The sequence below is a fragment of the Equus asinus genome, chromosome 19 (genome assembly GCF_041296235.1).
Source record: "Equus asinus isolate D_3611 breed Donkey chromosome 19, EquAss-T2T_v2, whole genome shotgun sequence".
Lineage (NCBI taxonomy): Eukaryota > Metazoa > Chordata > Mammalia > Perissodactyla > Equidae > Equus > Equus asinus.
In genome coordinates this window covers 28,660,784-28,732,872 of record NC_091808.1, presented here as the reverse complement: position 1 = coordinate 28,732,872, position 72,089 = coordinate 28,660,784, and the positions used below count along the sequence as shown (strand labels likewise).

The 72,089-nt window shown below is 42.6% G+C and overlaps 2 protein-coding genes across 2 annotated transcripts; both read left to right on the top strand.

The window, feature by feature from the left end:
* Nucleotides 1–29,379: 29,379 nt before the first annotated feature.
* On the top strand, nucleotides 29,380–36,741 carry LOC139041066 (adhesion G protein-coupled receptor E2-like). The gene is made up of 4 exons (XM_070489832.1): nucleotides 29,380–29,540; nucleotides 32,289–32,342; nucleotides 32,657–32,776; nucleotides 35,539–36,741. Exons 1-4 carry the CDS (start codon nucleotides 29,510–29,512, stop codon nucleotides 35,829–35,831), a joined length of 498 nt encoding a protein of 165 aa, XP_070345933.1. The 5' UTR covers nucleotides 29,380–29,509; the 3' UTR covers nucleotides 35,832–36,741.
* A 6,056-nt stretch (nucleotides 36,742–42,797) lies between these two features.
* On the top strand, nucleotides 42,798–61,649 carry LOC139041067 (adhesion G protein-coupled receptor E2-like). Its single transcript, XM_070489833.1, has 14 exons — nucleotides 42,798–43,014; nucleotides 43,969–44,012; nucleotides 44,129–44,206; nucleotides 44,618–44,795; nucleotides 47,863–47,970; nucleotides 48,161–48,381; nucleotides 48,565–48,744; nucleotides 49,826–50,023; nucleotides 50,307–50,542; nucleotides 53,522–53,588; nucleotides 53,997–54,088; nucleotides 55,085–55,253; nucleotides 55,339–55,449; nucleotides 59,502–61,649. Exons 1-14 carry the CDS (start codon nucleotides 42,813–42,815, stop codon nucleotides 59,508–59,510), a joined length of 1,893 nt encoding a protein of 630 aa, XP_070345934.1. The 5' UTR covers nucleotides 42,798–42,812; the 3' UTR covers nucleotides 59,511–61,649.
* The last annotated feature ends 10,440 nt before the right edge of the window (nucleotides 61,650–72,089 follow it).

Here is a 72,089-nt window from a genome sequence, read left to right as displayed (position 1 = left end):
ACCCCAATTGCTGATCCAGAAAATGTAGACTTCAATATATATATTGTGTTTGATAGGTAGTCATTGAATTTTATTCTCCTCATTAGAATCCTGTTCTCTTATTCAGATCTGTGTCCACTGTGCCTCCATCGTGACAGCAAAATGATTACCAAAGACATGTCTCCGAGTGGAGTCCACACAGAAGCACAAATTTGAATAAATAGATTGACTTTATTTGGCCTCTGAAACAGAGTAGAGCTTAAGTGTGATGAAGTAGAATTGTAAGATACTTTGTATTACTGAGTAAAATATTTCTATTTCTAGCTATACATCTACACATTGAAGTTTGAGAGACTGATGTCTGTGTGGAAGTGGGTTTTTCATTGGGATGACTTGGTTGGTGTGTTCAAATTTTTTTATTAAATTATCTTCATTTCATCTTGAAAACTTCCAGTGCTGCCACAAGTCATACCTTTTCCATGACTCTAAATGCAGTAAAAATTTTGTCATAACCACTAAATGGGCAGTGAATAACAATATCCATATCATACATTGAATAACATATATATATGTATCTCCTCCTGATGAGAGGATGACTCAGTAGAGAGCTTGACTTCCTGCCCCGTCATGTGATTGAGAGTCACAGGTTTTAAACAAACTTGCATGTCCTTCCACCTTCTCCTGCTTACCTGGAAAGGAACCTCAGTGGAGTAAATTTTAATACATTTATCCGAAATAATCTTCAATAACAGAGTAATCATGAATGTTATCTTCAAATATCAGGACAAATGCCTAGAATGAAAAGAAGCAGATTATTATAATTGCCTTCACTTCTGTTTGTTTTTATTTTTGTATCAGTTAGCTGTTGCTGCCTAATAATCCATTGTAACAGCAATTGGTAGGAAAGTGCCTTGATTCTCAGATGAGAGTGTGGAGGGGAGTTGCTCTGATCTCTGCCGTGTTCCTCGTTGAGTCTGTATCAGCTGTGATTCCTCACGTTGTCTCTAAAGCTCATCCGTCATGTTGTGTGCAGCTGTATCGCACTTTCTTCTTCAAGAAATGTATGCTAGTTCACTCCCTTTATATATGTAGATTAAATCTTAGAGTTTATGAGAAAAATAGTTTATCAAGTGAAAATGGCCTTAATTTAACTTCACAGTTCCTATCTCTGTGACATTTTCCTTCTTCAAGTTATAAGACGTCTCTCCTAGGTCTTATAACTCAGCAACCTGTGCTCTAGACCCGACCCTGGGTTATGTACCCTAGAATTTTTTAACTCTACTTTATTGGAGTGTAATTACATAAAAAAATGGCAAGTTTATATATGTTTATTTATAATATATTATATAATATTATATATTTATATTATATACAATTCTATATAGTTTTATATCAATATTAATGTTATATGTAATATTAATATGTATTTTTATATATATATGTAAAAATCTTCCTCACTTACACTGGGGTTACATCTCAATAAACCTATCATAAGTTGAAAGTGTCATAATTCAAAAATTCATTTCAATGCATCTAATGCATCTAAACTGCCAAACACCATAGTTTAGCCTAGACCACCTTAAATGAGCTCAGAATACTTACATTACCCTGCAGTTAGGCAAAATGATCTAACACAGATCTATTTTAAAATAAAGTGTTGATGGGCCAGCCCACTGAACTGGTTAAGTTCAGTGTGCTCTGCTTCAGCAGCCCAGATTTGGTTCCCAGGTGTGTATCTACACTGCTCTGTTAGCAGCCATGCTGTGCTGGCAGCCCACATACTAAAAAATAGAGGAAGGTTGGCACGGATGTTAGCTCAGGGCAAATCTTCCTCAGCAAAAAACAACAATAAAAAAAAGTGTTGACTGTCTAATGTAATTGATTGAACACTGTACTCAAAGTGAAAAACAGAATGGTCGTATGGGTACAGAATGGTTGTAAGTGTTTGAGTTCTTTACCCTCGTCATCGCATGGCTGAGTGGGAGTTGTGGCTTGCTGCCATAACACAGCATCATGGGAGAGTATTGTACCACTTATCACTACTCTGGGGAAAAGATCAAAATTCAAAACTTAAAGTTCAGTTTCTACTGAATATGTATTGCTTTTCACCATCGTAAAGTTGAAAAATGAGGAGCTGAACCATTGTAAGTTGAGGACTGTCTTTATGTATACATACACACACAGAAAAACAGACCCATTGATAATCCCATCTTCTTGGTTGAAAGGAAACTTGAGAGAAAGAGGAACAGGATAAAAATAATAAACATTTGAAGAAACATGAAATTGAAAGAATGTAAAAATTTTGGCACACAGATTTAGAGTAGAAAGAGTGACCTTAATTTTAATGATGAATTTCTTTTCCTCTCTTAAAGACTCAAAGGCCTCAGCTAGAAACACATTTATGTTTAGATGATGAGAAATTCTCTGCACTAAGGGAGCCATATGTCTGCAAATTGACTTTAATTTTCTTTTCTTATTTAAGGTGGGATTTCAACAAAAAAAAAATGCCTTGACCCAAGAAAATCCAAATGAATGAATTGAGAGGCTTAACATCAGTTTCCTTGAACAAAACGTTTTTAGCTGAATGTCTGCTTTAGATTACAATTGCTGCTTATCAAATTACCACACTAGTGGCTTAAAACAAACAAATTTATACCTTAAAGTTCTACAGTTCGGAAGCCCAAAATGCATCTTATTGGGCTAAAATCAAGATGACTGCAGGCCCAGGTTTCTTATGGAAGCTACAAGAAAGAATAAATTTCCTTTTCTCTTACACTTCCTAGCGGCCACCTGCATTGCTCGGCTCATGGCCATTCGTCCACCTTCAAAGCCGGCTGCACAACATCTTCAAATATTTCCCTGACTCCAATTCTTCCTCTTCCTCTACATTTAGGGGATGATCATGATTGCACTAGTCCGACCAGATTATTCAGGCCAACCTTCTTATGTCAAGGTAAATGAATAGTAACTTAATCCCACCTACTATCTTAATTCCATTTTGCCATGTAAACCAACATATTCAAAATTTCTTGGGATTAGGATGTGGACAGTATTTTGGAGGCCCTTATTCTACCTGCAAAGTCTATTTCAGATATATATTATTTGATGTCCTTGAAGAGCCCTCATATTTAAAAGAGTCAAGCAGAATTTATCACCATCTGTAGAGTGAGTGAAAAACTGTTCTTTCAAAATTACAAGCAAAGAAGATGTGGGTGGAGAAGACCTAAAACTACGTCTTACTCAGGTCCACAGCCTTGCTGCTCACACTGTGACCCACAGACCAGGACCCGCAGCATCGACACCACCTGAGAGCTTGTTAGCAACGCACAGTCCCTGGGCCCACTGGAGACCTGATGAATTTGCATTTAGACTACAGACTTTGTCGATTTGCATGCACATGAAGTTGGAGAAGTGCTGGTCCAGGACAGGTTTCCTCACCTTCTCACTGTTGACATTAGGAGCTGGATAAATACTTGTAGTGGATACTGTCGCGTGGATTATACAAGTTTGCTGTGTCCCTTCAGACATTGCCAAATATCCCCAGGGCCAAAATCATCTCTGATTGAGCACCTCTGTGCCAGAGTTTGAGAACTGGAAGCATCCTGACAGAACTCCAATCAAGGCTCCATCACGATTCTGTTTATACCAGTGATATTGTGATTTGTAACCAAGAATATATATATTTGGCCTTCATCACATTTCTGGCACAGAGTTCCTAAAACTCTGGGAATTTCTTAAGTGTTGAGAGCCATGAAAGTGTGTTTTGTTGTATTAAAAAGGTGATTTGGGACTTCAGCTAAGGATAGGAACTGGTTGCCAGGAGAACCAGCCATGTGGTTAGAGGGTTGGAATTTAAGTCCCACCCGTAACCTCCTGGCATGGGAAAGGGGCTGGAAATTGGACTCAATCCCCAGTGGCCAATGATTTCATACCTATGTAGTGAAGCATGTATAAAAACCCATAGGGATGGTGTTCGGAGATCTCCCAGATTGGTAGACATAAAGAGGTTTGGTAGAGTGATGCGCTCAGAGAATCTCCACGCCCTTTCCTCATCCCTTGCCTTATGCACCTCTTCCATCTGGTTGTTCCTGAGTTACATTTTTTTATAATAAACTGGTAACCTAGTAAGTAAAATGTTTCTCTGACACCTGTGAGCCACTCTAGCAAATTAATTGAGCCCAGGGAGAGATCAGGGGAACCTCTGAATGACAGCCAGTTGGTCAGAAGCATAGGTAACAACCTGACTTGCAACTGGCCTCTGAAGTGGAGAGCAGTCTGTGGGACTGAGCTCCTAACCTGTGGTGTCTAAGGCTGTCTCCAGGTAGAGAGTGTCAGCATTGAGTTGAACTTTAGGACACCCAGCTGGTGTTGGAGAATTGCTTGGCTGTGTAGGGAAAATACACACACACACTGGAATTGGGTTGAATCTGTTCAGGTATTTTGGAGCTTCATGTACTTGAATGTCCATATCTCTTCCCAGATTTGTAATTTTCAGCTAATATTCCTTCAAGTAAGCTTCCTGCCTATTTCTCTTTCTCTTCTCCTTCTCAGATTTCCCTAATGCAAAAAAAAAAATTCTCACTTAATGGTAACATAATTCATATTGGCTTTCTTCACTGTTTCTCATTCTTTTTTTTTTCTCTTCTAACAGGATGATTTCAAGAGATCTGCCTTCACCTTCACACATTCTTTCTTCTAATCGATCAAGCGTGTTGTTGAAGGCCTCCAATGTATTTTTTATTTCAATCATTGTATTCTTCAGCTCCAGAATTTCTTTTTCATTCTTTATTACAATTTTTAACTCTTTGTTCAATTCCCTGACTCGGGTATGGGGCACACAGCAGCAGCAGCACAGGCCAGTGATGGTGGGTCAAACCCATGACTTTCAGCTGAGGGGCAGAGGGCAGTGCAGCAGCAGCTCTGGTCTTCACATGGCACAGCACTGTGACTCCTGATGCTGGAGAGTGGGAGACAGCAGGAAGAGTGGAAGAGTGAGTGCAGGAGTGACTCGGGCCTTGGGAACAGGTCTCACCAAAGTGACAGTTTCAGCCCTGGGCAGGTGGTACAGCACTGGAATCTATGGGCAGCTCCATGAGCTGGGCTCAGTGTTGGGGAAGACTGTGGGGTTCTTGGTCTCAAAGGCTGCAGATGACCATGGCAGTGACGAGGATTGCTGAGGTCTTCCTCTGCTCCTTTCCCCATGGGGTAAAATCCCTGTGAGGGGATCCCTTTTGGAACCAAATTTCTCTGGACTGAACCCAAAGGTTCTAAACTAAATTAAGACCTTAATTACATTTGCAAAATCCCCTCATTTTTCATAAATTGTGTCCTAGTCTTGAGAGCTGAATCCTTCAATGCACACTCAAAGGAAGATGTATCCAGGGTTCATGTACCAGGAACAAGAATCTTGGGGCCTTCTGAGAATTATGCCTATCACACCATGGTAATGAATTGGAAGATTCAGTATTGTACCATGTCAATTCTCCCTAAAATAATCTATAGATGCTGTGAAATCAAAATCTCTGCAATTGCTTTTGTAGAAATTGACAACCATTTCTAAGGTTCTTATAGAAAGGCGAAGAACCTACAATAGACAAAAAAGTTTTGAAAAAGAACAAAGTTGGAGGTCTTACTATATATATTAATTAATATATATTAATTAATTAATATATTAATATAATTAATATATATAATATATAGTGTATATATACACACACTATATATACACACATTCTGAAAATGCCTTAGGATCACTAATAGGGCCGAGGGAAGGTATTCCTCTCCCTGGCCAGTCAGCAAACACTAGAGGAGGGGACCGTGTCTTCGTACATGCAGATAGCAATGCAAATCTTAAAGAAACATGAAAAATCAAGGAAGCATGACAGCAGAAATGGAACAAAACCTCCCAACAAAGAAAAGCCCAGGAATAGATGGTTTCACTAGTGGATTCTACTAAATATTTAAGCAATGAATGCCAAACTTTTCTAAAAACTTGAAGAGGAGTAAACAATTTAAACTCATTTTTTGAGGCCTGCATTAACATGGAGGTTTTTATGGGAGACATGGGATCTAATAGGCTTTGAAGGCTAAGTAGGAGTTTTCCCACCAACTCTCCACCACTCACCTGGTAGAGATGAGCATAGTGAGAAGCAAATAAGAAATCAGAAAAGCGTGTAAGGACATACTGTAATTGAGAACAACAAAACAATTATCCTAATGAATGCAATTATTATTAGATTGCTGTGTGTTAGTTATGGCAGAAGATGAGATGTGAGTGAATTTAAATATAAAATACCACAGGTTTGAAGGTAAAAGGCCATATATAAACTGCTTTCAAATATGTTTGCACATATATGCATACTCCACCTTCAAGATAAGATGAAACAGCATACTGAAGTTCTTGCAGATGCTAAGCAGTGAAGCCTTAGCTAGTGCCTTGGTGAGTTTCTAATCAAGTAGTCGCTTAATTATTTCAAAGTCGAATTTATCTATTTGTGGGATCACTAACTAGGCTTTTGAAAGCTTTTAAAATCATCAAAGAGGTTGTCTCTTCCCATAGAATGTGGTGGGAGCATACAGACATACAAAGAATTGTTTTTGATTTTCATGTCCATGCTTTATGAAGAACATCTGCTTTCTCCTGATATATTCTCTCATCTCTTTCCTGAAATAACAAAATATATCAATTAAGCTATATATTTCTCTTATGTTAATTTATTCTTTGCTGAGACTATATTTGAAGAACTAAAATTTTAAGACACACTCTTTAATTTAAATGACATATTGCACGTGAAACTTTAACCACAGCTGTCTTTATCCAATAGTTAAGGATTTTCTGTGTTTTTCTTGTTCAGTAACCTCCATGTTCAAGTCCTGGAGCTATCTTACCCTGACTCATAAGCACTGTCTACCTGCTGCCAGTGAATTTTAAAAGTGATCACACTTACAATATCTTTCTACAATATCCTGCTTGGCTTAAATATCAAAATGCCATCTTTCAATAGTTATGTCCTTAGAAAAGCAATTGTTCCTTACAGAAATATGAAATGTGCTACAAACTCCGATGCATTATCTTCCTCATAGATAAAATGGAAGGAGCAAATCCACATAGAAATTTTGCATTTACTCTTTAAGAAGGAGATTTCCTGTGTTTTTTATTTCAGCACGCAAGCCAAGAAAGTTTGAATAATTTGACTAAGGGCATGAATCAAACTCTGCTCTCGTATAAAGATCATTATCATTATGATGAAATGAAGGTTTTAATGCGGCATTAGGAGAAAAGAATCAGAACGCATGGGACAACTATTGTGTAAGACTGTAACTGATGATGGAAAAAAAACTTGTTGGTATGAAGAAGTAGGACAGAAAACTCAGTCCAATTCAGCAAGTATTTTCTGAGGACTTACTGAATCCTGACTACAGAAGAACTACATAACTTTAACATAGACAATGAAGACATTGAAATTGTTAAAGATTTTGTTTACCTTGGTTAAGCCATCAATTTACATGGAGACTGTAGCCAAGAAATCAAGAGAAGACTGAGATTTGGAAGGGCATCAATAAGAGAATTTGGAAAGATCATCAAATGTAGGGAAGCGTCCTTAGAGACTAAGGCCAAGATTATCCACACCCTTGTATTCCCAATTGCTATGTACGAGTGTGAAAGCTGGACAGTGAAGAAGGCAGATGGGACAAAATGGATTCATTTGAAATATGGTGTTGGAGGACAGCTCTACAGATAACCTGGACTTCCAGGAAGATGAACAAGTGGGTCCTAGAGTAAATTAAGCTTCGACTATCCCTGGAGGTAAAAATGATAAAACTGAGGTTTACTGACTTTGGGCACATCCCGAGAAGGGAGGAGTCTTTGCAAAAGACAATAATGCTGGGAAAAGTAGAAGGCAGCAGGAAAAGAGGAAGACCAAATATAAGACGGATTGACTCCATAGAGGAAGCCATATGCATGAGTCTACAGGAACTGAGTATGGTTGTTGAGGACAAGGCATTGTGGACAGCACTTGTTCATAGGGTGGCCAGGAGTAAGAGCTGACTTGATGGCACGTAAGAACAACAAACTGAATGCTTAGTGCTGTGCTGAAGGTTCTGGAGAGAGAGAAGGAAATGACATGACTTTCTCCAAAGACGGTTAAGTTTCCTATGGTTTTGATTCTATGTTAGCTGATGCTTCATAGTCAAACATATATCTCTGTGTGTGTCTGTATATATATGAATATGTAGATACACAAATATGTACATTTGCATACACACAGGTAAACATGTTCATCCGCATGTGTGTACTTGTACACATGTATATATGCACGCTTATACATACATATATCCTCGTAACAGGGATGTAGAATAAAAATGTTTGGTGCAGGTGCGAAGTGTGAGGATAAAAAGTTGACACTTTATATCAGAAAAGAAATGAAATAAACATCTGAGGAGCAAGAGATATTGCTGTTAGGAAGTGGTTGCAGGTAAGCAGAGTACATGTGCATTTCTGAGAGGGGCAGTGAGAGGCGGCCTCGGGCTGGAGGAGGGGAGGGAGTTCAACTGCCCCAAGGAGACACTACTAGATGGTGAACACACTCTACCACACCATGGCCTATATTTCCTAATGAAAGTATTCTTCTAAACAGACAATGTTAGTGCAATCTGGTAATCCTTCCTAATCTGTGCCTTCACATGTCCAGATATGAGCTCATCATTTTAGATATACGTATGTGTTTATGATGTCTATTATACATATCTCTTGCAGTGGATCATGGCCAAAAATGTCCTAAAGCCACTAGTCAAGAAAAGGACGTTAGCCTGAGTAGCCCTATAAACGACTACATAATTGTCTCTTCCTTTTTTTAATTGATTTTTTCTCATCATGGACTTTCATTTCTCCCTATGTAAATTAAAATAGAGGAGAGTGAAGTTTTCCCAGGTCTGTATTTCCCTCCACGCCAGCATTGCTATCCTTAGACATTAAAAATCTGTGTATCAGGGTTCCAAGATGGAATATAAAACTTTTAGAATAAACTTACCACGGAGTTATTGCTCAATAAACATCTTAAATTAAAGCAAACAAAGAAAAAAATCAATAATATGAAGAGTTTTGGGGATGACCTGAGCAAGAGTTGTAGTCTATAAGTGCCATTAATCCTTGAAGAGACAGGAAATAGGAGTTACTTTATCTGTGCAATATTTATACCAAGTCTAATTTCTGGGGTGTACAAAGCAATTTATGGTTTTTTGAAATTGTTTTGAATTTTTTTGTATGGAAAGAGAGAGAAATATGGCATCATGGGGTTTACTAACAAGAATCTTTATTTCTATATATGTTATCCTGTCCTAAACTAAACCTCATATTGATATATTCCAATTATGAACAACAGGGCAAAAGGATGGGTAAAAACATATGAAGATGTTCCATTTAAAATAATACAGTAGAGAAATAAAAATTAACAAAAATCTATCCAAAAAAGTAATCCAAATCTATGTGTTTTTAAATAAACAGTAAAGTGTTAGGAGCTATGCAAATTGGTATAAATCTATTAGAAATCAGATATCACTTTTATTTTAATTAAGTAAAATGTTTTTAAAATGTGGAGGTGTTCCCCTGCGTTCAGTCAGGTAAGATGATGCTTTATACATAAAGACGTCTCTGAAACACAGTGTCAAGAACCAGCTGGAGAAATTTAGACATGCAACAACAGAATAAATTGGGCATACTGAGAACATAACAGTGGGTGGGCTCTCGCATCAGAAAAACACAAGTTGGAGTTCCACCTGTATTACAGACTAGCTGCCTGGGCTTAATTCAGGTGCTTAACGTCTCAGACTTCTCTTCCTTATCTGTAAGATGGGCGTATATGATATGAAGTAAGTAAACACCAATGAAGGATGTAATTGTGCCTTTCATAAAGTTCCCCGCTCTCAGTGTGTGTTATTAACACTGCGCAGCCGCCTATGGTGCCCTCTCTGCGGTCGGCAGTGAGTATAGATCAAGGAGAGCATTTGACATCTGTCGGCATTGCAGCAACATGGAGCTTGTGTCACACAGGCACGGTGATAGGTCTGTCAGAATGACGTCACTGTAGAAGATTCGTCTTCCTTTATGTGACTAATGTTAAGATTTTTTTCAACAAAATCAATAGTTTTGAAAAAATTAATGTTAAATTTTAAATAATATAATGCACAAGATCTTTGAACAGACAGCCAGTGTGGGCTGGATCCTTTCGTACAGCTCTTAACTTCCAAAATACCATCAATTTGGGCGAGAAAGGTAAGCTTTTCCCACTAAATGTCTCCTTTTGCTCTTCCTTCTATCCTCAGATTCTAAATATGCTAATAATTGTAATATTAGAACAGTCATATTAGCAGTAAAATTGCCTTTCAGGATATTAAGACTTAAGTTTAATTTAATTAGCTGGATTTAATTCTTCTTTCTTTATCCAGACATACTGAAGTCACACGGCCCAGCTAAATTGCACCCAGGTGTTGGCATTTATTGTTGTGGGCCTCACAGCTCATCAGGAGTTAAAGATGCCCCTGTCTGTGGTATTCTTATCCATCTGCCTCTTCCCAGTGGGAGGCAACCTGGGTTTGATCCTTGTCATTAGAGCAGAAGCAAGACTCAAGACACCAATGTACTACTTTCTTAGCAAGCTGGCTTCCATTGATTTCTGCTATTACACCCAAAATGCTTGAGAATTTCTTGTACAAACAAAATGTGATCTCCTTCAACGCGTGAACTGCTCACTTAGGCTGTTTCCTGGACTGCATGACAGCCAAGTGCTTGCTCCTGCTTCCATGGCCTACAACCAACATGTGGCCACTTGTAATCCTCTGCTGTATATGATTGTAATGTCCCCAGGAATCTGCATTTGGCCTGTGGCCGTCCCCTTTAGCTGTAACTTTCTGGTTGTACTATTTCATGCCATCCTCTCCTATTGTCACTCCAATATTGTTAGTCATTTCTATCATGATGACACGCCTCTCCTGAGGCTAACTTGCTCAGACACTCCAAACAGCTGCGGATCGTGGCCTGTGCTGGTATCATGTTCATTTCTTCCCTTCTGGTTGTCTTTGTTTCCTACAGGTGCATCATTTCGGGCCATCCTGAGGAGGTGTTCAGCTGAGGGCAGGTGCCAGGCTTTCTCCACATGTGGCTCCCACATGCTGGCAGTCACCATGTCCTCGGGACCCTGATCTGTATGTACCTACAGCCAAGCTCATACCCTTCCCTTGACACAGATAAGATGGGCTCAGTCTTCTACACAGTGATCATTCCCATGCCGAACCCCTTAATTTACAACCTTAGGAACAAGGAGGTGAAAGACACCCCGAAAAAAGCCATCAATAGAAACTAGGCTTTCGTGTTCATGAAGTTGAGAAAGTGACTTGAATAAATAAAAATGAAATTTTCATGGTCTGATTTTTTCCTTTTAAAAAACTACTTCTTTTTAAAAAACTATCAGAGTGCCTATTCTTAACATGTGAGTTTGATACATCTGTTCTCTGTATAGTGAAATTTTTTAAAGATTTTCACTTAGAATGAGATTTCAGATGAAAAAGTAACCATAGGTAGGATCCTAGGGGGCATCACACATTAGAAACAAACATACTCAAAATAATTGAAACTTGAAAGACTGTTTGGCCAGTGGCAAGGACGATATGCAGTTACACTGGAGCCAGCTGGTCATCACTGATGAAGGTGCCGCTCATCACACATTGTGCCCAGCAGGCAGCGTAGCCCGGTGAAAAGAAGACAGGCCTGGAGTCAAACAACGTGCTCAGGTCCCAAACATGGCATTTCCTGTGTGGGCTCTCACCAGCTTATTTATCAGTTAAATGAGGACAATGTTACTCAACTTGGAATCTTTTTTAGGAGTAAATAACATGAAAAATGGCAATAATCAATTGTAGGCACTTGCATATCATCTCCCTTCCTTCTATGAACCTAAAGACCTCAGTTCTATTCTCAACTCTATTAATGAACTTGAGGGGCCAAATGAGGATTACCATACATAACTTATAACCATGATAGAGATAGAGATATGTATGGATATGTTTAAAATAAATGGAGTAACTTTACAATTTTCAATTACGCAGAAAATGGTTTTGAGTTTGCAACTCATACATATCGTTTAATATTTTTTTCCATCCAGTGACCATTTCAATACTTATTAACAAAAGATTAGAGAGATGTTATTAATGTCCAGAGAGAGAAGATGATATTCAAGTAAAATTATTTCTTAACAAGCTTGCCTTAGGCCAGGGTCTACTTTTGACGTTACTGTGCACATTTGGATGACTCACAGAGACACGGGGCTAGTCTGTCCACAGCTCTCAAAACTTTCTGTCTTCGTCTTTTCTTTAAACACATATACCTGCTATTTGAACATTTCAGTGGCTCCCTGTTTTCTGACAAAGCTCCTGTAGCAGGTTTTGAGTCTGTATTCCATATATTGAAAGCTTGTCATCAACATCCTTGAGTTCACAACCTCCTGTCTTGGCAGGCTGTGCCACAGCTGTGCTGTTTAAGAGCACAGATTCCCTGGAGTCTAAAAGCTCGAATGTGAACACTGGGTCTAACACCCGCTGAAGCAAAGATCTGGGTATTGTCATAGGATCAAAACAGACAATGAACAAAAAAAATTTGTTTAACAGTAAAAGACTTCTTAAGATGATAAATTTTACATTTATTCTCCCAATTTTAAAATGATAAACACTTAGAAAGATATCCAATCCAAGTAAAATTTTAAAATTTTGGTTAGAAGTAAAGATTTGCTACAACAATTCGTATAGGAGAAAAAATTCATCATGAATTTCACTTAAAACTTGACGATAATTATATAAATTGTTTTTGTCCTTTTTGAGGACAACTGCTTTCAATTAGAAAAGTATTTTAAACTTAAATTAGTCCACCTGTGGAACATATCACAATGAAATATTACCCTCAAAAATGTGGAATTATGAAGTTATTTTATTGGTAAATAATTAGGAATGCTTCAAATATCCAGATGGGCACCAGACAAGCACAATTTATAGGTATACCAAGATGAAAAATCATCAATATTCGTAGGCATGGAATGCATTCCAAAATGGAAATATACATACGAAATTGAAATCAAGTTTGTTGAAATAGAGACTAGCACAAAATGTAAAGAATGATTTAAATGAATATTACAGAAAGAAGGATCACCCACAGTGTCACCTCATAAACAGAACTACCGTTAGCATTTTGCCATGCACAATTTGAGCATGTTTTCTGCGTGCATATATGATCTACAGGTCATAACATGCGATGAGAACATTACAGAAATCCTTTCTTACTAGAGAACCAGATTAGCCTGCTGCTCTTTTTAACTTGCTATATTGTGGACATTTTTCAATACCAATAAACATAGACCGATTTCAGCCTTTTAATTTTACTAAAGAGCTGTGCAATAACTGAACACGTATTAGAATACATGTAGATAAACTCTATTTTTTGGTAAGTAAAAATGAAACAATTCATATACTTGCATACTTTTATTATTTCCCTAAGTACCTAGCATTAAAATCATTGTATCAAGTGACAGGAATATTTTAAACAATTTTGACACTTACACTGCTTTCCAGAAAGATGAAGAGAAATTATACCTCTGTTGGCTATATCCATTTTTCCACAACTTTCTCAACAGTGTGCAGCATCATTCTTCTCATTTGATCCATCTGATGGACATCTGATTGCCAGCCAGTCCTTTCACATTTAAGAGCTGAAGGTTTTCTCTTTGTAATTTAGGAGATCGGGGAGAGTGAGTCATAAATATAGATCTAAACACACTGTGGGGAGAGACTCACCATGGATTTTAAGTGCTGCTCTAGCATATCGGTTACTCATATAAATACGTGTGTCTTTCATTCTTTTTTTTTTTTCTTTTGAGGAAGACTGGCCCTGAGCTAATATCCGTGCCCATCTTCCTCTACTTTGTATGTGGGATGCCGGCCACAGCATGGCTTGACAAGCGGTGCATAGGTCCACACCCGGGATTCCAACTGGGAACCTCCAGCTGCCGACGTGGAACGTGGGCACTTAACCACTGCACCGCCAGGCCGGCCGAGCGTGCGTCTTTCGCTAGACATTATTTTCCATCATTTTGCTTATAATACCAACCTACCTTTGTATAACCACCGCCAGCGCAGCTCCTTCCAGCTCACAAAAGCTATATCTGCACATCCCTTCCCAACTCCACGTTCAGGACTTCGGCAGCTTCAACCCAGCTGTGGTAAGTACACTTAGCCCATGGAAATCAGGAAGTCAACTGATGCTACAAATCAGCACTGTTCTGGTTCACTGCTTTTGAAAGCCAGTTGACAAACATTCTCTGGCATGCCACTGACGCCACTCTGTTTCACAGTCTGCAGTTTATAATATAGTTCACTATTTGTACGGATAAATCACCCTTCATTACACTTGATTTTGAGGAATGTCCTAGTCTAGGACGCTTCCTCCGTGGCTGCGGAGGAGCCGCTGGCTCCCTCCTCTCCCGCGGCCAGGTGGGGGGCGGGCCAAGCGGGGCGTCTGCCCCCGACCCCCGAGTTCACACTGCAGGTCATCGCCATCCTCGGCTCCATGGCAGGGAAGACGAGCCTGATGAAGCTTCATCGCTGCCACCTTTTGCGGGGCCTGCGCGTCCACCGAAGGGTGCTCGGGGACCCGGGACCGCTGGGCCTCCGCCCGGCGCCGCCCTCCCCGGCCCAGGGCTGTGTCCTGCGCCCTGTGGCCTCGCTTCTCCGCACGGAGGCAAGTCTCCCGCTCCAGCTGTATGGCCGGGGTGGCCCTGCATCTGGGCCTCGGCGAAAGCCAGGGGAGCGGGGCAGCCCCTGTGGAAGCCCCTTGATCCTATTCCCAAGGCAGGACCGAGATGTTCTCGTAGTCTCCACGCAGACGTGTCTTTGGGGCCTCTGGCACCTCCCACTGCTGGGTCAGAGCCAGGTGATTGAACACAGGCGTCTCAGCCTTCCCTCCCAGGCCCTCGAGCGCCAGTCAGGAGGCCAGGGTGATGCATTGGCCCCAGGGTGGTGCATTGGTCCCAGGGTGGTGCGTTGGTCCCAGAGTGATGCGTTGGTCCCAGGGTGATGCGTTGGTCCTAGAGTGGTGCCTTGGTCCCGTTCAGGTCCCGGAGACAGTGTGAGCACGTCTCCTCAGGAACTCCCCGCCCCTGCGCTTACTCATCCAGGAAAAAAGGGAGAGATGTGGGAAGCAAGCAGGAGGCGTAGTGAAGCCGAAGGTGTGCCCCTGGCTGGACGCTCACCGTGGGTCACCGACAGCGAATTTTGATGCCTTGGCTTTGCCTTATGAGGAGGAGGAGTTGCACTGTAAATCCAGGCTTATTTTGTAGTTTTGAACTCAGTTTTAGGATGCACTGAAATAAGGAAGTTTAAAATTCCCTGTGGAAGATCTCTGGAGAATATTGACTAAAACTGCACTAAATTTCTTGTTTTAAGTATAAATGGGGAGCAGAGGGACTTCACCTGTATTTATCCATGACCTCAAATGACCCAGGGACTCCCCGAGGTGGGGAGGAGTCCTCCAGAACCGCCCCGGTGCGCGAAGTCTAGACAGTCCGCTCCAGGTCAGGAAGCAGCGCCCTCAGCGTCTGAAACGGAAACTGCAGGTGGCAGTTTTTAATGAAGGCAGATGAGCAGGACTTGGCGTTGAAGTTTTCCAGGTCGTTGTGGGTTGCAACAGTTATTTCCACGGAAAACTCCTTAAAAGCTGTCAAAGCCAGGGGACCCCGCAGAGGAGGCAGCTCTTCACAATACAGCACAGTCACCTTCAGTGATGGATTTCCCCAGGGCGGGCCCAAGAAACATCGAAAAGGATTTCAATTTGAAATTCAGAGTTAAAAGCATCGTTCCATATACTTGTATGTATATTTAGTGTTGTAACCGGTGGTAGTTCCAAGGTGGTACAATTTGGTGATGAACTGGTTTTAAATTGTCACGTGACAAGACAGCATTACATTTAAAATGTCTTAAACTCCCAATTTTTGTATTGTCAAAAAGAAGAAAAGAAAGAAATGTCCTGACTGTTCTTGCAAGTTTGCTTAATAGATTTGTTGAGGATTACCTGTCCTGCATTACGTGTTTGAATTAACTTGTGAAGAATTTTCTTCTTTCCTAAATGTCATTTCCCTGAGAAGTAATGTGAAACTAGAAATGTATTCAACTTAAACATAAACAACCTGAATGTATAAGACCAGCATTTTGCTAAGTTTAATATTAAACTCTAGGTTTTAATTTTTTTGTTTATTATTTTAAAAGTGATCCTGAAAATTTTATTTTCATATTTCTTTGAAGTTACCTTTTTATTACGGTAACATTTTCTCTTAAAAAATCATTGTATGTTTTTGTAGAAGAAGATTCTGCCACAATAACAAATCTAACAATGTGTTTCCACTGAACTTATTGCTTCAGACACAATCATATACTTTATAAATAATGATGTTTTCAGCCCTTCCTCCATAGCATTGACTAGCACACTAAGAATAACGTTCAGTCAGAGTCGTGGTTTTCTTAATTCTGGGTTGCGTTGGAATGTCTAGTATTTCACCTCAATATATTACTCTGAAATATGCTGCCGTCATTTATCTCTGAACTACTTATTCTGTTATACCTTTAATATTGGGTTTTCATTGTATATATGAGGTTCCACATTTTTTTCCTGAGGAAGATATACCCTGGGCTAATATCTGTGCCAGTCTTCCTCTATTTTGTATGTGGCTTGCTGCCACAAAATGGCCACTGGTGAGTGGTGTAGGTCCATGCCCAGGAGCCGAACCTGGGCTGCTGAAGCAGAGAGCACCAAACTTAACAACTAGGCCACTGGGCCAGCCCCAAGATTCCACATTTTAATTCAAGGCATTCTGTCTTAATCCACCAGACTGCTGAACATGTTGGAATTTCTGTCTGGAGAAAATCCCTTCAGATCAAAAGCAGGCAGAATGGAGAGCTGAGAATGGCTCATAGGACTAGTGGGAATTATCTTTCCAATTTGGTCACAATAAAATGAGTGCGAGTCAAGTCCTTAATCCAAGAAGTGGGAGATTATCCAGATGGATGTTCTGGAGACAACAGTCTGATATGCTTCTACACATAGTGCATGGCCAAAGCCAATTAACTCAGAAGTGACTGAATTCATCCGTTTGGGCTTCAAGTCCTTCTTTTTTGGGATCTTTCTAGTAATCTACTTAATTAGTGTCATAGGTAATCTTGGGTTAATTTGGCTAATTCATATAAGTCATCACTTCAGACACCTCTGTATGTTTTCCTCTGCCACCTAGCTTTTGTTGATTTTTGCTATACCTCCTCTAACATCCCTAACATTCTAAACCTCCACAAGAAAAAGATTATAAATTTGGAGTGGGAAGATAATTTTAATAATTTTTGGTTGAATCAAACCATGAATGAGGTGAAGGCTCATGGAGATCACTGGATAACTCTCATTTTAAAAATAAGAAAACTGACCCTCTAATGAGGCCCAGAGCTTGAGATCACATAAGTAGGACTTGGGGTCCAACATGAACTTTTTGCATGTTGAAAGGAGAATTTCTGAAAAAAAGATTTATGCTATCAAAAATGTTTACAATGTGAGAGTTAAATTAAAGGAGAGTGTCAGTTTCTTTTTTACACTAATGAAAATTGTGTCTTCAAGCAAAAGGCTACACTGCAAAATGTTTTTGAAATTTATTTCAGCATTGAATCTCTTTTTGATGGATCATCACCATGGGTTTATAATACCATGAAACACATTTGAGAAAATCTTTTCTAAGGAGTATGGTACACTGGTGATGCTGGCACAGTAGAATTTGGCTGCTTCTGCAATGCAGGGGACCAGAAATCTGACAGGTGGTTGTGATTTAAGCATCTTCCGAGAGTGCCAGGGCTTGCTTCAGGCACAGTAAAAATTACCAGAACAGATGGAGAGGCTCATTTTTGTCTGTCATTCAATAGCTTGGCTGTAATTTTATGGCCAATCATAAAGTTATTAACAAAAATCCAGTCATTTTAAGAACTGTTATACAAAATTGTGATTTAAAGTTTGCTAAAAAGTTATGGTATATTGTTTTAGTTTATAACAGGTGAAAAGTACAATCTTAAGAAAAAGCCCTTATAAAGCAATAGCCAATTTTGTTAAACTAAGCTTTACTGAAGACTGATGGATGATTTTATTTTCTTAAAGAAAGATATATTACTTATAAGTATCATTTGTAAAAAGTTATAGTTTTTTAAAGTTACAAAGAATTTAGAATTGGGACACCAAAACAAGAAATATGTTAAAAGATATTGATCAATTAAAACATTAAATTAAAATTAAATGAGATGCTGAAGGACTTAAATTTTTTAACTTTTTATTTTGACATAATTTCAGAATTACAGAAAAGATGCTAACATTTTAGAAAGAATTCCTGTACACCCTTCACCCATATTTCCCAAATAATAACTTATTACCCCATTTTTCTCCTGAGCTGTTTGATAATGAGTTAAAGACAAGCTGCCTCTTTACTCCGAGACTGGATGGACTCAAGCTTCCCCAAACAGCCTAACAGAAGAATTATTTCCAGTAATAAATAATATATGCCTCAGTGTCTACTGTCCTACACACATTGTCTAGCATTCAATCAAAAATTACGAAACACAAACAAAAGCAAGAAAAAACAACCCATGAAGAAATCAACAGAACCAGAATTAAAGATAAACGAACAGGGAATTTTAAATAGGACTAATATGCTGAAGCTTCTGTTGCAGCAGATCTCACCTGAGGGGCAATTTTGCCCCAGGGAGCATTTGGCAATTTCTGGAAACATCATTGGTTTCACAACTGAATGGGGGTGTGCTGGAATTTAGTGAGTGAAGGCAAAGGCTTCTGCTCAACATTCTGCAATGCACAGGACAGCCTCTGCCACGATAATGCTGAAGTTGAGAAACTACCCTAAACTCCCTTACATTACACAGATGCTAAAAACAGCTGTCTTCCTTTTCTCCATTAGAAACAGGAAATTTGCTATAGCAACATATAAGGTGTAAAGAGAAAGTAACTTTTAACAAAAAATTTCATGTTCTCTTCTGTTATCCCCAGGGTTGAGAAACCCTGTTCTACTGGAAAAAGTAGACAATCTATATGAACATATGGGAAATCTGAAAAGAAAGGAGAGTCCACAACTTAAAATTTCATTGATGACATCCTTTTAGTCAAAATCCAAAGGCATAGGAAAAAAGTTGACAAGCTTTACTACTTAAAGTTTCTGGATAATAAAAGTCACCATTAACAAAGCCTGAAGACAATAAACTAAATTATTTGCAATGTTAATAAGAGATTAATATCTATAATGTACACAGAACTTCTAAATTTCAATAATAAGGCACTAACAAAATATTAGAAAGACGGGCCAGCCCAGTGGCACAGCGGTTAAGTTCGCACGTTACGCTTCTCAGCAGCCCGGGGTTCGCTGGTTCGGATCCCGGGTGCGGACATGGCACCACTTAGCATGCCATGCTTTGGTAGGCGTCCCACACAGAAAGTAGAGGAAGATGGGCACGGATGTTAGCTCAGGGCCAGGCTTCCTCAGCAAAAAAGAGGAAGACTGGCAGTAGTTAGCTCAGGGCCAATCTTCCTCAAAAAAAAATACATATACAAAATATAGGTTATCGACAGAAAAAGAAAAGAAAATTGTTAATAAAAACATAATAATCAAGGAAATTGGAATTAATACAAGGAGCTAATATAGTCAAACATTAGATTGTAAAAATCTGCAAGGTTGGATAACATTCGATATTGGTTAGATAGGGTGAAATGGACAATCCCCTGTGGTACCAGGGTAAGTTGATACAGACTATTCAGCAATTTGGTACTAGCTATGAAAACTTAAGATGCACGTACTGTAAGGCCCATCAGTTTCACTATTTTAATCTATCTTAGAGAAACACTCTAAGTTCATAGGAAGATATTTACAAGAAGCTTTTTCTGCAGTAAATTTACAAGAGCAAAAGATTGAAAAATATGCAGACAACAGAACGGATGACACCAGAGTGAACCCTGACGGAAACTGTGGCCTTTGGGTGATTCTGACACGTCAGTGTAGGTGCATCAGTTATAACCATTGTACCACTCTGGTGACAGGCTATACACATGTATGGGCAAGGGGTATATGGAAAAATCTCTGTGCTTTCCTCTTAATTTTTCTGTGAACCTAAAACTGCTCGTAAAAAAATTGCCTTTTTTAAAATAGAGCAATTTGGCCAAGGCCAAATGCTTCTCTGTGGCTTCCCACCTGCTTTCCGCTCCCACAAGGTGCCCTTGAAACTTCCACACTAACGTAGTCACTCGCATTTTGGTTCTGAGCCCTCCAGTGGGGTGGAACAATCCTTCCAAAGGACTGTAACCCATTCCAAAAACATAGCCCTCCTATGGGTCCTTCAGAGCGCACATTAATAGGCTTTCATTTTACAAAAAAATTAGTAAATAACAAAATCTGTTACGTGAGTAGAAGTATGTATTTCCAAATTGAGAGTAATGCTTTCTGAGTTATGTGAGGATTCCAAATTCAGTATTCTAGCAAGAAACTTGTCCTCAGTGCTGGCAAAGCGGGGAGGTTCTCACAGCACAGTGTGTTTGCAGGCCATTGGACTTCCTGCGTTTGTGGGAAAGGATGCTCTCTCAGATGTAAAGTATCAGGACCGTTTTGAGTCGGTTATGCTTTACAATTGCTGCTATTCTTACTTTATAATTACAAGTTTCTGTTAATCTTTTTAAAATATGCACTCATCCATCAATAAAAAATTACAAGATAATTGGGGGTATATCTATATGAGTAAAAAAGAGTAAAATACTTCCATCTATAGTGTGGCTTCTGTACTGGCATGAAGTATTCTCCAATATACATGTTGAGTGAAAAAAGCAGCTTGAAATACAATATGCATGGTATTATTGTGTTAATTCTGATAAATGGTAAAATACTGTATATTTTACAATTACAAAGTGAAGAGCCTAAGTTTGGGGGCAGCGATTAAGGGTATGATAACATCTTGTGTAATATCTAAGATGTTTCAATAAGAATATATTATTACTAATGTGATTTAAAAGTTATAGGTTTTGCCTTGAGTTTGCAAGGAAGAATAGACATCCTATTCACAATGAGATTTCCACTGAATTGGGAAAGGGTTCAAAAACAAATTTGACAGAATCTCTAATTTGTGGGAGATTATTTAAAATTGCAACATAAGCATATAGTACTGTGTACTTCACAATAAATAGGTTACAAAGAATCAGAGGTGACTTCTGGATGTTTGGGAGAATAGTTCAACTTTTCTAGTAATTTTTCTTTTGACATGAAGATCAAAGAGAAACACAGAAAAAGACAATGCTAAAGATTTTTCCAGTTTTATTGAGAAATAGTTGAATACATCATTGTGTAAGTTTCGGGCACACAGCATGATGGTTTGATTTACATATATTGTGAAATGATCACCACAATACATTCAGAATTTTTAAGGAAGAGCAGTAGTGTGGGAACACAGGAAGCTCTGTGGTCCCAGCCTCCCCAGGCCTTACACGTGCAACTGTAGGGAGCCACAGATGTCAGCTCAGTGTGGGGGCCGTGCTGCTCTGGTGGAGGGGGAGCAGTAAGTTATGGATGTACACAGACTCACCCTCTCCCTGCCCCTTACGGAGAATTCAGCCTTAGGCCGTTCACTTCTCCTGCTGCCAGACACTGCAGCCCTGAGATCTGTGTTAGACCATGGGCCTCAATTCTTCTTATCAGGGTAACAGGTCAAGGAAGTCACAGACAGGTCTGGGGTCTTTGCCGTCCTCCACCCTCAATATCACGTCCGTATGTCTGTCAAATAATCAACTATGTACCCACTTCAAATTTCCAATTCCTCTTTCAAAACTAAAATATTTACTTACTAATAGGAAGCAGTTTAACAAATTAGAGTTCAACCACAGGAAAATCTATGGAGCTGTGAAAAAAGGTGGAAGGAATATGTACATAAAAAGGATTCTTTTCATGCAGAAAATGCTACTCATAAAATCTTACACATAGTTTGATACAGGTTTTTAAAATATATAGAGATACATAAAAATAACTAGATTAATATTTAGAAAAATGCTTGGGTACATTACGAAGTGTGAGTCATGAGTACCTTTGTAAAGAAGAGAGAACATGCATGTTCACATGTGCCTGTGTGTTGCAGGGGTCAGCTATGTGCTGTAGGGGGTACTTTTCATATTTTGTTGAGCACATACATTGCTTGAGACATTTATGAAGAGAATATTCATATTTTTTTGTGATGTGAAAAAGAAAAAGAATTCTAACTTGCTTAAAAGCAAAAATAAATTTATACAGGTGGCTATCTATCCACTTCTCATTTGAAAGTGTTCACATCTAGAGGGGGCTTCTTATCTCTGGATTATGGGGACAACTTAAAATTTTTTCTTGGTGTGTTTGTATTTTCCAGACCAGTTACTCTGCCTGCAATCTCTCTCCCTGGAAATCATTAATTCCCCACAAGGCGTCCACTATCGGTGGGACTGGGGTGAGAGTGAGGCTCTGAAGCAGACCCCGTTCACCCCAGGAGGATATTTTCACTTCTGCTTGAAAATGAGCTGCTTCCTGAAGCAGACAATACACAGTACTTTACCTAACATGCAAACCCCCTGAAAACAAGGCCCCTAAAACAACCCCTACAAAACAAGGCCCAAGCAGTAATCCAAGATTCACCTTCTACCATGATCTTATGGTTTTGCAGAGCTGGAAAATTCAGTCTATACTGACTGGGGTTTAAATGCTGGCTCAGCTATTGGCCATTTCTTTCACCTGAGACTCATTGTCTCCTGTCTCGATGTCTCAGCTTCCTCAGCTCACAGCCCTCTCGTCATCTCCCCAGCTCCCTGGGCGCGCTCCAGATTTTCCCATCCTGTTCTGCGGAGCCCCACCCACCTCCGCCATCATCTCTCACGCACTCCATCAGGACCGCTCACCCACAGCCTGCCCCTCCTGCTGGTCCCTCCCGGCGTCGCGCTCTTCCTCTCGCTTCAATTCCTTTCCAGGCTCTACATTCGTCCCATTTCTCACGCTGACCACACATGGAATTCCAATTTCCTGGGTTCTCAGAATCCTCAACACCCAAGCGTTGGATTCCTGGATGAACGGTACTGCGATTTCAATTTCCTTTACTGCATATCCGCTTCTTCCATTTCCAGGTTCGGAAAGAATTTCTGGTTCCCAGGCTCCTCTGGTCACAAACTTCCGATTTCCAGGTTTGGAGGATACCCCCCACCAGGAATCAGCCGCAAGAGGCTGAACTCTACTTAAGGTCCCTCTTCTCCGTCAGACCACACGAAGTGGTCAATGAGACCTGGGTGTGCTTGAAAGAAAACACAAAGCAGTCGTTATACGGAGATCGCATAATTGTCTACCAAGAAAACTTCAGAGAGTTCACGGAAAAATTCTGACAATTCAATAAGATACTATGGCAGTATCAACAAACAAAATGCAATGGTTTTTCTATCAAGGTAAAAATTCACTTTAAAATACAATAGGAAAACCTGTTTAAAATAAAAAAATAATAATCTTTGAAAATATCTAGGAACAATTCTACAAGAAATACATGAAGCCCTCAAGGAAGAAAGCGTAAAGTAGAAAACAATGAAATCATAACCTCCCTAAAGAGAGTTATACTGGTGGGATGGGGAAATCTTGACATTACAGGGACACCATTACCTCCAAATTAATCTACGCAATCAAACTTCCAAGATGTTTTCATGGAACTTTGTAAACTAGCTATAATGTTTATACAGGACAAGAAAATATATAAAAGAAGCAGTACAGCTGTAGAGAATAATTAGTGATCAATTGTTCACATTTGCCCACTTCCTACCCTCCGCTTTGCCATCACTAAACTTTAATCAGCTTCTCTCTTTACCACAGGCCCCTAAACTCTGCTTGCTCTCAAGCCTGATTAAAAACAAAGAAAGTGGAACTGCTCCCCCCGCTTAATTTTCTCTCCAAAATTGGCTGACCACAGGGAGACTCCCCATCAGAACCCCCTGGTAATTTCCCTTCGTCAAGCTTCCCCTTCAGAGATTCGGCTTATCTCTGCATGCCTCCTTCTTAACCTTATAAGAGGGGAACATTTTTCTGTATGATTTTGAAAGGCTCACAGATTTCTGAGATCAGCACATTCTCCCTAATGTAATAGTCTTTCTAATTAAAGTCTCTCTTCATCAAAGTTGAGATTTGGTTTTATTGAACATAGAAAACAAATATTTGCCTTATAGGACCAATAAAATCGTCAAAACTATAGCATTTTTAAAAGTGTGGTGTGGTTCCTGGAATAGAAAAATGCATTAATGAAACAAAATAAAGAATACATCATGTATAACAATTTAATAGTCAATAGAAATCGAATTTCAAAGCAATGTGTGAAAGGAGGCATGGAAAACAGTGTAGGAACAATATTCTCTCCAATAAATGGTATCAGGACAACAGGATATTCATTTAGAAAAATATTATTTACTAACCAACTTCTAGGAACATTAAAATCTACCAAAATTATTAAATTATTAGAAAATGAAGAACAATGTCCTAGACAAGCACTAAAGCAAAATTCCATACAGTAAATCATTGAAAACCTGGACCAAAATAAAATGAAAAGTTTATGGTGACACCACCTTCAATTTCATCATTATTCCAATTGTCATGGGGCTGAGATTTACCCCATTTATATCAGTGTGAGAACGGACAAGTGGAATCATTGAGTGCGACTGGTGCTCCAAGACACTCCTGTCCTCGCTGGTCAGACACTGTGCAGTGAACAGGGTGTGCATGTCATCCTGGACCCAGTGCCCAGCGTTCGACTCTCTGACTGGTGGCATCCTTAGCATCTGCCCTCCCTGACAGCACGGCTACTGCTTCCAGGCCCTTAGGGCAGCTGAGCTAGGACAGTCCATGAGCAGTTGGACTCCAGTGTGGAGGGACAGCTGGATTCACATCTGGTTGGTGATGCGCATGCTCTGCAGGTTCCTGGGGCTCCTGTCAGGGGTGGGAGAAGGGTGGAATCAAGAGAAAACCACTAGGGTTTATAAACATATTGTATTTAAAAATCTGCATTTGAAAGAAGTAACTTGGCCCTATTTTCTTTGTTAACTCCCCAATTGGTGTTTTGGGGTTGTCTTTATTTTTTTTAACCCAGCTAAAATGGATGATCTTGCTCCAGGGAAAAATTTAAGTCTTTAATCTCCAAACAAGGAAGTTCCAGCATTCCCTGATGGATCAGAGGAAGCTTAGAGACCTAAAATTGCTGACTCCATTGCTTCCAATTTAGCTGCTGCTCAGGTTCAAGTGAATATTCTCTCTTCTCCCCTTATCCTTCCCCAGAAATAAAGCAGGTGACAGGGTTTTCAGAAAAAAAAATCTTATGATGGCAGAAGCAGAGTTTGAAGATGTGATACAGTAGAAGTTTTACATTATTTTTTAAATGATATATAGGTATAAATACATACACACACATCATACACATAAATATATTCTTAACTCCTTAAAATCAATAAGAAAAACACAATGAATAAAATAGAACATGTTCAAAAATATGAGCAGATAATGCAGAGAGAACCATGAAATTACAAAAATACATGAAAATTTCAACTACACTAGTAATGAGAGAAGTACAATTGATATGATATTAAGATAAATTGTTTGCCAATCGAATTGGGGAAAATGAAAGCCTTTGATAATGTATAATTTCAAGATTCCAAGACGTCTGTGATCCCTAAGCATCTGAATGGTTAACTGCTAAGCTTAAAGAATCTTAGAATTGTAAAGTTGAAAGGTACTGTGCAGTTCACCAGGTCTGACCTTGTCGTCCTATGGATGGAGGCACCTGTGTGCTCAAAGAGGTTGGCTTATATTCTTGAAGTCTTTGACTTTTCTCCATCCACAAATATATAAGGAACACACTTTCCTGCCATTTTTAAGCTACTGTATCTTTCTTCTTCTATTAATTTCCTTCTAAATAAGATAAATGATTGACTAGAACATGGAAATCACTTAAGCCACAAGTCAACAAAATTTTTCATGTTAAAAATGAAACATAAAAAAATGACACTATTGTTGATTGGATATGGAGGATTGATCCTCTCATATAGAACCTGGGTAATTTCACAGGTGCCATTAGATAGAAGTGTGGCATAATTTATGACAATGTAAAATACATATGCTCTATGACTCAGTATTTGAACCACTTGATGCCTAGTCTAAGGAAATTTACAAATGTTCTCCCTATGGCACTTTTGAAACATTCATTGCAGAATTATTGTAGCAATGAGAAACAAGAGCCCATCTAAATGTGCATCAACAAAGGGAATGGCAAAGCATAATTTATTCATATTGTGTCATCTAAATATATGCAACAGCAGCCAAAAAGAAAGATGTGGATCTGTATGTATGACATACAAAAACTCTCCCAAAATATTGTTGACTAAAGGACGAGTTGTGAACAAAGTTCACACTATAGAAAATTTTATGTTAAAACACAACTACAACTAATGTAAATACAAACATTTTATACATAAAACAACCATAAGAAGGCTCTGAAAGGTGTAGAGAAGGCAGATAGCACAGGAACCGTGGGACCCAAGGAAATACGCAGTGTTGATTCTGTGGGTTTTCTTCCTGCCTCATACATCCCAGACTTGGCACAAAGAGGTTGCAACCCAGAAATACCAATGGGTGCAGATAAAAGAAGTGCCTGCAAGAGAAGCCTGCTCCCCCCTTAGCCAAAAGACCAAGAAAAGGGCAGCCAACACAACAGAGAGTAGGTCAACAGTAACTGCCCACTCCAACCAAACACCACAGAAAAGACTGTGTCCCACGCTTCCCCTCAGCAGCAGAGGTCAGGTGGGAAGCCCAGCCCTCCACTCCTGCCATCTGTAAGGAAGCACTCCTCCCACCCGATGGGCTGCAGCAGAGAAGGAGGTGGGATGCTCATCATGCCCATTGGAAAGAGCCCCTGTCTGTGGAGTCAGTGGAGGCATGTGGGGAGGTTTCTCTACAGCCCAGTCAGGTGGTGTCAGCAGAGGCCTGGTTGTGAGCGAGACCCTCCAACCCCACCCAGCGGTAACAAGGTATCCCTCCCCCACGGGAGCATTAGTGGAGCCCAAGCAGGAAAGCTGGATCCCACCCTCATGGGCCAGAAACGAGATGGCAGCCCTTTCCCCACTGCAATGATGTCAGAGGAGTCAGCCAAAACTGAAGAAGTTAATAAAATCTAGTTTTGAAACATAATACCTTAAATATCCAGGATACAGTAAAAAATCGTTGTCATCCCAAGAACCAGGAAAATCTCAGCTTGAGATGACACAAATGTTAGAATCCTCTGACAAGTATTTTAAGACACCTATAACGAAAAATGTTCCAGTGAACAATTACACACAAACTTTTCAGAAATAAGTGAAAAAATAAAAAATCTCAGCAGAGAAATAGAAAACCTTGACAAAAAGCATGATACAAAAAAGACCTAAATGGAAATTTTAGACCTGAAAAATCCAATAACTGAAATGAAAACTTGTCTGGATGAGCTTAATAGCAGAATGGAGGGGAAAAAAGGATAAAAAAAATCACCAAACTTGAAGACAGAACAATAAAAATTGCCCAATTTGAATAACAGAAAGAAAATAGGCTATAAAAAAATGAACAGAGTGTGAGGGACCTGTGAGACTATAACAAAAATCTGATATTTGTGTCATTGAATTCCAGAGGGAGATAAGAGAATGTGGATCTCAAAATTGTTCAGAGGAATAAATGGCTAAAAATTTCTCAAATTTTCCAAAAGACAAAAACATATAGATTCAAGAAGCTGTGGAATCTCCAAATAGGATAAACTCAAAGAAACCCATGCCAGGATACATCAAAATCAAACTTGTGAAAACTAAAGACAGTGGAAAAGCCTTGGAAGCAGTGAGAGAGAATGAAACCTTACCAATAAAGGAAAAACTGTCTGAATCACAGCTAATTTCTGATCAGAAACCATGGGTTCCAGTGCAGTGTAGCACAATATATTTCAAATTTTGAATGAAAAGAGTTGTCAGCCCCAAATTCTGTTTCCAGAAAAATTATCCTTCAGGAATGAAGGAGAAATCAAATCAAGCTTTTCTGACAAAAGTTACTTTTTCTCAAAAATTGAATTTCACATGGTAATGTGGACTGAATTGGATCCCCCCAAATTCGTATGTTGAAGCCCCATATGACTCCCTCATGTGATTGTATTTGGAGATAAGACCATTTAGGAATAGTTAAGGTTAAATGAGGTCCCAAGGGTGGGGCCCTAATCCCTTAGGATTAATGTCCTTCCAAGAAGAAGAGACATCAGTGATCTCTCCCTCTGTCCCCCCTTCTCTCTCTCTCTCTCTCTCCCCCCGCCACACACAGAGCAAAGACCATGAGACCATGTGAAGACACAGCAAGAAGGCACCATCTACAAGCCAAGAGACAGATCTCCCCAGAAACCAGCCCTGACAACATCTTGATCTTGGACATACAGCCTCCAGAACTGTGAGAAAATAAATTTCTGTTCTTTAAGCCGCCAAGTTTATGCCATTTTGTTATAGCAATCCTAGCAGACTAATACATGTAGAAAATAAAGCAAGCATTAAAAATGCAAAGAAAATCACCATAATTCCACCACACAGACTACTGGAAAATTTTGGGGGTATGCTTTTCCTCATCTTTTAAAACAAATCAGGAATATTTTCCTTTGTCAGTAAATAGTAATCTAAGACTGTTTTGATATTGTTGAAGAACAGAAAAATCTTAGTTTTATACCTGCCAGGATTTAGGGATTACGGGATAGCATGAAGGAGGTCTTGTGGTGATGGAATAGTATATGTCATGATTGGAGGGACAGTTACAGGCATGTGCACATGATAAAATGGCATAAAACTATACACACGTTGTGCCTATGTAAATTTCTTGGTTTAGATATTGGGCTATCATTACATAAAAATATAAGTTTTTCAGGAAACTGGGTGAAGGGTACACAGGACCTCCTGGTATTATTTTTGCAACTTCTGTGCATCTATATCTTTTCCAAATAAAAACATAAAAATAAATGTCTATTAATACATAATAAATAGATACATCTGTTCCCTCTGAACTACATCCATCCTGGTGGCAAAAAGACCAGTAGACTGACTTTGTTTGGGGAGGTATTTTGATGCACAATCACATCTTCCTATATCAAAAAGGTTTAAAAACCACCGTCAAGGAGGCTTTCACAACAAACGTTAAGGATGCTGTGCAAACACTTAAAAATAGAACTGTGAGTTTCAGAGAAATTAGTCATCCGGTAGATTAGGGGGAAGAAAGCAACCAGACCTCTGTTTTCCTAAGTCAGCTCATTAGGCACAAGTCGTATTTAAAGTGAGACTTCTTCACACTCACAGACCAAGATCCGACATCCTCCGTGGCTGGGCTTGCTGGACTCTCTGTGCACCATGAGAAACAGACATCTCAGGTTGCTGCCAGGTAGGAAGGATCACAACAATGGTGAGAGAAGACTAAAGCTACCTAGGAACTGTCCGTCCAGTTTGAGAATGTTCTCTGTTCTGTGATCAATTTCTGGCTCATTTTCCCACTATTTCTGTAAGGGAGAGCAGGGAAGAAATTATAAGAAAGTTAGTAGCCCCATTATATTTAGTCTCAAAGGAGAAAGTCAATGAAGCTTATTCGTAGGGCGCAGGTGGAGACTTAAGAGAGATTTCTTATTTCACCACCTGTATTTGTCCAGGTTCTCAAAAGAACAGAACCAATAGGATGTGTGTGTGTGTGTGTGTGTATATATATATATATATATATATATATATATATATATATACAGAGAGAGAGAGAGGGATTTATTTTTAGGAATTGGCACATGCAATTGTAGAGATTAGAATGTCCGAATTCTTCAGGGCAAGTAGACAGGCTGGAAATCGGGGAAGACCTGATGCTGCATCTTGAGTCCAAAGGCAGTCTGGACTCAGTCAGTCTTTATTCTCTTAACATCTTCAGCTGACTTGATGAGGGTCACCCAGATTACGAAGGGTAATCTACTACACTCAAAGCCTTCTGATTTAAATGTGAATATTTCCAAAAATCACATTCACAGCAAATCTAGGCTAACGTTTGACCAAATATCTGGGTGCTCTACCCTGGAATAACTGGTACATAATATTTTTTTTCAGAAGAGTAGATAACCAAACTCTCTGAAAATTCTAATGCACTGAGAAAAAATGTCATCCTTTATGTTATAGGCTTTGTGTAGGTCATGAAATTCTTTGAGGGACAATAACAGTGAATTAGTAATAACCAGTATTAGTGAGGTCAGCTTAATTCTGATTAGTCTCTATTTCCTTCAATGCTTAAGATAATACCCATTACCTAGCAGGTTATGTTCTTCTTATATGTTGTTCTCATTGGTTGGAACTTTTTTCCTGGTTTCTATCAAAATAGTCATATTTATTATCATCTGATTTGTGGAACATGATTTTTTTAAAGCTGAGCACATTTTGGAGGGTCCAATGTGCAACATAGTGTGGGGCTTTGAAAGAAATGAAGAGCAAAGTTAGCTTCTCCCAGATATGCACATTTTTAGGTGTGCGTGTATAACATCTCAGGAGACTAATGACCTTATTCACATGCATGGGACATTAGGATCATTTGCACCTGCTCTGGGGGCCACACTCTAGGAACAGGAGCACGGTTGACGGGCATCTGAGGCATGAGTCGCCTGCACAGCTTTCCTGAGGGGCAGCTCCGGGCTGGGTGTGGTCTCGGGCGGTCTGGCCCCGGAGCCTGGCTTTCCTCAGCACAGGTTGGAGCCACAAAAGAAAAGGACATTTCGTGGCAAGGAGGGCAGAGTGGAAGTCTAGGACTCTGACCCCTGAGAGAACCGAGCTGAGCGTGTGATTCCGCCTGACCCTGGAGTCTGGTGCATGCAGCTGTGTCTCAGGGAACAGGAAGGTAGAAGAGGAGCAGGAGGGAGCTGCTCTTCCTTTCCTTCTTCTGCTCTTTCCTTCCCTTTAGCTGACTTACGTTGTCTGTCTGCTCTGTGTCAGGCACTGCGCTAACCCATTGTTAGTCTTCACTAATCTACGGTCAGAATAAAGCTCATCCTATCACAGTTACCATTGCACCCACTTTGCACTGGGGGAAGTGTGAGCAAAGAATGGGCAGCGTTCCTGAAGCCGTGCAGCCACCAGGGGGAAGTCTGGGCTGCGGACGTGGGCGTGTCCATCTCCAAACCCATCATCCACCAGGGTCCTCCACCACCTTGCACAGTGAGAACTGGCAGTGCAACGTTAAGAGAAATTCATCTTTGCTTTTAGCCAAAAAGAAAAATTCCATAAAGGCATGCAGATCTGAAGATTTTCAGCTCACGTAGATGTGATGACAGACCCTGTGAGGCAGACTGGTTGTGGCCTGTACAGCAGATTTCATTCCTTAGTGCCCATAGTGGCTTTCACCCCACCACGCCTGCTCAGTGACTCATTTCTCAGGACTGGCCTGGGGGCCAAGGAGGAAGGCTGTGCCCTCAGTGCACTAGAGGACGCCAGGAGCTCACTGGAGGAACCAGGAAGCCATGGCTGCTGTCCCTGGAGAGTCCACTCACCAGGAGAGAGTCGCTCTACCTGCAGCTTCCTTAGTTCCCACTCTCCACCTGTTGTCACCGCCCCCTGATTCCAGGGCTCCGTGCCCTGCTGATATCGCTGTGAGCTGGGGTTCAAACTTTGGGCTTACTTCCTCCAAACCCACACTCTTCTTGTATGCCCTGAAACATGTGCCTAAACATGGAGAGTGATCCTGGAAGAGAAATCCTCAAAGCAAATTTCAGCCATTGCCAGACAGCAAAGATCCTGGGTCTGGGCAAAGGCACTCCAATCTGAGACCTTTCTTCTTCAAGATTTACCCCATCCATTGGGAGGAGCTGGAGTTCCTAAGGTGTGTCCCTGTCTCCAGCTGTCTGCATATATTCTGTCCACTTACCTGCAGCACCTGAGGTTCCACCAGGGCTGGGGCTGTCAGTGACCGAGTCCTCAGGGAGTCCCTGGAGATGGAGGGAGAGGCTGAGCCCTCAATTTCCAGTGAACTACAGGAGCCTTGGAGATGCTGCCGCAAAGCCATGGGCTGCAGGGCCAGAGCCACCTCCACAGGAGGCAATGGCCGTGTGGACAGGGATTAAAATTGGACCTTAACACTCCCCTCTTTGTCATTGCTCTGTTTTTTCTGCCCCAGGACTCTCAGTGCTGCTGTTGTTGCCATTGGGAGCTGCAGCCCTGAATGCTGGAGGTGAGTGCTCAGCCAGCCCCATTTTGACATAAGCTGGGGAGTCCATGCTGGGGTCTGGATCCTGTCACCAACAAGGGAGGGAGTGAAAGACGACTTATTCTGCAACTGAGGCTCCGAGATGGTCCTCGGGGGACAAAAGAAGCTGTTTCTTCCTCCCTAAATGTCCAGAGATTTTGTCTCTTCCTCTTCCAATGGCAGCCATCCCTCCCCTTATCTGCTCTACTCTACTCTTGGATCCCTAGCTGGCAGTGGGCTTCATCCATTTTTGAGCCTTCTGACTATGATCCCCATCCCCACTGCTTCTGCCCCCATAGCCTGTGTTCGATGGTGCCCTCCAAACCCTCCATGTGTCAACGCCAACGCCTGTCGCTGCATTCCAGGACTCAGTTTTGTATCTCCAAATATCATATCCAGCCCCGTGGAGAGTTGTGACGGTACAGTAGGGGCTTGGGGTGGTGGGGGCATGTGGAGACGGTGGGGCATCCAGAGCCTTCAGCCCCAAGAGCAGCACAGAAGCACTGTGTCAGGGATGAGAGAAGAGACAGGCAGGGGAAGTGTGAGGGACGTGGGCACCTGCTTTCACGGTCAGTAGGGAGAGAGTTGAGAGCTCACACAGGGCAGCTGGGCTCCGAGGGCTCCGAGTGCTGCTCTGCCCCTGACTGGCTCTCTGACATTCGGGAAATTGGTTCTCCTCTCAGTTTGCTTGTGTGTAAACTGAGTATTATCATCCAGTCCCCCCATGGGGATGGTGCAAGACTTAATATTTACCTGTGTGAAGAACAGGGAAAGAGTAGTACACAGCAAAAATGCAAGCCATCATCTTTGTACTGCTGTTATTATGATTTTGTTATTATTATTATTCTCATTGCACAAAGAAAGAGGACAAATAATGGAAGCAACAGGAGGAAAGACACAGCCCGGGCCTGGAAGCTCAGGCTCCTACCAGCCAGAGCTCGCCAAGAACCCAGCTCATGACCACAGTCTCCCACCTCATGCTCACAGCAGCCCCATGAGGGAGGCAGAGCTCGGCCTGTGGTTTAAATGATCAGATTTGGTGGAAAGAGATCGAGTGACTTTTCCAAATCCTACAACTAATAATGTGGTCGAATGTAAATCCAGGTGTAAAACAAAGGAGTTTTCATTCTTTAAAAATACAGGGTCATAAAAGGAAATTATACTATTTAAAATTAGTAAGATGGTAAATTTTATGTTGTGCATTTTACCACAATTTTTATAAATAGGAAAAGAAGAAAATTATACTGTTTTTACACTTGGAAATAGTCTCCATGGACTCAAAATGGTCTCAGATGCGTATTTATTGATAATGAAGGTAAAAACATTCCCTATATGTCTGAAAAAATGAGAAAAAATACCCCTAAAAGTTTCGGTAGTCTGTGGAGTGGATTATGGATAATTTTCTTTGTTTACTAGTATACGTGTGTTATTTAGTATTTGGGGGAAAGTAAATTTTGTCAGGTGGAAAAAGCCGATGTTGTTGTGACAACAGCCCAGCCATCCATGACCCTGGCGGTGTTCCTAAAGTCTCCTCTGTGTGTGCGTGTGTGTCTCACGGAGATTTGTAGATGGGTGACCATGGACAGGAGACCCTGCTGCTAATGCCCCTGGATCCTGGCTCCTCTCTGGGAGGGCGCCTGTCAGGTGGAGATGTCCCATCCTCATGTCTCTCCCCATCCCTTGCACCTCATTCTCAACGGTCCCACACTTGGCTTCACACCCTCCCGTCAACCTTGGGAACAGATGTCCAGCCATTGCCGCCATCATAGAACAGAGGAGGGAAGCCCCATTGCCAGGTGGGGGCTGAACACGAATCCTTCAGGTGTGCGTCCTTCCTGCGTCCTGTCCTGTCCTGGTGCTGACACCCACAGCCTGGGTCTGGGCCTTAGAAGGGAAGTCTGCAAGTACAGAGAAGAGAGGTCTGATGTGGGGGAGACCAGTCGCCTGCCTGAGTCGTCGTGACGTGTGAGTCCTTTCAGGTTCTAAAGTCTTTGGTCTTGTGATTGGATGCACGAGTGCCAAACTTTCTGTCCCTGGATTTTTTTTTTTTTTTTTTGAGGAAGATTAGCCCTGACCTAACACCCGCTGCCAATCCTCCTCATTTTGCTGAGGAAGACAGGCCCTGAGCTAACAGCCATGCCCGTCTTCCTCTACTTTATATGTGGGACGCCTCCCACAGCATGGCTTGCCAAGTGGTGCCGTGTCCACACCCAGGATCCAAACCAGTGAACCCCGGGCTGCCGAAGCAGAACGTGGGAACTTAACCACTGCTCCACAAGGCTGGCTCCTGTCCCTGCATTTTGATCCCTCTTGTGTCCCTGATTTTTATTAAGTTGTTGTTTTTAGCCAATGGTGTCCAGCACCTCCTCTCTGGGCCCCTGACCTACCCAAAGGGGTCCTGGGTCATGGGCATCTTTTCTCTCATGTTCAGAGAACAGAGAGAGACAAGATGCCAGAAAACACCCCCAGTGACTCAGCTGTGGGAACCTTGATGCTGCTTCTTCATTCCACATCTGAGACTGCCTCTAATAAGGGGGGACTTCCCTCAGGGGTGGAGACAGCAAGACTCCCCCGGAGACATCCTGAGGCATCTTGGAAAGGCCTGACCTGGGGAGCTGGGGGAGTGCCTGATGGGGAGTGAGGGTGCACTTCGGCCACTGGGAGTAAATGAGGATGGAAGCCAGCGCTGGGCAGGTGCCTGACCACCTGGCTCTATGCTCAAGTCTGAATGATGACTGTGACCCTCAACAGCCCCTGAGCCATGACTCCTTCCATTGCCCCAGCACCGAGGACAGCCTTCAGTGCCCCTGTTACCCTGTGTGGAGCCCACCCCCAGGTCCCTGATAGTGCTAAGAGCACCACAGAGGAGGGACTGGAGCTGAGTCAGTGCCTCCATCTCTACCCGACATGGCCTGCAGAGGGGATGCAGATCTCCTTCCAGCATGGCACAGCAGTGGGTCTGAATATAGGTGCCCTCAGACCCAGCCAGAGATCAGAAATGAGTAGAGTGGTCTGCAGGCTTTCTGGAGCAGCTGGCTCTGGACCAGCCCAGCCCCAGGGGTGCCAACCAGGGGTTGTGTTCTGTGCAGCCCCCATGGCAGGGTCAAACCGGAGGCCAGGGTCTCTGTCCTGTGGGAACTCACACCTTTTGAGGGTGATCCTTTGTCCTGTTGTGTTGCAGAAATCAACGAGTGTGAACCACCTTGGACAGTGTCCTGTGGAATATATATAGACTGCCAGGACATAGAGGAGAGCTACTGCCAGTGCATCAGAGGACACGAGATTGATTCTCAGGAAATGTTCACCAATGCGACTAATGAAACATGTGATGGTAAGAATGACTCCTGCATCTTCCATCTCCTCATCTGTGAGGTTGGGGTCACTTGCCCCACTTTCACCAGGAGAGTGGCTGTCCTGACAACTGCCTGGTGTCCTGTCCCTCCCCAGTCTCCAAAGCTCAGAACCCCACACTGAGTGCCACTTCTGCAATTTTGGAAAGTCCCTCTGCTACCTGGCATCTTATTTTCATAAAACAAAGAGAGGGGTGGCATTCAAGGTGCTTCAGGAGCTCACAGTGCATTGCATTCCAGTGCAATATCCATCCTCTTCTTCTTCATCGGTGACTGCCAGGATAAGACCATCTCACACTGGAACCCACATGGGCTTAGCCATGCCAGGAACCCTCTTAGACCCTCTGGGCCATGATGGACCCAGGAACCCTGTCCAGAAATATGGAAGGGGGGATATTCGAGGGTGAGCCAACACCCCACAGCAGGCCTTGACCCTGACCAACAACCCACCCAGAGAAGACACCTCCTGGCACCTGAACTGGCTTCCTGGCCCTTAGCCTCTGTCTACTTCCCTGAGTGAGACTCCACTCTGACCCTGCAGATAATTTCAGTTCACAGGCCTGTGGGCAACTCAGATGACCGGGACCTTGGAGGATGTGGTGTCAGAGGTGGACAGGGTGATGTGAACCACCCCACACACTCAGATTGTCTGGTGAATAGAAAAGGCTCCCATCTGGACCAGATGAAAAGAGAGGGCATCTTTGGGGACCATTGCCCCAGGTCTGACCTTCTCCCAAGGAGGTCAACCCAGACCCCATGTTCACCTAGACCACCTACGGACAGAAGATGGAGGCTGAGCCCCACTCTGCGGGGCCACAGGTCTGTGTCCCTGGTGGGAGGCCAAGGGTCAAGAAGAAATATCTACCACCTCTCCCCCATCAGCACCTGCTTCCCTCTTCAGCCAACCAGCCCTCAACCAAAACTGGCCTTGTTCAGATGTGGTTTGTCACCATCTCCTGCCAGTCCATAGGATGTCTTCGTGGGGATGAGAAAAGATCCTTTCACTGCCCCAAGTCTGTGTGGCTGGACGTCAGCCCCTACTGTTACCCCACCTGGTGTCCACTGTACAGGTGGCTCTGGACTATCTGGCATTGTATTCGTTCTCTTCACTCCTTCCTGCAAGCTCCCTGAGGGGCCTCACTCAGGAGTGAGTCTTGGTCCAGCTGCATGGAGCTGAGGCCTCAGAGTTAGCATGGATGAGAGACAGCTGTCCTTCCAGGGTCCCTGGGATTCCAAGGAGAACTCAGACAGCAAGCAGCCACCTTGGGGAGTCGGCAAAAGCTATCACTGGCAGCCAAGAAGGGTCTTGCTCAGGGAACTCAGTATTTCCTCTGCAGTCAGTTCCCTGGAAGGCCCAACTGGCCTTTCTTCAAATACTGGGTTGGGGCACCCAGGCAGCTGTGATGTCCCCACCCCAGCTGGGAGCTGCCCAGGGAAGCTGAGGGCACCAGGACTGACAGACAGGGATGACTCAGGCCACTTCCATCCACATCTGGACAACAGAGCATCTAGGCCACCACATTCACCCATAGGATGCCTCCATGTGTGAGACAAGGCACCCACTCACCCAGTGGAAACAGCGGGACCTTCTCAAAGCAGATTTCTGCCATCACCAGAGAACAGAGAAGCTGGGTACAGGCAAAGGCACTCCTATCTGAGGACTTTTGCCTTCAAGATTTACCCCGTCCATTGGAAGAGGTTGGAGTTTCTAAGATGTGTCCCTGTCTCCAGCTGTCGATGTATATTCTGTCCCCTTACCTGTAGCACCTGAGGTTCCATGAGGGCTGTCGCTGTCAGTGACTGATTCCTAGGGTTGTCCTGGGAGATGGAGGCGAAAGGCTGAGCCCTCAATTCTGAGTCAAGTACAGGAGCCTTGGGGATGCTGCTGGAAAGCCATGGGCTGCAGGGCCAGAGCCACCTCCCCGGGAGGCAATGGTTATGTGGCCAAGTGTTGAAATTGGACCTTAACTCTCCTCTTCTTTATCATCTCTCTGCTTTTTCTGCCCCAGCATTGTCCATACTGTTGCACTTGACACGTGGAGCTACAGTCCGCAAACTTATAGGTGAGTCTGCCCAATCACCTTCATTAGTGACGTCAGCTTGGGCGTCCATGCTGGGGTCTGGGATCCTCTCACCAACAAGGGAGGCAAAGGAGGTTTATTCTGCAACTGAGATGGTCCTCTGTGGACAAGAGAAGCTGTTTTTCCTCCCTAAAAGTCCAGAGATTTCTGAGCTCTTCTTCTTCCAGTGTGAGCCATCCCTCTCTCCCCTCCCCTCCTCTACTCATGGACTCCCGGCTGCTTCCTCCATTTCTTAGCCCTTCTGACCATGGTCTCCATCCCCACAGGCTCTACCCCAACCTCCTGTGCCCAGGAGTGCCCTCAGAGATCCGTATGTGCTGATGCCAATGCATGTCGCTGCCTTCCAGGATTCAGTTCTTCCTCTGGGGAGGTCTTCATCAGCCCCTCGGAGAGCTGTGAAGGTAGAGAGGCTTGGGGGTGGTGGGAACACATACAGAGATGGTGGGGGAGCCTGTGCGGCATCCAGAGCCCCCAGCCCAAAGAGCAGCACAGGAGCACTGTGTCAGGGATGAGAGAGGAGACAGGCAGGGGAAGTGTGAGGGACGTGGGCACCTGCTTTCACGGTCAGTAGGGAGAGAGTTGAGAGCTCACACAGGGCAGCTGGGCTCCGAGGGCTCCGAGTGCTGCTCTGCCCCTGACTGGCTCCCCGACATTCGGGAAATTGGTTATCCTCTCAGTTTGCCTGTCTGTGAGTTGGGGATAATCACTGCATCTGCCCCACATGGATGGTGTGAGATTTAACATTTCTCTGTGGGAAGAACAGGAAAAGACTAGTACACAGCGAATTATCAAAAGTGACAGCTATCATCATTGTTACTGCTGTTATTATTGTCATTATTCAACTAATACAAAGAAACGGGAGAGATAATGGAAGCAACAGGAGGAAAGACACACCCAGGGCCTGGAAGCTCAGGCCCTCCTACCAGCCAGAGCTCGCCAGGAACCCAGCTCACGACCATGGTCTCACACCTCATGCTCACAGCAGCCCCGTGAGGCTGGCAGAGCTAGGATTGTGGGGTTTTTCCAACCTTCATCCATTTCATCCACTTTCCACCCCCTCACGTCTGGCGACAATCAATCTGTTCTCTATATCTACGTGTTTGGGGTTTTTTTTTAGATTCCGCATATAAAGGAGATCAGAGAGTATTTTTGTGTTTTCTGTCTCACATTTTCACTTAGCATACTGCCCTCAAGTTCCATTCAAGTTATCACAAATATCAAGATTTCCTTCTCTTTTTATGGCTGAATAATATTTCACTGTATCCATAAACCACTTTTTCATTATCCACTCCTCCATCAATGGACACTTATGTTGTTTCCATATCTTGGCTATAGTGGGTTTTTTTTAATTTAAGGGCATTTAGTATGCTTTATTCAATCTTTTACCCCACATGGTGCCTGGGAGATTAAAAATAACCGGAAAGAATTTTTTTCCAAAACGTTGTGATTTATTAATATATCTCTTAGTCTTTTTTCTTTGTTTGTTTACAGTTTTATTTATTTGATTTTTTATTGTGGTAACATTGGTTTATAACATTATATAAATTTCAGGTGTACATCGTTATATATTTTGATTTCTGTGTCAGTTGTGTCATGTTCACCACCCAAAGACTAATTACAATCCGTCAGCACACACGTGTGCCTAATCACCCCTTTTGCCCTCCTCCTTCCCCTTTTACCGCCTGGTAACCACCAATCCAATCTCCGTTTCTATGTGTGTGTTTGTCATTGTTTTTATCTTCTACTTATGAGTGAGATCATACGGTATTTGACTTTGTCCCTCTGACTTATTCCACTTAGCATAATATACTCAAGGTCCATTAATATTGTCACAAGTGGCCGGATTTAATCATTTCTTATGGCTGAGTAGTATTCCATTGTGTGTATATACCACATCTTCCTTATCCATTCGTCCCTTGACGGGCACCTAGGTTGCTTCCAAGACGTGGCTATTGTGAAGAATACTGCAATGAACATAGGGGTGCATGTATCTTTTCAAGTTACTGTTTTGGTTTTCTCCTGTTAAATACCTATAAGTAGCATTGCTGGATCATATGGTAGTTTATTTTTAATTTTTTGAGGAATTTCAATTCTATTTTCCATAATGGCTGCATCAATTTACATTCCCACCAACAGTGTATGAGGGTCCCCTTCTGTCCACATCCTTGGCAACACTTTTTATTTCTTGTCTTTTTCATAGTAGTCATTCAGACAGATGTGAGGTAATATCTTATTGTGGTTTTGATTTGCATTTCCCTGGTGATTAGAGATGTTGAGCATCTTTTCATGTACCTGTTGGCCATCTGTAAGTCTTCTTTAGAAAATATCTATTCAGATCCTCCGCACATTTTTATATTAGATTGTTCGGTTTTTCTATTGAGTTGAATGAGTTCCTTATATATTTTGGATGTTAACTGCTCATCAGGCATGATTTGCAAATATTTTCTGCCAAACTGTATGTTGCCTTCATACTGTTGGTGATTTCCTTGACTGTGCAGAAGATTTGTGGCTTGATTAGTCCCACTTTATTTTCGCTTTTATTGCCTTTGCTTTTGGAGTCAAATCCAAAAAATCAGAACCAACACTTATCCTATCAAGGAACTTACCACCTATGTTTTCTTCTAGGGGTTTTATGGGTTCAGAGAAGCATCATTTTTAAGTGACCATGATCGGGCTCAACGAGATTCATCCAAAGTCACACGATTAATAAAGTGGAGGAACCTAGGTCTAGGCCTAAAGTGGAGAGCTTCCACCCTCAGTAATGGACCAGAAAGGGAATAACACTGAGAAAGGGTTAAGATGGAAATGTTTATGTTATATGCATTTTACCACATGAAAAAAAGTGGAAAAGAGGGAAATTATATGGTTGTTTCAATAAGACATACACTTCATCTACTCAAAGCAGTCCTAGATGCATATTTATTGAAAGTAAAGGAAAATATCCCTAATATGTTTGAAAAGATTTTTAAAATTGCTAAAATTTCCAATAGTCTGTATAGTGAGCTAATGTGTAATTTTCTTTGTTTTCATTTTTTACATTTTCTTTATTTTCTAAGTATATGTTATTTATTGTTTGGGGAAAAGTAGATTTTATCAGGGGAATAAAAAGGTTGTGACAACGGCCCAGCCATCCATGACCCTGGCGGTGTTCCTAAAGTCTCCTCTGTGTGTGCGTGTGTGTCTCACGGAGATTTGTAGATGGGTGACCATGGACAGGAGACCCTGCTGCTAATGCCCCTGGATCCCAGCTCCTCTCTGGGAGGGCGCCTGTCAGGTGGAGATGTCCCATCCTCATGTCTCCCCCCATCCCTTGCACCTCATTCTCAGTGGTCCCACACTTGGCTTCACACCCTCCCGTCAACCTTGAGAACAGATGTCCAGCCATTGCCGCCATCATAGAACAGAGGGGGGAAGCCCCGTTGCCAGGTGGGGGCTGAACACGAATCCTTCAGGTGTGCGTCCCTCCTGCATCCTGTCCTGTCCTAGTGCTGACACCCACAGCCTGGGTCTGGGCCTTAGAAGAGAAGTCTGCAGGTGCAGAGAAGAGAGGTCTGATGTGGGGGAGACCAGTCGCCTACTGATTTGTCATGATGCTGTGAGTCCTTTCAGGCACTGAAGTCGCTGGTCCCCTGTTTGTAATGTGCAAGGGTCAAACATTCTGTCCCTGCATTTTGATTCACTTCTGTGTTGATGGTTCTTATTAAGCTGATCTTGTTTTTAGCTAATTGTGTCCAGCCCCTGCTCTGTGGGTCCTGAGCTACTCAAAGGGGATCTGGGTTATGGGCATCTTTTCTCTCATTTTCAGAGAACAGAAAGAGAAAAAGATGCAAAAAAACACCCCCAGTGACTCAGCTGTGAGACCCTTCATGCTGCTTCTTCATTTCACACCCCCAACTGACGCAAATAAGGGGGGACTTCCCTCAGGGGTGGAGACAGCAAGACTCCCATGGAGACATCCTGGGGCATCTTGAAAAGGCCTGACATTGGGAGCTGGGGGAGTGCCTGATGGGGAGTGAGGGTGCACTTGGGCCACTGGGAGTAGAGGTAGGGTGGAAGCCAGCACTGGGCAGGCCCCTGACCACCTGGCTCTATGCTCAGTTGTGAATGAGGCCACCTGGGCGTCAGTTCTTTCCATCCCCCATGACTGGGTCAGGCTGGAGGCCAGGGTCTCTGCTCTGTGGGAACTCACACCTTTTGGAGGTGACCCTTTGTCTTGTTGTGTTCCAGACGTCAATGAGTGTAAAACCCCGTCAACAGTGTCCTGTGGAAAATTCGCAGATTGCCACAACACAGAGGGCAGCTACTACTGCACATGCAGCCCAGGATACCAGCCTGTTTCTGGGGCAATGTTATTCTGGAATGAGAAAGAGAACACGTGTCACGGTGAGAACCACTCCTTGTTTTCCATCTCCTCTTCCATGAGGTTTGGCGTCATTCAGCCCACTTTCTCCAGGCATCAGAGGGCCGTCCTGGCCACCTATCTGATCACCGTCCCTCTCTGAACCCCAAGGCTCAGAGCCCTCCACAGAGGGTCACTTCTGGAACTTTAAAATATCCCCTTGCCCACCTGGCATCTTATTTTTGTAAAACAAAAGAGAGGGGTGGCATTCTTCAGGATACTTCAAGATACTTCAGGAGCTCACAGTGCCTCGTGTTTCAGCACAATATCCCATCTCTTCGTTATCATCAGTGACTGCCAGGATGAGACCTTCCCCCACCGGGGCCCACATGGGCTTGGCCATGCAGGAACACACTCAGGCCTCCAAGCCCATGATGGACACAGGTGACCTGCCCAGAAACCCAGGAGTAGGGAGATTCCAGGGCAGGTCCACCTACCCCAGCCAGCCCTGTCCCTGGCCAACAGCCCTGGCACCCTGACCCCAATTCTCATCTGCTCAGCCTCCATCTAAATCCCCACATAAGGCTCTCCCTGACCCTCTCCAGTGATTTCAACTGACAAGCCTGAGGCCAGTGGAGACGACCAGGACCCAGGAGAATGTTGTGCTGGGTCTGAGCAGGATGACATGGACCACCCCCAACACACACGCGCATGGGCACAGTCAGATCAATGGAGAAGGCGCCCTTCAGGACCAGATAGCAACCGAGGGCATCATCAGGAACCACTGCCCCAGACCCAACCCTCTCCCAAAGAAGTCGACCCAGGCTCCAAGGAGGCCCAGAACACTGGGGGACAGAAGACGGGCCGCTACTCAGCAGGGTCCAGAGGTATGTGTCCCTGGTGGGAGGCCAAGAGGCCCAATGGCTGAAATGAGTGACAGCCCTCAACCACCAGCACCTACTCCCTTGTCCAGCCAGCCCTCACCCACTGCTGGCCCTGTTCAGATGTGGATTCTCACCACTTCCTGCCGGTCCAGGGGAGGCCTTCGTGGGGATGAGTTAAAAAGCACCCAGGGCTGTATGGCTGGACGTCAGCCCCCACTGTCCACCCAGACCTGGTGCCACTGTCTGGGTGGACCCAGCCTGTCCAGTATCTTCTTTATTCCCCCTGACCCAGCCCTATGGCCTCACCCTAGGGATCCTGTGTGAGGGGCAGTTCTTGGCCCATCTCTATGAAGCTGTCTCAGAGTTAGTGTGGATGGGAGAGCACTGCCCTGACAGGGTCAACTGTGTTCCAAGGAGAACTCAGCCAGCAGAAGCCGCCCTGGGGGAATTAGGACTAAGGCCATCACTGGGAGCCAAGACAGGGCCTGGTGGGGAAATGCAGCATCTCCGCTGCACTCTGTTCCCAAGAAGGCCCACCCTGGCCTTTCTCCAAATGCTAAGGGGGGACACAGGCAGCCATGATGTCCCCACCCCAGCTGGGAGCTGCCCAGGGAAGCTGAGGGCACCAGGGCTGGCAGACAGGGAGGCCTCAGGCAGATTCCATCCACATGTGGACAACAGAGCACCTAGGCCACCCCATCCACCCATAGGATGCCTCTATGTAAGAGAAAAGCTGCCCATGCACCAGGAAGGAGACAATGGGGCCTTCCAGAGCCTTCTCTGCCCAAACTGGGATCCCTAAATAACCAAATGACCAGGTACCTGGCCGACCTGACCTCAGACTCCTGCCCTCCACACACACACACACACAAACACACACACACACACACACACACACACACACACACACACGGAGATGCTCTCACACCTAATGAAGCGCTCTTCTGCCCCCTGCAGGAACCTTCCCCGCCTGGGCTCCACCCCGTAGAATCAAGAGCCAGGTGAGTGACCCCAACGGAACGAAAGGCAGGAATCCCTCCGCACAGCCCGCCATTTTCCCCGAGCTCCCCCGCCCTCCCTCGAGGCTTCCTGACCCCTTCTTCTCCCCTCTCCCCAGCGTCTCTCCCGCTTCTTTGAAGGAGTCCAGAAACTGCGCGTAGGCTTCCAGTCAGCCTCGACCCAGGACACCGTCCAGGTAGGAGCAGGACACAGAGGAGGCAAGGTGGAGGCACCCCTTCCCCATAGAGGCCTGGTAAAGCTTTGGTCTGGGAGGAGCCGGACCCAACAGGACGGCGCCCTGCTCTGAGGCCCCGGTCCTCCTGGGTGGGTGGCGACTGCCCCCAGCATGTGTCTGTACTCACTGTGAGACACCCACGTGCAGCTAGTGACACCTTCCCTCTTGCCTCCCTGAACTTTGGATTCATGTCACCCTTGGCATTCACCAACAGGATGACCTCTGAGTGGCTGGATTCCAGGAAAAAAGACCCAAGGAATCCCAGCCAACATGACTTTTATCCTCAAATAAACAGTTACCAGGGTCTGCTTTCTGTGGCTGAGTAAGCAGGGTCTTCATGCAGACCCTCTGCTCTGTGTCCCCATCCTCCAGGGTCTCATGCATGAAGTGGATGATCTGCTGGAGACCCCAGGGGACCTGGAGACCCTGCCCCGCTCAGAGCAGCACTGTGTGGCCGCTAACATGCTCTTTGGCCTGGAGGATGTCCTGAGAGGGCTGAGCCAGGCCCTGTCCAATGGGTCATTGACCTTCCATTCACCTGCAGGCACAGGCAAGTACCCGAGTCTGCCCCAGGCTCCTGCATGACCATTTCCCACCTCATTTCGCCCAGGCCTCACTGGAGCTGGGTGACCGTGCTTGCATCTCAGTGTTACTCTCATTAACAAATTAAAATAAAAGGTTAAAAGGAAATGAATAAATTATATAAGTGAAATAAGCCCGATTGGTATTTGCCACAGTTGACAGGGTGGGTGAAATGGATGAAAGGGGTCAAATGTTTCAAACTTCCAGTTATAAAATAAATAAGCCACGGGCGTATGATGTGCAGCATGGTGACTGTAGTTAATAATACTGTATTGCATATTTGAAAGTTCCTATGAGAGTAAATCTCAAAAGTTCTTATCACAAATTTCAAAACTTTTGTAACCTGCATAGTGTCATATGTGAGCTAGGCTTATTGCAGGGATCCTTTTGCAATATAGACAAATTGTTATGTTGTACACTTGAAATTAATATATCAATTATACCTCAATAAAGAAAGAAAAGAATACCACTGTAAATAATATACATTTTCATTGTGAACTAAATTATGAGCAGATGAAATAATAACAAAGAATTTAAGATAAAATAGAAATGGCTTCAAAAGAAAACAATTTATTTAGTTTAGAAGAATGTGAATTTAACATTATTTGATATTCAAGTATGATTTATTTTATTGAGGTAAAATTCACCTAACATAAAATTCACCATGTTAACCAAAGTGTACAATTGAGTGACATTTAATGCATTCACAGAGTTGTGATCATGACTTCTATTTCTGAAATATCTTCATCACCCCAGAAGTAAATACTGCAACCACTAAGCAGTCGCTCCTCATTCATGCCTCCCCCAGCCACTGGCAACCATGAATCTGTTTTCTGTCTCCATGGATTTGCCAATTCTGCACATTTCATATAAATATAATTATATGACATGTGACCTTTTAGTCTAGCTTCTTTCGCCCAGCATGATGTGTTCCAGGTTCATCTATATTTTAATGTGCATCGTATTTATTTCCTTTTTATGGCTGATTAATACTCCATTGTATATATGGGTATACCACCTTATGTTAGTCCATTCATCCATTGACCGACATTTGGGTTGTTGCCACCTTTGGACTATTGTGAATCGTGCCGCTATTAATATTGGCGTACAAGTTTTTGTGTGAATAACTTTTCAGTTCTTTGGGGTACATACTTAAGAGTGGAGTTTCTGACTAGTATAGTAGTTCCATCTTCAACTTTTTGAGGAGCCACCAAACAATTTTTCCAAAGTTCTACTTTTCTGCTTTCCATTTCCACCAACAATGTCACAAGGGTTCCAGTCTCCTCATCCTCAGCAACATTTGTTACTTCCATTTTGTTTCATTTTTAGTATAGTCAGCTAATATCTCCTATGGTTTTGATTTGCATTTCCCTGATGACTAACAATGTTTAACATCTTTTCATGTCATCATTGAACATTTCTGTGTCTTTTTTGGAGACATGTCTATTCAAGACCTTTCCCTATTTTTTAATTCAGTTGTTTGGTTTTGGTTGTTGAGTTGTAAGAGTTCTTTATATATTCTGATAGTAGACCCTATGAGACGTGTGATTTCAAATATTTCCTCCCATTCCACAGATTATCTTTTCACTGTCTTTATGATCTTTTCACTTCAATGAACAGCTGGTTCCATTTTGATGAAGTCCGTTTTATCTGTTTTTTCTCTTGTTGCTTGTGCATTTGGTGTCCTATCTAAGAGTCCATTCCAAATCCAAGGTCATGGAGATTTACCTCTATGTTTTCTCCTAGTTGTTCGAGTTTTAGCTCCTAAATTTAGATCTATGACCCATTTTGAGTTAATTTATGTGTATTGTGTGAGGTAGGTGTCCAACATCCTTCTTTTGCTTCTGGATATCCAGATGAACCAGCACCATTTGTTGAAGAGACTATTCAATGGGAAACCATTGAACAATGTTGGCATTCCTCGTTGAAAATCAATTGACATAGATGTATGGGTTCATTTCTGGACTCTCAGTTCTATTTCACTGGTTTATCTGTCTATCCTTGTGCCAGTACCATGGTGTTTTGATTACTGTAGGTTGGTATTAAGTTTCGAAATCAGGAAGTGTGAGTCCTCCAAATTCGCTTTCCATTTTCAAGATTGTTTTGGGCATTTGGGCCTCTTGCAATGCCATATGAATTGTAGGATGAGCTTTTACATTTCTTCAAAAATAAATTAATAAAATGATGGTGGAATTTTGATATGGATTGCATTGAATCTGTAGGTCATTTTGGAGAATATTGCCATCTGAATAATATTGATCATTCCAATCCACAAACAAAGGATGTCTTCCCATTTATTCAGCATTTCCAGTTCATTTCAACAATCTTTTGTAGTCTTCTGTGTACGTATCCTAAGCCTCCTTGGATAAAATTATTCCTAATATTTTGTTGAATATTTTTGCATCTATGTTCATAAGAGATGCTGGTCTGTGGTTTGTTTGTTGTGATGTCTTTCTGTGGGTTTGTTTTTAGGATCATGGTGGCCTCGTAGGGTTATTTAGGTAGAGTTCCTTCCTCTCCTATTTTATGGAGGAGTTTACAAAGGATTCCTGTTAATTCTTCCTTGAATGGTTGATAGAATTCACCAGTGAAGCCATCTGGTCTGAGCTTTTCATTTTGGGAATTTTTTGATTACTGATTAAATCTCTTTACCCCTTATATGGCTGTTCAGACTTTTTGTCTCTTCTTCAGTCAGTTTTGTAGTTTATGTGTCTCTAGGAATTTGTCCATTTCATCTATGTTATCTAATTTGTTGTTGAATAATTAGTCACAGTTTCTGTTATCATCCTTTGTAAATTCAGACGATATCCATATATATATTCCATTATGATTTATACCAAATATTGTACACAACATTATACAATATATAAAATAATGGTTTTTCTCTGTACAAATAACAATAGTATTACATATAGTATTGTTATATATAAATAGATATGTATGTATAAATATCTATAAATAAAACAATGGTATTGTATCAACCACTTAGTCGCAATTACTAATCTAAGTCCCTGTGTGCCTCGCACAACTCTTAGAGCTGACCCTGGAGGTGCTGGAGCAGGGAGACAGAAGTATCTCCTTGAGCCAGAATCGGGCAAAGATGCTGCTGAAGTGGGAGACGGTGCAGGGATCTGCTGACTCAGGTAAAGGCTGAGATGAGGAGAAGGCCACTGAAGCTTCCCAGTGGGCCAAGTGTCCAGGGATGGGACAGATAGAGGATTAAATGTTAAAGGGAAGTGTGGGGTATGGAGAGGCCACAAGGAGAGAGTCCATCTGAAGAAGGAGGGGTCCTGTTGGGGACACCAAGATGTCAACCTTGCCCTTGTCCTGCAGGCCCTTCTGTGGTGGGCTTTGTCTCCATCCCGGGCATGGGAAAGCTGCTGGCTGAGGCGCCCCTGGTCCTGGACCCTGAGAGGCAGGAAGTTGTACGGGAGACACACAAGGACTTGCTGCAGGAAGTCACCCATGTCCTGCTCTCAGATGTCGTCACCACCTTCTTCAGCAACAATGACACTCAGAACCTCAGCTTCTCAGTCACCTTCATCTTTAACCATGTGAGTCCAGATGGGAGGGGGCTGTGGGTGTGGAAGAGGCCTGAGTCCTGGGTGCAGCCTTAGGGTTCAGGTGGGTCCCCATAGGTGCATTATTTACCCAGGAAGGCCCTTCATGAGCCAAGTTTGGGTCAGCATTTCTGAGCATCACAACCAGCAGCTCACACTCACTCCCTGATCTTGCAGTCAGTGACCCCTCAGCCAAGGAAGAAGGTGCTCTGCGTCTTCTGGGAGCACAGCAGGAGTGAAAGTGGTCATTGGGCCACCACAGGCTGCACGATGGTGGGCACCAGAGACACCAGCACCACCTGCCAGTGCACCCACCTCAGCAGCTTTGCCGTCCTCATGGCCCACTACAACGTGCAGGTGAGGACCCTGAGAGGGGCTGTGTTCAATGTCAGTGGCACTGTAACCAATTCCCACACATGCAGTAGCTTAAAAGCCCACAGGTTTGTTATCTCCCAGTCTCTTCAGGTCAGTAGTCCTGCATGGTGCAGCTGTGCTGTCTGTCAGCATCTTACAAGCCTCAAATCATTGTATCAGCCACAGCTGCAATCTCATCTGAAGTTTTGGGTCCTCCTCTAAGCCCCATGGTTCTTCGCAGAATTCAGTTCCTTGCAGTTGTAGGACTGACATCGCACTTTCTTGCTACCTGGCAGCAGGGGACCATGCTCAGCTCCTGGAGGCTACCTGCATCCCTTCTCATGTGGTCCTCTCATAGGCTCTCTCACAAGGTGTCAGTGGTCCTATCTCGAGGCCAGCAGGTGAAGCTCCCTCACATCAAAGCTCTCTCAAACTTTGAGTGTTTTTCCCCAGAAGCCCAGATCTTTCAGGGGCTCACCTGGTTAGACCAGGCCCACCCAGGATAAACTCCTTCTTTTCAAGTCAGTTGATGTAGGACCTGAACTGGGCCCTCCATGTGCCATATGCCTTCACAGCAGCACTGGACTGGCTTTTGACTGGAAACCTGAAAGAAGGGGTGTGTCCACGCGGGGGCAGGGATATGGTCGCCAAATTAGACCTCTGCTCACCTCAGGGGTCTCTGGTGCAGGAGTGCTCAGGGGTTGCAGAAAGGACGATTTGGCAGAGGGCACCAGGGAAGCCGGTGAGAACAGGTGGGTCGGGGCCGTGTTGGCCTCCCCCGCTGTGCAGGTGAGCTGGTGAGTTCCTCTAGGTCACCAAAACCAGAGACTCACTCAGGTGACCTCTAAAGGAAAATAAGCCCTTGTGAGAGGCAGGGCTTCGTCCAGACTCTGAACCTATCAGTTCACAATCCCATAGTGTCCTAATGTTCTGAACCTGTAGGTACTTAGTCAAACATCACAAGTTTACTTGGCTCCTCCATTCCTAATTTTTCTATGCCTAAAAATAAAAATAAAAATGGTGGAAGGGTCAGTACCCCACAGCAAGAAGGGGTGACTGTGGTCTCCTCTTTGCTAAGTCCCAGAGGGAGGATCCTGTACTGGATGTGATCACCTACGTGGGGCTCAGCCTATCTCTGCTGTGCCTCCTCCTGGCAGCCCTCACCTTCCTGCTGTGCAGAGCAATCCAGAACACCAGCACCTCCCTCCACCTGCAGCTCTCGCTCTGCCTCTTCCTGGCCCACCTCCTCTTCCTCACGGCCATCAACCGAACGGAGATCCAGGTACTGACCCAGTCCCAGTGGACCCTCTGGCCTGCCCCAGGGGGTGCTGGGTCCATGGGAGCCATGCTGCCCTGGATGCCTTAATGAAATGATCTTGGGTCCTGGGGAAGGTTAGGGGGTGAGTGACCAATGTCACATTGACTGATGCAACTAGACGACAAACCCTCTCTGACTGCTCCTTCATACGCATCAGACTTCTCCCCAATGGCAAGGCACGGGAGAGGTCCTGGGGCCACACTCCACGCTGACAGTCCCTCCTGGTGAGGCCTCACTCCTCCCCCAGGTGCTGTGCGCACTCATCGCGGGCGCCTTACACTATCTCTACCTGGCCTCCTTCACCTGGATGCTGCTGGAGGGCCTGCACCTCTTCCTCACTGCACGAAACCTGACGGTGGTCAACTACTCCAGTGTGAGCAGATTCATGAAGTGGCTCATGTTCCCTGTGGGCTACGGCGTCCCGGCCGTGATCGTGGCCATTTCTGCAGCATCCAGGCCTCATCTCTATGGAACATCAACCCGGTAAATGCACTTTCCCGTTTGTCCTTATCTTCTCCAGCACAACCATGGCCATCATAGAACCAACACAACACTTTAATTTCACCAGAATATGATAGGCAGATAAAAACTCAGTAACCACTCCAAAGACACCTTCCTGGTTTCATGATTGCCTTCATTGAAGTGACTGTTTTAATTCCTTAAGATTTAATCCTTTTAAATGCTAATTATATTATGTTAATAATTCTATATTTATGTAATAATTATGTTTTATATTAACTATACACTAATATAATATTGATGATATGTTAATAACTACAAATTAATATAGTTAAAATATATGATGTGACTCATTTTGATGTTTTAGATTTTATTACATTAAATATTAATTTTATGTTATATTAATGACTATATTGTACTAATGCCTATGATACATAATATCAATTGCATCTTATATATTAGTGTATGTATATTAATATAATACCCATTGCATTAGTTTTGGAGACTGTTTTAAATCTTCTAGAAAGCAAAATTAAAGTGAAGGGATGGCATTGGTTTGTGTAATCCACTTCTCTCTCCTAATTAAAAAAAGGGAGTTAATTTAGACACTGAAATCATTATGACCAGAGCTAAGATTTGTAAATCACTTCTGTAGAGCAGTCTTTGATCTAAATATTTTTCATGTATCTCAGATCAAATCATCCTCCCCACAACCTTCTGAGGTAGAAACAAGTGATATGCCAGTATTACAGATGACAAAACTGAGGCACAAAGAGATTAACTAACACGGCCGAGATCTCATAGCTGGCTGGTGGCAGAAGTGGGATCAAATCCAGTCTCACTCACAACACAGTCCTACACTGATAAAATTAATGTTCATCTGCATCGGATGAGCCCCGGCCAGCCAGCTTTCCTAGATAACTTAGGATAAAAGCGAACTCCATCTGTAAAGGACCAGACAATAAATACTTTTGGCTTATGGGCCATCCCATCCCTGTTGCAACTACTCACCTCTGTCCTTATAGCATGAAAGCAGCCACAGACGATACGTAAGGGAACGAGTGTGACTGTGTCCCAGGAAAGCACATTCACAAGATCAGTTGGCAGCCCACCTGGCACAGGCTGCAGTTTCCTACCCCATCCTTAGTAGCTTTCTCTTCCCTTCTCCCTGGTGGCGCCATCTCTCCATGCTCCTGCCACCTCCCATCTCATTCACAATTCCCCTCACTTGGGATCAAATTCCAATCCTGTCACTTGCATCAGTGTGGCCTTGAGTGACTGCCTCTGTTTCCTTAAGCCTCAGATGCCTGACCCGTGATGGTTTGAGTACCTGTGTGTGTGTGAGGAATAAAGGCATTCTGCACATGAGCCCTGCCTTAGTGCTGTGTCAGGCTTACTGTTACTTTTTCTTTTTTTTTTGCTCTCGTCTTTGGTGTCCCCAATTTGTTCACCTTGTCTCTACCTACTCAGCTTTCTTATCTCAGTGTACAATTCATTTCTCTCAGGGAACCCTTCACAACTATGTGACTCTGACACACCCCAGCCCAGGTGAAGATTCCAGCTACACGTGCTCATGCTCTTCATACCATGATCATAAAACTCGTCATCTTGTTTGTTTTTCCTGCCTGACTGTTGACCTTCCACCTGGCTGGACCTCCCAGAGGACTGAGACCAGTCTATCTTAGTCACGACTGGGGCTTCAGAGCCATGCACAGATCCTGGTAGAAAGGAGACACTCAATATTTGTCAACTAAACCATAAATTAATTGATTGGTTGATATTTTTACTTTTAAAAGTTTGTATTTTTTTCTGCCAGCATTTCTGGGAACCAAGACTTAAAAGAAGTTTTTAAAAGGAATTTATTTTTTTAAAAACCACTTTGTTAAGGTATGATAGACATGTAAATAGATGTACGTATTTGACGTATAGCTCCTGATGCGTTTGGGGATATGCATACACCTGTGAAACCATCACCACCATCAAAAGTATATACAAAATTCAGTTATGTAAGATAAAAAGATCAGGAGACCTACTAAGGAGCACATGCTTATAGCTAATAATATTGTGTTAGACACTTAAAATTTACTAAGAGGGTATATCTTACGTTAAACGTTTTTACCAAAGAAAAGCAATAATAATAATATTAATTAAAAAAACAGAGAAAGACGAACACTGCATGATTTCACTCATATGTGGAAGATAACAAATACATGGATAAAGACAACAGATTAGCGGTTACCAGTGGGGAAGGGGGCTGGAGCTTGGGAGAAAGGGTAAAGGGGCGCATATGTGTGGTGATGGATAAACGGTAGACTACTGGTGGTGAGCATGATGCAGTGTATCCAGAAATTGATCAGTAATAACGTACACCCGAAATTACATAATGTTATCAACCATAATGATCTCAATAAAATTACTTGAAATAATAATAATGATAATAATAAAGGAGGCAAGAGGGCTTGCCCCGTGGCATAGTGGTTGAGTTCAGCATGCTCCACTTCAGTGGCCCAAGTTTGCAGGTTCAGATACTGGGCATGGACCCACACCACTCGTCAGCCATGCTGTAGCAGTGACTCACATAGAAAAGAGAGGAAGATGAGCATAGATGTTAGCTCAAGGACAATCTTCCTCAGGAAAAATAATAATAATTATAATAATGAAGCAGGAAGAAACCTTGGGAGGTGAGGGATATGTTTATTTACCAATTCTTTATCCACAAAGACCAATATATTGTTTTTTTTTTCCTGAGGAAGATTTGCCCTGAGCTAACATCTGTCACCAATCTTCCCCTTTTTGCTTGAAGGATATTGGCTCTGAGCTAAATCTGTGCCAATCTTCCTCTATTTTATATGTCGTTGCCACCATAGCATCGCTGATGAGTGTGTAGGTCCGCACCCAGGAACTGAACCCAAGCAGCTGGAGCGGAGGGCACCAAATTTAACCACCAGAACAGCAAGCTGCTCCCATCACAAAGACCAATATATTCTTGAATCTCTTTCTTAGATGCTGGCTCAACACAGACAAAGGGTTTATATGGGCCTTCCTTGGCCCCGTCTGCACCATCTTCTCTGTGAGTAATGGATGACATCAGAGCCTCCTACCTGCCCAGCTGAGGGTCATTCAAAGTCAGGTGTATAAGGAGGGTTACAGGCAGGGTGAGCAGTCATTCCAGTTTGCCCAGGACTGAAGGGGCTCCCATGAGATAGGAATTTCAGTTTTAAAACTAGGACTGAAGTGTTACCTGAGACATGAGATTTCAGGGCTAAAACTAGAAATTCCCCTGCAAACTTGGGTGAGTCGGTCACCCAAGTTACAGGACAATGATGTGCCTGCGTTACTGGGTGTTGGGTCTGGTTTTCTAGGACTGCTGTGAAATACAAATGCCCTTGCTGCTGGGTTAGGTGTTGGATGAGCTAGGAGGAAGGCTGAGCAGATGTGGAATGCATTTACTATGCCTTGTGGGGATATTCATCTGCAGATCAACTTGGCTTTCTTTCTGATGACCTTCTGGATTGTGAAAAACAAGCTCTCCTCACTCAGCAGCGACGTGTCCACCCTGAAGAACACAAGGTGAGGGTGCAGCAGAGGGTGCGCACCATCCCCCATACAAAGCATGGTCCAGGGGCAAGGCCATATGGTCCCAAGCTCCCCATGTCCTTCACCCAGATTCTGAGGGGACTGGAAGAGAGAGGTGCTCCTACCCTCCTTGGAAGCCAGCTCAGATACTGTACTTTGCTGCTGACACGCAAGCCAAAAGCCTTCTGTCCATCCGTAACCCCAGCATGAAGCACCTAAGCTACATAGAGAACTGACTTTGTTCTGATAAACGGGGATTACTTTCCTGGCTCCATGAAAAAGGGCCTAAGAACATCCACATCTTTATAACACGCTTAGGAAATCACACAGCTGTTCCCAGAGCCCAGCACACCCTTTCGTGCCCACACCTCCATGAGTGCTCTTCCTGAAGCCCTCTCCCACTCTCCCACCAGCTGAAAGCAGGTTCATTTGCCACTTATTACATCTTCTAAGGGTTTGGGGATGTCCTTTGCTTTCCTCAACTTTGCACAGAATCGATGGCCTCTATTCTGAGCAAAGGAGGCTCTGGGTCAGTTCATGGAGAAGGTGAGGATGGGAACAGTGCTGGATGGTCCTGGGCAGAAGTACCTTGCACTTCACAAATTTATAAATGACCATTTGTTTTTGTCCTTCCACTAGACTGTAAGGTCTGTGAAAACAGAAATCTTGTCTTTGTTGTTGTTAATGCCCAGGCCCACGCCTAGAGCCGGGTGCACAGAGTGACCTCAGCACTGTAGGTTGAGTGAAATTAGGGATCTTCAGGAAACATCATGATAGTTTTGAAATCCACATTATGCGGTGTCACTACCATCTTGAGTCTAAATGAAAATGCCATCCTGGACAAAGATAGCATTTCTTTTTGGGGAATCATGGCCAGTAAGATCTAGGTTGATCACAACTCAGTCAGAGGCATCCATGGAGTAGAGATGAAAATGGCCTTGGTTTTGTTGCTCTCTGTGCATCACAAGCCTCCTTTCTCCTGCTCCCCAGAATGCTGACTTTTAAAGCTACAGCTCAGCTCTTCATCTTGGGATGCACGTGGTGTCTGGGAATCCTGCAGGTGGGGCCGGCTGCCCATGTCATGGCCTACCTCTTCACCATCATCAACAGCCTGCAGGGTGTCTTCATTTTCCTGGTGTACTGCCTCCTCAGCCAGCAGGTACCACTGTCTGACGCCCACTCAGGATTCTGCCCATCCTCACTCCTCTCAGTCAGCTGACGCAGAGTCTGCTTTGCCTCTGCAGGTCCAGCAGCAATACAGGAGATGGTTCAAAGGGGTCACAAAAACCAAAGCCGAGTCTGAGAAGTACACGCTCTCCAGCAGGGCCATGCCTGATGCCTCCAAACACAGTGTGGTAAGGGCATGCATAGCTCCCAGAGCACTTCACTAACAGATCTGCTTGAGCAGCACATGCCTACCACACTGGGCAACCTGGGTATATAGGAGGTGATGCCCTAGCATGGCTCACACATGGTTTACTCCTGGACTCACTCAAGGCACTCCCCTGTCATGAAAGGAGCTCTTCTTCTACTTTCACTCACTGTGTTTCTATGCTCGCCTTGACCCTTGTACATGGCTATCTTATTCTCCAAACGTGTGGAAACGCCCACTTTGTGAGAGATGGTGCATGTGCTTTTTAATTTTCCTTGGGAAGAAGATAGAAAACACTTACAAGCAGAGAAAGATGCTATAGTATGCTCTATGAGCAGGAACTAATGATCTGAGGCAGTGATGCACGAGCTACTGAGAGTCACAGCACCATTCTTTCTCTCAAGTCATTCCAGGCCCCCCCTATATCTGAAGGACAATAAACACATGGTATATATGGTCATAAAAGGAAGGTGAAATCAGCATTAAGTTGGATCTGAGACTGTCCTTAGAAGTCTGCAATCGTTCCTGGTATTTTCAACACACACATACAATGCAAAACCAGGGAGGACAATCACAGAATGCATAAGAGAGATTCTAGCAAGGTGAATGGTACCAAGAATTGTATTTTCAGGTTTACCAACCATTTTCTCGTATTTTTTATTCATGTGTTCTTCCCATTAGCACTTGGAAGTAAGTGTTACTCCCACTTGGTAGGTGAAGAGAGTGAGACTCATGGGGTCTGGGTGTGTCGTGCAGGGACTTAAGCTGCTTCGTTCTTCCTCCCAACTTCCACGAGCCCCCCACCTGGCAAGACCTCTGCATTTCTCTCCTCCGCCTGCTGGTCCACCCTCTGCAACTGCCCCTTCTCGAATACTCCACTCCTCAAAGGTCTCATCCTTCTAACTCTTCCCTCTTCCCAGCACATGTTCCTACCAACTTCTTCACAGGGAAAATCAACTCAGTGGATGAAACAGGGTTAACCTTGTGCTCTCAAAAACGCCAGGCATTTGACACCTGGTTCATTCTCTCCTCGTTCCATCTTATTCCCACAGATAGACAAAATCAGCTTCCAACTTTTAAAATCTAATCCCTCTGCCCGTATTTTTAAAAATTATTTTATTGAGGTCATATTGGCTTATAATGTGTAATTTTCAGGGGTACGTTATTATATTTGAGTTTCTGTGTAGACTGCGTCATGTTCACCACCAATACCCTAGTTTTTATCCATTACCATACATATGTGTCCCTTTACCCCTTTTCCCCTCCCCCTACCCCCTTTCCCTCTGGTAACCACTAATGTGTTCTCTTTATCCATGTGTGGGTTTATCTTCCACATATGAGTGAAATCATACCATATTTGTCTTTCTCTGCCTGACTTATTTCACTTAGCATAATACGCTCAAGGTCAATCCATGTTGTCACCAATGACACAGTTTTGTCTTTTTTATAGCTGCATAATATTCCCTTGTACTTATATATACACCACATTTTCTTTATCCATTCATCCGTTGATGGGCGCTTGAGTTGCTCCCACATCTTGGCTTATGTGAATAATCCTGAAATGAACATAGGGGTGTATAAATCTCTTTGAATTGTTTATGTTCTTTGGATAAATACCCAGTAGTGGAATAGCTGGGTCATATGGTATTTCCATTTTTAATTTTTTGAGGAATCCCCATACTATTTTCCATAGTGGCTGCACAAGTTTGCACTCCCACCAGCAGTGTATGAGGGTTCCCTTTTCTCCACATCTTCTCCAAAACTTGCTGTTTCTTGTGTTGTTAACTATAGCCATTCTGACAGGTGTGAGGGGATATCTGATTGTAGTTTTGATTTTTATTTCCCTAATAATTAGTGACATTGCACATCTTTTTGTGTGAGTTTTCCTCCACCTGTATTTGGTTCCTGACACTCGACTTCTCAATAACTTTACATTATTGCTCATGCATTCTCTCTCTGGTCCTTGCACTGTCTCCCCTTCTGAACAGCATCTTTTCCACCTTCATTGCAACATGCTAAGTCGCTCTCATTAAAAATACTAATGTTATATGTTTTACCCCTCCCTCTTCTTCTATACACTCAAGACTAGCTTTTGCCTCCTTCATTCCACCAAAAGAGCTCCCTCTTAAGCCCCCAATGGCCTTCATGTCAAGGGATGAAATAAATATACTTTGGTCCTCTCAGCAGTATTGGATGCTGTGGTTACTGCCTCCATCATGAAACTTCTCTTTGTCTCTGGCTTCTATGTCTCAACACTCCCTGGAATTCTTCCCCTCTCTCTAGCTGAGCTTTATTCATCGTCTTTACATTTCATCTACCCTACCTGGCTTGGGTCTAGAAACACTTCTATTCTCATATTAACCTACCTCGGACAATCTTGTCCACAGGGACTCAGTGAACCACGCAGGAAATGATGGTCAAATATATTTCTCTGACTCTGAATTACCTGTGAGCTCCAGACCACTAATCCCAATTGCCTACTCGAGACCTCCACTTGGATATCTCAGAAGTAGCTCAACATTGTCATAACAGAACTTATCGAGTTTTTTACCAGTTTAATCCTCTTCAGGATTTCTCATCTCTTTGGGTGACATCTCCAGCCATCTTGCACCAGCCAGGACCTGGAACATCCTTCACATTATCATCTTCTCTACCCTGTTCCACCCCAAACCAATCCATGGCTAAATTGTGCTAATATTTCTTCCTCAGGAGCTCACAAATCTGTCTTGTTGACACCGTGTCCATCACCTTGTCCCTAACTCCAGCTCCCATCTTCTCTTGGCCAGATTGCAATATCCTCCTAACTCGTCTCCCCTCTACTCTTCTCCATCTTCCAATTAGTTTTCCACATAAAATTCAGAATTGTCTTCTCAAAACAAAAATTTGATCATGTACCACCTTGCATAAAAATCCCCCAAATCGTTCCCCATTGCCACTAGGAGCAAGACCAAAATACATGAGGTTCCAATTTCCCCCACATCCTCACCAAAACTTGTTATCACTTGTTTTTATACCTTGGTGGGTGTGAAGCAGTTTTTCATTATGGTTCTGATTTGTGTTTCCCTAATGTCTAATGATGTTGAGCATTTTTCCAAGTGCTTATTATCCATTTGCATGTCTTCTTTGGGGAAATATCTATTCAAATATTTTCCCTATTTTTAATTCAGTGATTTATCTTTTATTGATAAGTTGTAAGAATTCTAGGTGTGTTCTGGATACAAGTCCCTTGTCAGATATTTGATTTGCAGTTATTTTCTCTCATTCTGTGGGTTGACTTTCCATCCTCTTGATAGTGTCCATTGATGCACAAAAGCTTTTTATTTTGATCAAGTCCAATTTATCTATATTTTATTCACTTGTGCTCTGGGTGTCAGCCCTAAAAAAGAATTGCCTAACCCAGGGTTACAATGATTTACACGCATGTTTTCTTCCAAGACTTTTATGCTTTTAAAATTACATTTAGGTATATGATAGGTTTGGAATTAATTTTCTAAAATGCAGCGAGGTTGTTAACATGGTGTGAGGTCCACATGCTTTTGCATAGGCCTGTTCGTTTGTCCCATCATCAGTTATTAGAAAAATTATTTTTCTCTCCATAGATTATCTTGACATCCTTGTCAGAATAAACTCACCATAAATGTAAGAGTTTATTTTTGGTCTCTTAACATTATTCCATTCGTCTCTCTTGATTATTGTAGCTTTGTAGTAAGTTTGAAAATGGGGAATTGACTCTACAAATTTGTTCTTTTTTTCAAGAGTTATTCTGGACTAATTGAAGTCCTGTATAAATTTTAAGATGTGCTTGTCAATTTTGAGAAGAATTTAACTGAGATTTTGACAAGAATTGTGTTAAATCTGTACATCAGTTTAGGGGGATGCTACCATCTTAACATATTAAGCTTTCAGATCCATGAACACAAATGTTTTTCTGTTTCTTTAGAACTTCTTTGACTTCCTTTGACAATGTTTTATAGTTTTCATTATACAAGTCTTGCACTTTTTAACACAGTATCATTTTTCTGCTTTCCTTCTCAGGAGAATTAAGTGAACAACTAAGCCAGAAGGTCTTGTATCCTGGAATATTCTGAACTTCATCCTTTGGGCAAAGTGTATAAAAAATACTTTTTCACGTTTGTTGCCAGTTACTCTTCATGGCACCATTGTGGGAGAAAGTATGCAGGAAATGTTTGGCATTCAGTTGCTGGAAGATTTGGGTTTTCTCATCCATACAGCATGATGTCACTCCCTGCAAAGTCAAGGAGCTATGGCCCAATTCCTCAGTTGCCTTGGATTAACCCCCTCTGCCCTAACCTCTTTTCCAACAAAGATGCTCCTCACTTTGAAGATCTATAGTAAGGAAAACCAACCTCAACTGACTTTCTTAAAATAGCATAAAAGAGAAAAATATTGTTCAACCACCTGCATGTAGTGTAAACAACTAATCCAGTTGCCCAACTTTCCTCCCTTTGGTACCAAATGTCCTACTTCTCATGAAACACTTGGGCTACAGGTAAACTAAAACAGTTGGCCTCCCTGCATACATGCTTCCACTTCTTCACACTCCATTTCTAAATGCTTACTAATTTATTCATTCAAAAGTGTATTTTTATTACTCACCATATGCTACACACAGAACAAGACAGATCCAATTCCTGATTTCACTGAGCTCACAAGTAAACAATAATATTTCTTCTCTTAGTGTGAACCCTGTGGATAGAGTCTGTGCATCTTTACGTTTTATAAGCAGAGCTGTGTAAAAGTGTATTTTAATAGTACACATTATGTAAGATGCATTTGTGTATAACATTATTTCATCCTTGGCATGCAGTCTAGGCAAGATCTAAATCCAGAGCTGTTACACCTACAAGAAATTCCCTGTGGGCCCCACTGACCAAATCTGCATCAATTTGAACATCAAGGAAAATTACTGTAAATAAATATAACATATTAAATAAAAATATGCATGAATTTATGGTGATATATAAAACATCAGCCAATAAATGTAGACGATGTGATAAAATGAGAATATCATGGTTTTTTCAATATCCAGTAAAAGGCCACTAAAAGCATTGGGTGAAAGGCTGCTGGAGGACAGGCTGGCCCCACAGTGACCAAGAGTCCCCTCAGATTACTGGTTCATCACAAGGGCCAAGGTGCACGTCTACAGCATGGAGATCTGCCAGTCACCATCGGAACTTAATGATCAGGCTCAACATCATCAATACGGGAAACCTGACATCAGATATCTCCTGAGAAGACATGAAGTTACAGCATCCCATTTGTGGTGAATGAAGAATTTTGACAAATCAGTCTAACCTAAACCTAATCCAGCTTTAGACCAAGGGTAGACAAACTGTAGCATGCAGGACAAGCACAGGCAGCTAGCTGCTCCTGTGAATAAAGATTTATTGGAGCACAGCCACACCCATTCATGGATGTATTATCTATGGCTGCTCTCACGCTACAGTGTCAGAGTTGAGTAGCTGTGACAGAGACTGTAAGAACGACAAGCTGAAAATATCTACCACCTGGCCCTTTATAGGCAACCTTGCCAGCACCTGTTCTTCCAGATCTAACCTTCAGTATACACGGAATACAGGGGACAGAAGAACAGGTTAAATGACATCAAGAGGAAACAGTCAGGCAAATTGAGAACGTGAGGCATTCAACAAGCCATTGGCCTGGACTCTTCTAAAGTCAATACCATTTTAAAAATGACTAGAGGCTGCTTGAGATTAAGAGACAGAAGCGACAATACAAACAAATTCAACGTCAATTTTAGTGGGACTCTGGTTCAGATATACAGCTATAAAAGGTGTTTTGCAGGCAATTGGGATAATTTGATTATGCGTCAGATATTAAAAGTTATAAAATTGTTCATTTTCTTGGGTGTAATAATCTTACTATGATTATCTGGAGAATATTCTTTGAAATCTTCAACATTTGTTGAAGAAATATTGAAGAATGAAGCATCATGATGTCTGCCAGTGACCATCAAATGTTTTAGCAAGAATATGTATGTGTGTATATAGATTGAGAAAGACTTTTTAATGTGGCACTAATTGTTGCTGAATCTAGATAAGTGTTTATTGTATCACTCTTCCAAATTCTGTGTTTAAAAATTGTAAATAAAAAATGTCAGAAAAGTAAATAAATATATTAATTAGTTATTAACTTATTAAACATATACCCTCCTAAATTCCTAGAAGTTCACATCAACTGCCTTTTCTTCTGCACAAAACTAACTTTGGGAAGTGACATTTTATAAAACTATGAATTTTCATGGCTATATGGTGATGGATTTAAAAACTAAAAATTAAAATTTTAAAATACTAGAGAAAATAGAGGGAAATAGAAAATGGAAATGAGTACCACTCCCAACTTAATAAGAAGAAAAATCCATATAAACTACAAAATCATTCATTCTCTTGAACCCGTAAGAGAGCTGAGGTCACAGGAAAACAAAGTAGCCTAAAATCTGAGGGAAGGCAGGCTCATCCAGCAGAGACTGTCAGGGCACTGGCTCACCTGTGGCAGAGCACAAAAGGCAGGGATCTGGGTGCCCCACAAACAGTTAAGAAGAATTCATCTTCACTTTTTAATGAATTGACCAGGGCCAAGGTGGGCAATCGTGCGAGTGTAGAACCTCTGAGGGAGTGGCAGGAACGTGCAGAGACCCTCTCTGAGATGCAGCCACGCTGGGCGGGTCTACTGAAGGCAGAGCAATGAGGAAAACCCTCTGGCAAAACAGCCGCCACCAAAAGCACAAGATCACAGGGTAACACTACCATAAACTGAAGCCCAGGGCACGATGCCTCCTGACCGGATAGACGGAAGCCCCTCAAAAACAGCCTAGCAGAAGAATAGCATGCCCACTTCCAGTAATAAATAATAAATCCCTCAGTGTCTACTTGTGATGAGAAACAGCTATTTTGAGTTGCTGCCAAGCCATTTTATAGCGTGACAACCCTGCCCACACCCAGAGTCTGGACGTTTAAATAAGGACCTGAGCTTATGATTTCTGCCACAAGTTCCTAGAGTCGAGCCCATGAAAAGTTAGTGACCTCTGCCCCAAGCACCCCATAAGCGATAGGTGCTTGCGACCCTGCTGTCTATCTCCTGCTCCCTCGTGACCTGGGCCAGAGGACTGTCCTTCCCTTTGGGCTCATTGCACACACACCCTCCAGTCCTGGGGCCTGTAAGTTACAAATCTTGTTACTTTACTGCCTTTGTGTGAGTGTGTGGAAACTTCACCTTCAGTCAGGACAACGCTGGGTTTTCACTTCCTCAGAGGGGGAGCTCGGATGCTGAGGGTGCCATCCACTGACCCATGAGGGTGGCTCATGCCTCCTCATTCAGCAGGTCACAATGCATATTCTTAATACACTAGCTGTGGGCCCTCCCACACACTACTGTCCTACACACATTGTCCAGCATTCAATCAAAAATTATGAAGCACAAGCAAAAGCAAGAAAACACAACCCATGGAGAAATCAAAAGAACCAGAATTAAAGATAGGCTAACAAACAGGACATTTAAAATAACTGAGGTTAATGTGTTAAAGGCTCTAGTGTAGTAGTTCTCACCAGGGGGACAGTTTTGCCCCAGGGTGCAATTTCTGCAGACATCTTTGGTTTCTCAGCTGGAGGGGTGCCTACTGGCATTTAGTGAGTGAGGGCAAAGGATTCTGCCCAACAGTCTACAACGCACTGGACAGCCTCGGCCACAAAGAGTTCTCCAGCCCCCAAGGATCAATACTGCCGAGCTTGAGAAACTATGCTTTAACTACTTTACATTAGATAGATGCTAAAAACGGGTGTTTTCCTTTCTCCATGAGAAACAGGAAAGTTTCTACAGCAACATAGAAAGCGTAAAGAGAAAGTAGCTTTTAACGGGAAATTTCATGTTCTCTTCTGTTACCCTCAAGGTTGAGAAACCCTGTTCTACCCAAAAAGGTGGACAACATGTATGAAGATATGGGAAATTTCAAAAGAAAACAGAAGTCACAATTTAAAATTTCATTAATAGCATCCTTTTAAACAACAATCAAAATCCAAAGGCATAGAAAAAAATTGACAAGCCTTACTACTTAAATAGAAGTTTCTGGATGATAAACTACACCATTAACAAAGCCTGAAGACAAGGTAAAATATTTGCAACGTTAATAAAAGATTAACATCTATGATGTACAAAGAACTTCTAAAATTCAATAATTAAAAGGCTAACAAAATGTTAAAAAAGAAATCTAGAGGTAATTAACAGAAAAAGAAAAGTTCTAATAAATACGTAGTAATCAAGGAAATTGAGGTTAATATAAGGAATTGATACTGTCGAGTATCATACTGTAAAAATCTAAGGGTTGGATAACATTCAACATTGGTTAGGCCATGGTGAAATGGATAGCCCCATATGGTACGAGGGTAGATTGATGTAGACACTGTATGTTGCAATTCGGTACTAGCTATGAAAATTTAAGACGCACACACCCTGGGGCCCAGAAATCCCACTTCTTTTAATCTCCCTTGGAGAAACACTCCCATGTTCATAGAACAATATTTACAGGAAGGATTTTGCAGTATGTGTGCCAAAGGGCAAGAGCGGAAGAGATGCAAGAAGTAGAATGGACAACACCAGAGTGAGCCCTGATGTGGACCAGAGATCTTGGTGACTGTGACGTGTCAATGGAGCTGCCTCCATTGTAATCAGGGTACTCGTCTGGTGAGGGATGTGGACGACGGGAGAGGCCACACGTGTGTGGGGGTAGGGGGCACGTGGGGAAATCTCTGTACCTTCCTTAATTTTGCTGTGAACCTAAAACTGCTCTAAAAAGTTAAGATTTCTAAAAATAGAGCAATTTGGCCAAGGCTCAAATCTCTTGTGGCTGCCCACTTGCTCTCCTGTCCTCTAAGGTGCCCCGGAAACTACCACACCAACAGGGTCACGCTCACATTTTGCTTCTGAGCTCACCAGTGAGCTGGGAGAATCTTCCCAAAGGACCGTAACCCAGTACAAAAGCAAAAGCCTTTTTATGGTGTTTAAGAGTGCACAGCGATAGCCATTCATGTTACTTAAAAGTTAGTAATTACAAATAATCTATTAGGGAGTAAAAAATGAGCATTTCCAAATTAAAAGTAATTTTTTTTTATTTTTCAGAGGGCTAAATTCAGTATTCTACCCTGAAATTTGGCCTCAGTGCTTGGGAAAGTTGGAAAACTCTTGCGGCGCAAGTGTGCCTGCAGAGAACTGAAGGGCCCGTGTTTGGGGTGAAGGAAACTTTGCCAGATGGAAAACATCAGAACTGTTTTGACTTCGTTGTGCTTCTCAATCACTGTTATTCTTGTCCTCTAATTAAAAAGGACTGTTAACTTTTCTTAAATACGCAGGCATCCACAAATCAGGAATGACAAAGTAAATGGGGGTATATCTGTCAGAATAAGAAAGAATAAAATACATCTGTCTATAGCACAGCTCCTACACTGACGTGAAATGAGCTACAATAGACATAGTTGAGTGTGAAAAAGCAACTTGAAATACAGTCTGCACAGTACTGTTGAGTTAATTCTTATGAATAGTAAAATATGGTATTTTTTACAGGTGCGAAGTGAGGAGCCTAAGTTTGGGGACACTGATTAAAGGGTATGACAACTTCTGTAATGTCTGAGCTGTTTCAACAAGAATGTGTTATTACTAATGTGATTAAAAGGTTATAAGTTCTGCCTTGAGTTTTTAAGGAATAACACGCATCCTATCCATAAAGGACTTCTGCTGAGGGGAGTAGGATCAGGACAGAGTTCAAGAAGAAATTTGGCGGAATCTCTAATTTGTGGATGGTTATTTAAAACTACAACATAAGCACACAGTGTCAGAGTACTTAATAAATAGAGTGTAAAAATAAGAGGTGTCTTCTGGGTGTTTGGAAGAATAGTCAAGTTTTCTCAGTTATTACCCATTTTTGTTTTGACATGAAGATCAAATAGAAATACAGAAAAAGACAATGCCAAAATTTCTCATGAAGAGCTTATTGTGGGAACACAGGCAGCTTTTGGGTCCTAGCTTCCCCAGGCCTTATACATGTGATTGCAGGGAGCCACAGATGTCAGCTCAGTGTGGGGGCCGTGCTGCTCTGGTGGAGGGGGAGCAGTAAGTTATGGGTGTGCACGGACTCACCCTCTCCCTGCCCCTTATGGAGAATTCAGCTTTAGGCCGTTCACTTCTCCTGCTGCCAGACACTGCAGCCCTGAGATCTGTGTTACACCATGGGCCTCAATTCTTCTTATCAGGGTAACAGGTCAAGGAAGTCACAGACAGGTCTGGGGTCTTTGCCGTCCTCCACCCTCAATATCACGTCCATATGTCTGTCAAATAATCAACTATGTACCCACTTCAAATTTCCAAGTGCTCTTTCAAAAATAAAATGTTTACTTACTAATAGGGAGCAGTTTAACAAATTAGAGTTCAACCATAGTAGGAAAACCTATGGAACTGTGAAAAAAATTGAAGTAATATGTACATAAAAAGGAATCTTTTCATGTGAAAATTCTAGTCACAGAATCTTACACATAGTTTAATATAGGTTTTTAAAATACAGATAGATAAATAAAAATAAGTAGATTAATATTTAGAAAAATGCTTGGGTACGTTACAAAGTGTGAGTCATGAGTCCCTTTGTAAAGGAGAGAGAACACGCATGTTCACATGTGCCTGTGTGTTGCAGGGCTCAGCTATGCGACGTAGGGGAAATTTCTCATATTTTGCTGAGCACATACGTTGCTTAAGTCATTTAAAAAGAGAATACGGATATATTTCTTATGATGTGAAAAAGAAAAATAAATTCCAAGTTGCTACAAAGGAAAATACTTTGAAAAATGATACCTGACTTGGCTCACAATTCTTTACCTCCAAGTCCAACCAATGCAATGAGGAAAGGAAAATAAACAGGTACAGTGCTTGAAAGAAAACAGAACACAGTCACTATTTGCAGATAACATAATTGTCTACCAAGAAAACTTCAGAGTTCACTAACACATACTGAGTTCACCAAGATGTCCATAGCAAGATCAAAATACAAAATACAACGGCTTTTTCCATCAAGGGAAAAACAAATTTTAAAATACAGAAGCAAAAACTGTTTAAAATAAAAGAAATAATACTTCAAAAATACCTGGGAACAATCCTACAGAAAACGCATGAAGCCTTCAAGCAGGAAAATACGAAGTCTAACTGTGAAACATCATAGCCTCCATAAAGAGAGAGTCATGCTGGTGAGGTGGGGAGATCTTAACATTTTGAGGAAGCCATTACCTCCAAATTAATCTGTACAGTCAATGCGATCGCAAAGCTCCAAGGTATTTTTCATGGAACTTAGTAAACTAGCTATAATGTGTATGTAGAAGAAAAAATAGGAAAGGAGAGGCAGCACAGGTGTGAAGAATAGTCAGTGACCAGGTGTTCACATTCTCCCGTTTCTCACCCTCTGCTTTGTCGTCACCAACTTTAATCAGCTCCTCTCTTCCCTACAGACCCCGGAACTCTGCTTACCCTCAGGCCTGAACAAGGACAAAAAGGGGAGCTGCCACCCTTGTGACTTTCTCCTGGGAACTGGCTGACCACGGCGAGACTCTCTCCCCATCAGAACACACCGGTCATTCCCTCATTTGTCTGGCTTCCCTCCAAAGGTTTCTGCTCACCTCTGCCTGCCTCCTTCAGTACCCCGTAAGGAAAAACATTTTTCGTTGTGATTTCAGATTTCTGAGATTGGAGCGTTCTCTCGAATATGGTAGTCCTTCTAATGAAAGTCTGTCATTCTCAAAGTCCAGTTTGGTTTTACTGGAAATAAATACAGAGATTTGCCTCCTGGGACCTATAAAACCATCAAAACTACAGCATTTTTAAAAGTGCAGTGCAGTTCCAGGTACAGAAAAATGATCAATGAAACAGAATAGAGAATACATTATATGTAACAATTTAATATTCAATACAAGTGGAATTTCAGGACAATGTGTGAAAAGGGGCATGTGAAATCAGCATAGAAACAATATTCTCTCCGATAAATAGTGTCAGAACAACAAACTATTCATTTGTGAAAACATCTTTACTAAACAGATTCCAGGTACATTAATATTTACCAAAATTATTAAATTATTAGAAAATGAAAGACAATATCCTAGACAAGAACTAAAGTAAAAATCCATACAGAAAATAATGGAAAAACCGCATCAAAATGAGACGAAAAGTTTATGGGTTTATGATGACACCACCCTCAATTTCATCATTATTCCAATTGTCATGGGGCTGAGATTTACCCCATCTATATCAGTGTGAGAACGGACAAGGGGTATCATTAGTGAGACTGTTGTTCCAAGCCACTCCTGTCCATGGTGGTTGGACACTGTGCCGTGAACAGGGTGTGCATGTCATCCTGGACCCAGTGCCCAGCGTTCGACTCTCTGACTGGTGGCATCCTTAGCATCTGCCCTCCCTGACAGCACGGCTACTGCTTCCAGGCCCTTAGGGCAGCTGAGCTAGGACAGTCCATGAGCAGTTGGACTCCAGTGTGGAGGGACAGCTGGATTCACATCTGGTTGGTGATGCGCATGCTCTGCAGGTTCCTGGGGCTCCTGTCAGGGGTGGGGGAAGGGTGGAATCAAGAGAAAACATCAAGGGTTTGTAACTGCAGTTTAATGTAAACATCCGCATTTGAAAGGAGCAACTGGCCTTATTTTCTGTGTTCAAATCCCAATTGGTGATTTGAGGTTGTGGTTCTTTATTCTTTTAACCCACAGAAAACGGATGACCATCCCCCAGGGAAAAATTTGAATCTCCAAACAAGGAAGTTCCAGCATTCCCTGATGGATCAGAGGAAGCTTAGAGACCTAAAATTGCTGACTCCATTGCTTCCAATTTAGCTGCTGCTCAAGTTCAAGTGAATATTCTCTCTTCTCCCCTTATCCTTCCCCAGAAATAAAGCAGGTGACAGGGTTCTCAGGAAGAATAGTTTATGTGACAAAAGACACCATAATAAGAGTTTGGAGACATGTGATACAATAAAAAATTTTGCTTTATTTAGGGAAAGATATATAGATACAGATACATGCGACACGTAAACACATGCACGCACATATTGTTAACTCCTTAAATAGTAAGAATGAAGGAATACGATAGAAAGCGTGCAAAAGATATGAGCAGGTAACTCACAGAGAGAACCAGGAAAATGCAAAAAGACATGAAAATTTGTTGAAATTTACACTGGTAAATGAGAGAAGTACAGACTGAAATGATAAGATAAATTCTTTACCCTTCAAATTGGGGAAAATGAAAACCTTTGATAATGTATAATTTCAAGATTCCAAGACGTCTGTGATCCCTAAGCGTCCTGATGGTTAACTGCTAAGCTTACAGAATCTTAGAATTGTACAGTTGAAAGGTACCGTGCAGTTCACCTGGTCTGGCCTCGTCATCCTAAGGATGGAGGCACCTGTGTGCTCAGAGAGGTTGGCTTATATTCTTGAAGTCTTTGACTTTTCTCCATCCACAAATATATAAGGAACACACCTTCTAGACATTTTGAAGTCCCTGCATCTCTCTTTCATTAATTTCCTTCTAAATGAGATAAATGGTTGACCTAGCATAGAAGTCACTGAAATCACAGGTCAACAAAATTTTTCATGTTCAAAATGAAATTTAAAAAAGTATGAACGTGGGAGATTGATCCTCTTCTATAGCACCTGGGTAATTTGATAGATCCTACCAGATAGAAGTTTGGCAGAATTTATTACAATGTAAAATATGCATGCTCTTCAACCAAGTACCTGAACCACTTGTTGAATCTCCTAAGGAAATTTACAAATGATCTCCATGTGATATTTCTGATACGTTCACTGCAGAATTATTGTAACAATGAGAAACAAGAGCCCATCTAAATGTGCATCAAACAAGGAATGGAAGATACAATTTATTCATATTGTGTAATCTAAATATATACAACAGCAGCCAAAAAGAAAGATGTGGGTCTCTATGTACGTCATGCGAAAACTCTCCAAAAAGTACTGTTGCCTGAAGGACAAGTTGAGAACAATTGATAGTATGAAAAACTTTATGTTAAAACACAACTACAACTATAGTAAATATAAACATTTTATACATAAAACAACCATAAGAAGACTCTGAAAGGTGCAGAGAAGGCAGATAGCACAGGGACCCTGAGACCCAAGGAAATACGCAGTGTTGATTCTGTGGGTTTTCTTCCTGCCTCATACATCCCAGACTTGGAATGAAGAGGTTGCAACCCAGCAATACCAATGGGTGCAGATAAAAGAAGTGCCCGCGAGAGAAGCCTGCTCCCTGCTTAGCCAAAAGAATGAGAATGGGCAGCCAACACAACAGAGAGCAGGTCTACAGTAATTGCCCACTCCAACCAAACACCACAGAAAAGACTGTGTCTTCCCCTCAGCAGCAGAGGTCAGGTGGGAAGCCCAGCCCTCCACTCCTGCCTTCTGTAAGGAAGCGCTCCTCCCAGCCCACGGGCTGCAGCAGAGAAGGAGCTGGGATGCTCATCACGCCCATTGGAAAGAGCCCCCGTCTGTGGTGTCAGCAGAGGCCTGGTTGTGAGCGAGACCCTCCAACCCCACCCAGTGGTAACAAGGTATCCCTCCCCTACGGGAGCATCAGTGGAGCCCAAGCGGGAAAGCTGGATCCCACCCTCATGGGCCAGAAACGAGATGGCAGCCCTTTCCCCACTGCAATGATGTCAGAGGAGTCAGCCAAAACTGAAGACCTTGGTAACATAATACCTTAAGTTTATGAGTCTATGAATTTCAAAACATGATACCTTACATAGCCAGGGTACAATGAAAAAGTCATTGTCCTCCCAGGAAACAGAAAAATCTCAGTTTGATATGAGACGTGTTAGAATGATCTGACAGGTATTTTAAAGCCCCCGTCAGAAAAAATGTTCCAATGTTCAATCACAAACAAAGGTTTCTGAAACAAACAAAAAACCAGAAAGTCTCGGCCAAGAAATGGAAAATCTTGACAAAGAAATATCTGATATAAAAAAGACCGAAATGGAAATATTAGACCTCAAAAATGCAATAACTGAAATGAGAAATCTACCAAACGGGCTCAATAGCAGAATGGAGACAAAAGAGGGGGATAAATCAGTGAACCTGAAGACAGAACAATTTAAATTATCCAGTCAGCACAAAGGAGACTAAATAGAATATACAAAAAAAAAAAAAAGAGCAGAGTCTCAGGGCCCTGCAGGACTATAACAGAAATCTAATATTTGTGTCCTTGAATTCCAGAGGGAGATGAAAAACGAATGTGCATCTGAAAAGTTATTCAGGAAAAGTGCCTTAAAACTTCCGAAATTTGCCAAAAGACAAAAAGCAATAGATTCGAGAAGCTGAGGCTACTCCAAGCCGGGTAAACTCAAATCTAGGCCAAGATACAGCACAATCAGACTTTTGAAACTAAAGACAAAGAACAAACCCTGAGACAGTGAGAATAAGGAGGCCTGATCTATAAGGCAGAACAACTGGAATCACTGCTGACTGGTCCTCGGAAACCACGGCGGCCAGCGCAAGGCACACATTTCGCAAGTGTTGAGACAAAAGAGTTGTCATCCTAGAATTCTATATACAGAAAAAATACCCTCAGGAATGAAGGGGAAATGAAGACATGTTTTTTTTTTAATTAAATTTACTTTTCCCCCAAATATTAAGTAAATGTGACGTAATGGACTAAATTGTGTCCCCCTAAAATTCATATGTTGAAGACTGACCCCCATGTAAGGATATGTGAAGATGGGCCCTTTAGGAATAATTAAGGTGAAATGAGGTCATGAGGGCAGGGCCCTAGTCCCACAGGATCGATGTCTTTTTTTTCCAGGGTAAGATTCACCCTGAGCTAACATCTGTTGCCAACCTTCCTATTTTTTTCCCTCCCAAAAGCCCCAGGGCACAGCTGTATATCCTGGTTGTCAGTTGTTCTGGTTCCTCTACATGAGCCACCACCCTAGCATGGCACCCGACAGATGGGTGATGTGGTTCTGCAACGGGGAAGTCAACTGTGCCGCTGACGTGGTGAGCACCAAACTTTAACAACTAGGCCATCAGGGCTGCTCAGGCCTGACGTCTTTAAAGGAAAGGAAGAGACAGCAGAGATCTCTCTCTTCTGTTCCACACGCAGAGGAAAGCCTATGTTTGGGCAAAGTGAGAAGGCACCCATCTGGAAGCCAGGAGAGAGACCCACCAGAAACCAGCCCTGCCAGCACCTTCATCTTCGACACCCAGCCTCCAGAACTGTGAGAAAATAAATTTCTGTTGTTTAAGCCACCCATTCCACGCTATTTTGTTATGGCAGCTCTAGCAGACTAATGCACATGGATGTGTAGAAAACGCAGAAGATGTAAAAGCTGAAAGCAAAGAAAATCAGCATAATCCCACCACATAGACTACTGGAAGATTTGGGGAGTGTGTTTTTATCATCTTCTAAAACATACCACGAATATTTTCCTTTATCAATAAATATGAATCAGGGACCATTTTGACATTGTTGAAGAGTGAGACAACTTGGTTTTAGGCCTGCTGGGGTCTGGGATGTTGGGCAGGATGAGGGGGACCT

Excerpts from the sequence above, each read along its gene's own strand:
- LOC139041066 (XM_070489832.1), top strand. The coding sequence starts at position 29,510 with ATGAGAAACAGACATCTCAGGTTGCTGCCAG. Across the intron at positions 29,541-32,288 it reads ACATCTCAGGTTGCTGCCAG|GACTCTCAGTGCTGCTGTTG; the intron begins GTAGGAAGGATC and ends TTTCTGCCCCAG. Across the intron at positions 32,343-32,656 it reads TGCAGCCCTGAATGCTGGAG|CCTGTGTTCGATGGTGCCCT; the intron begins GTGAGTGCTCAG and ends CTGCCCCCATAG.
- LOC139041067 (XM_070489833.1), top strand. The coding sequence starts at position 42,813 with ATGGACCACCCCCAACACACACGCGCATGGGCACAGTCAGATCAATGG. Across the intron at positions 44,207-44,617 it reads CGACCCAGGACACCGTCCAG|GGTCTCATGCATGAAGTGGA; the intron begins GTAGGAGCAGGA and ends CCCATCCTCCAG. Across the intron at positions 48,382-48,564 it reads TCACCTTCATCTTTAACCAT|TCAGTGACCCCTCAGCCAAG; the intron begins GTGAGTCCAGAT and ends CTGATCTTGCAG.